General features: G+C 32.1%; 2 protein-coding genes across 5 annotated transcripts; one reads left to right on the top strand and one right to left on the bottom strand.

Moving 5' to 3' along the window:
* The first annotated feature begins 44,828 nt into the window (after positions 1-44,828).
* LOC141683942 (uncharacterized) lies at positions 44,829-62,291 on the top strand. Of its 4 annotated transcripts, XM_074488754.1 has the most exons (10): positions 44,867-44,984; positions 46,495-46,611; positions 46,741-46,827; positions 49,692-49,759; positions 55,704-55,752; positions 57,414-57,697; positions 58,781-58,945; positions 60,368-60,600; positions 61,299-61,521; positions 61,915-62,291. In XM_074488754.1, the coding sequence occupies exons 6-10, from the start codon at positions 57,415-57,417 to the stop codon at positions 62,052-62,054; spliced, it is 1,044 nt and encodes a 347-aa protein (XP_074344855.1). In that variant the 5' UTR covers positions 44,867-44,984; positions 46,495-46,611; positions 46,741-46,827; positions 49,692-49,759; positions 55,704-55,752; position 57,414; the 3' UTR covers positions 62,055-62,291. The 4 variants fall into 4 exon arrangements, with proteins under 4 accessions (XP_074344854.1, XP_074344855.1, XP_074344853.1 ...); XM_074488752.1 differs by lacking the exon at positions 55,704-55,752; XM_074488753.1 differs by lacking the exons at positions 46,495-46,611; positions 55,704-55,752 and having other exon boundaries at positions 44,829-44,984.
* Positions 62,292-62,463: 172 nt separating this feature from the next.
* On the bottom strand, positions 62,464-65,830 carry LOC141683943 (CASP-like protein 2B2). Its single transcript, XM_074488756.1, has 3 exons — positions 65,452-65,830; positions 65,221-65,353; positions 62,464-62,967 (listed from the first exon to the last, which is right to left on the bottom strand). The coding sequence occupies exons 1-3, from the start codon at positions 65,673-65,675 to the stop codon at positions 62,716-62,718; spliced, it is 609 nt and encodes a 202-aa protein (XP_074344857.1). The 5' UTR covers positions 65,676-65,830; the 3' UTR covers positions 62,464-62,715.
* Positions 65,831-72,089: the final 6,259 nt, after the last annotated feature.

The raw sequence follows: 72,089 nt of genomic DNA, 5'->3' as shown, positions 1-72,089 counted from the left end.
CCTGCTGGACCAATCGGTTTTATATTGCGCGCAACTGAATTAGCCTCTTACGCCACCTCAATAGGCCTACTCTGGCCCCAATGTATCCCATATCTGATCGTTTTATCCAGTTTTCAAAAACTTGTACCTATCTCATTTTTCAAAATCATTTATCTTGCCAGCACACATATAAAATCCATTCTGCAATCATTTCATTCGAGATAGGTACCTTTTGAAGTTACTTTTCCCCAAAACAATTTGAAAACAGTGATTTATAACTACATGGGATACGCAACTTAAAACGTTTCTGTTCCATTACGAAAGTAAAACATTTAGCTATTCATACGTACTGAACCATAAAAGAATGGTCAGGGGTACTTGCCTTGCAGAGCTTTACGGCTAACACTGACTGATTTTGATAGACTTGAACGTTTGGGCTCTCATAGAAAAATGATTGTCTCGTTAGAAGACATCCCTGCAGACCCTGCTCTACAGCAATCTATCTCAAGATAGTATCCAAGACTCTCAGGGTTCTTCGCTTGGGACCTCGAGGCACTTGTCGACTGATCACTAGATTATCTTAGTTCGATATCAATTCATCAGTCCTTCGACTAGAACCTACAGAGCCGAAATAACCTACGTTAGACGTCTAAGTATGATTGACATATCCTCAATAACACATCTACCCTTCGATATCAAATCCCGACTCGTACTTATATATATTATTACAATACACGCATCAATTTAGGGTTCACATTCTCGAGAAATAGGTTCGGTGTTCGTTTTCGGAAAAACACATATACTAGTCATTTTACAAAATTAGGGTTATTACTTTTGGCAAAACAGTTCACCACCACATACAATCAGATTTCGTATATAACATATATATGTGTTTATATATACTCATTCGACGGCCCGATAATTACTGGATACGCTCTCGTATTTCCGTAGTTCAATTTCTCGGAAATTGGGCAGCACCTCCTTTATTTATCGGACTAACCCGTTGAACAACTCAAAGTCAAACCAATTCACAACCACTATAACAACCCAATCACAATCCAATTACACAAATCCCAATCATCGATTCATACCAATAATATCAATTGAAATCCATAAATTCCCAAAGTTCAAATCAATTATATTTACTTATTATTATTATTATTCGTATTTTTATATTTTTATCTCATATTTTATTCATTTATTTATTTATTTTAAAATATTAGGACTCAGATAAATCATCACAGTCCACCGTCCGCTCGTAAAAAGTCATCGTGGACGGCGACAAAATTTCGCAGGTACCCGATTAATTCTCGGGTTTCCAACGGGAAATTCGCCAATTATTCCTTAAAATAATTCTGCACGAATAATTAATATCATAAATATTAATCAAAACCTGCAGAAAATAATTAAATTAAAAAAAACCAACAGCACACGCGCACAAGCACGCGCAACCACACAGACACAATCGAAAAAATGCAAAGGCGGTTGGAAACACAGAACTGTCAACAGGAAATCGGGGAAATACATAGCCATCAATACATACACACATATGTATGTATAATCAATACTATTCAATCAAAAGAGAACGGGACAGGGGAAGTTCGCTGGAAAGAAGCCGGCGGCTTACCGGAAACGCAGCGATAGGGCGGCGATCTGCTTACCAGAACACAGAGCAACACCGAACAAAGGGTTCGGCCTGCACACACTCGCACACACAGATACACACACATGCACAACACAAGCTACAGAATGATATAGAGGAGAGCAAGCCCAATCGATTCCAACCGGAATCAAGAAAAACAAGCAAGAATCGAGAGAGAACGAGGGAAAGAGAGATTACGGCGAGAGACTAAAAAAATGGGAACAACGTGTAGTTTTGTTGTTTCTATTTTTTTATTTAATCCTTCAATCAGTAATGGACACGCACAACACAAATCACTAAGGACTAACACGTGTCCCTTTCCCCTATTTTGACAGTTTATTACCCATTTCTGACCCATGTTCGCAATATAATAAACCATCGCACGAATAAAATAATCCTAAAAATTACAAATTAATTTTAAAAATATCACAAATAATTCAAGGTTATTAAAAATAAATTTTTCATAATTTTTAAGGTATTTTTAAAACGCGACTTGTACCCGCATTTGACAACTAACGAACCGAGCTACACTTAGAACAAATTCAGAAAATCATGAAAATAATCTCAAAATGTTACAAATATCCTGAAGTTTATAAAAACATAATTTCCAAAATTTTAAAATAATTTCTAAAATACGCTTTATACCCTCTCTTTAACAATTAACGAATCAACGTGCGGGTAAAATTAATCCCAAAAATTTCCAAAATAATTTTAAAATTCTCGGAATATTCCCAACTTAAATAAATATGAGTTTCATAATTTTTGAAGAATTCTAGAATTAAATACCGGTTTTACAAATAAATGCATTCAGAAAATCATACAGGGCTAAATAATTAATGAAATATTAATTTCTAAATTTTGTAAAATCCCAAAAATAATTATTGTAATTATGAAACCATAAAAACAATTTTAGAGACAATCCAAGTATTTATACAGATAAATTTGAAATAAATCCACTTTTAAAAGTGAAAACAATTCAGTACTACTCAATCACTAATTACACGAACGACCCTATGCATCATAAATCACACATAAACAATAATAGAGCAACACATAGCAGTCAAAACCAATACACATATTTATTAAATATTTAATAATAACACCTTTAAATAATATAAAAGTATACGAGTCGTTACATTCTTCCCCCTTTAAAAAGATTATGTCTTCAGAATCTGATTTACTCTTAACAAGTGTGGATATTTGTCAAGCAGTTCTGACTCTAACATCCAGGTAGGCTTTTCGACTCAAGGATTTATTCAAGGAATACTCATTAGGGATATAAAATCCTTCCTAAGGACTCGCTCTTAATGATCGAGGATTTGGATCGGTCATTTCACGCAGAATAAATTTGGATAAGAGCCTATTGGCTCCTAATCAATGACTTGGTTTGCATCAGATATATATCGCCTTAACATTGACACGTGGAATACATTATATATATATATTGCAACTGCGGTGACAACACCAACTCATAGACACCTTTACCTATTTTTCTTTATACCTTGAACGGTTCAATACATTAGGACTCTACCCGTCCCTTCTATTTAACCAATTTCTTCCAAGGTGAAACTTTTGCCTGTACCACGTTCCTAATTCTATATATTCATATTCTTTCGATGCAAATCCGCTTTCTTTCTTTATCTATCCCGAGTTGTTTCAACTTTCTTCCGAATCAACACCACTACACTCTTGAGGTACTGAATTAGCTCAGAACTTAATATTATCTCTACTCCCACTTTCTCTCAATAGAGTGATGACCCATGCTTATGTCCATACAAGGCTTCGCAAAGTAGCATTCCCCTACTAGCATAATAACTATTAGCATAGGAAAACTTAGTCAATGGTAGGTGATTACCTCAGTTTCCTTTTTAAATTCCAAAATATATACTCTTAATATAGCTTATATTGTTTGAATCGTCTTTTCACTTTTACCATTTGTTTGGGGATGGCAGGTGGTACTTATATTTCACTAAATCCTCAAGCATTCCTGGAACTTCATCCAAAACCTCAATTAAATCCTCGGGTTTCAATCAGTCACAATAAGAACAGGGACTCCATACTTTGTCACAATTTTATTCAAATACAACTATGTTAGCTTCTCCAAGGGTACCTTTCATTAATTGGGATGAAACATGCAAATTTCGTCGACTTATCCATAATTGCCCAAAAGTTCTTTGTCATGTCTTGGTACGCCCGAATGCTTCCAGGTAAATAGGACCCTAGAAGTGTGGGCTTCTCTTTATATTTCACTCTTCAGCTTAGTCATATTAAAATTCATGCTCTGGCGGAAAAACCCAAACATACCTCTACTGTCCTTTTGGGTGCAACTTTCCTTTCCATTTAAACTATCCAATTCTTAATTCATAACTTCTTCTTAACACTTCTTGATTCCTCCCATTCCTTCTGACTGAAAAGTGATCTCATACAATTACTCCCCATTACCTCCAGGTACTTGAATTTTCAATTTCTAACTTCTTCCATTCTTCCGCTAACTCTTCAATAATCTTAATGAGATTTAATTTTCTTTTCTACTCAAGACATCTATACCTGAATGGACCCTTCTTGGTGGGTAGTCACTTAAACAACCATGGCTCATAATCAATTTTGACCAAATTCTCATACTTTGGAAGCTTAGTATATAATTGCTACTTCTCAACCTTTCGCAGACATTTCTTTAGGTGTTCAACTTGGTCTTCCTTAGCCCTTAAATGGGCGAGGATGTTATCAATAAATACCATCATACCATCCAAATACTCCTTATACACCATGTACTTAATTCCTTATAGTCAGATGATACACTTATTACTCCACATATTATCACCAGAACTTGCAACATTCATAACCCACTCTCATCGCAATCTTTGATATGTCCTCAGGCTGGATCTTATGTCAATCCCCGAGAAATAACACACTCTTTAGAATATTAATCAAAACCTGCAGAAAATAATTAAATTAAAAAAAAAAACCCAACAGCACACGCGCACAAGCACACGCAACCACACAGACACAATCGGAAAAATGCAAAGGCGACTGGAAACACAGAACTGCCAACAGGAAATCAGGGAAATACATAGCCATCAATGCATACACACATATGTATGTATAATCAATACTATTCAATCAAAAGAGAACGGGACAGGGGAAGTTCGCCGGAAACAAGCCGGCGGCTTACCGGAAACGCAGCGATAGGGCGGCGATCCGCTTACCAGAACACAGAGCAACACCGAACAAAGGGTTCGGCCTGCACACACTCGCACACACAGATACACACATATACACAACACAAGGCTGCCGAATGATATAGAGGAGAGCAAGCCCAATCGATTCCAACCGGAATCAAGAAAAACAAGCAAGAATCGAGAGAGAACGAGGGAAAGAGAGATTACGGCGAGAGACTGAAAAAATGGGACCAGGGTGTAGTTCTGTTGTTTTTATTTTTTTATTTAATCCTTCAATTAGTAATGGACACGCACAACACAAATTACTGTCCCTTTCCCCTATTTTGACAGTTTATTACCCATTTCTGACCCGTGGTCGCAATATAACGAACCATCGCACGAATAAAATAATCCTGAAAATTCCAAATTAATTTTAAAATATCACAAATAATTCAAGGTTATTAAAAATAAATTTTTCATAATTTTTAAGGTATTTTTAAAACGCGACTAGTACCCGCATTTGACAACTAACGAACCGAGCTACACTTAGAACAAATTCAGAAAATCACGAAAATAGTCTTGAAATGTTACAAATATCTCGAAGTTTATAAAAACATAATTTCCGAAATTTTAAAACAATTTCTAAAACGCGCTTTAGACCCGCTTTTTAACAATTAACGAATCAACGTGCGGGTAAAATTAATCCCAAAAATTTCCAAAATAATTTTAAAATTCTCAGAATATTCCCAACTTAGATAAATATGAGTTTCATAATTTTTGAAGAATTCTAGAATTAAATACGGATTTTACAAATAAATGCACTCAGAATATCATAGAGGGTTAAATAATTAATGAAATATTAATTTCTAAATTTTATAAAATCCCAAAAATAATTATTGTAATTAAGAAACCATAAAAACAATTTTAGAGATAATCCAAGTATTTATACAGATAAATTTGAAATAAATCCACTTTTAAAAGTGAAAACAATTTAGTACTACTCAATCATTAATTACACGAATGACCTTATGAATCATAAATCACACATAAACAATAATAGAGCAACACATAGCAGTCAAAACCAATACACATATTTATTAAATATTTAATAATAACACCTTTAAATAATATAAAAGTATACGAGTCGTTACAAATATTATAAAAATTCTTTTGTTGTTAAACTTCAATTTCATTTTACCTCAAATTAATTTATATAAATTATCTTTATTTCGACTTTAATTTTGTTTTCGCACAGATCAAACTATATAATATTTTGTTTTAAAACAAGGATCATTGAATTGACCTAAACACAAATAAATGCTATTTTTCAATGATATGATATGATCGTGGAAAGAAATAAAATTGAAAACTCAATAACTAAATCACCTCATTTGAAAAGTGAAGATAAATCTTTCATAATTATTTCATCCACTCCCATATCATAATATAAGTTGTTATGTAAAGCATTCGGTGTTCTTTTTAAATAAAATATATAAATAAGTGACCACAACTGAAGAAAAAAGAACAAATAAAGAATAAGATTATAGTTTTTTTTAAATATAGGTTGAACCAGTTGAAACTAAATGTAAAATATAAAATATAGATGTTCCTGATTTTTAGGTAGTGAGTTTGTAGCGAATAACTATGAATGACAAGATTTATTGATAGTATATGTATATATATACTAGCTTAAAACCATGCACGGATTGTTTTAAATATTTTATAATTTTTGAATTTAATTTGGAGTGAAAATTTCAAGCTCTGAATTTTTTTTATTAGAAACTTTTAATAATATAATTTAATAAATATTTTAAATATGCATGTGTATAATTTAGTGAAATTTTAGTTTTTAAAAAAATAACACTGATTGAATGATTTAGTTTTGTTGAAATTCATAGGTGTGTTTACAAAAGATAATTATGCTCTAATTAAAGATAAATTTTAGCTCATATCAATAATAAATGAATTATCTTACTTTGGTATATCGAAAAAATCTAACTAATTATGTTCAAATTTATTTTTATTTAATTTATTTAAACCCGGATCAATCATAAAATGTTCATGTATCAATAATAAAAAATTTATGTAAACCCCGATAAATGTACATATTATTTTATTTTAGTTGGTATAGTTATTTTCTTATATTAATTTTGATTTATCATGAATCAATTGTATAATTTTTTTAGTCCGAATGAATAACATGTATTGATTTATTTTAGTTCGACGCAATTATACCAAATAAAGAATCATCTTTATTTTCATTTATTAAAATAGTTATGAATATTATAGAATTTGAAAAAAAAAACCTTTAATTATATAAATCCAAACATTTTACACACAAATCTGTAATCAAAATTTTAATATTTCTGTTATTAGGATCGGATCTTAATCAACCGATCAAATTGAAAACATGTTTCGCGCTTATAATAATATAACTATCATAATAATCCGTGCGAGGCACGGATTATTTTCTAGATTTTTTTGTACACCATACAATTATATTAGTAAAATTCTCGATCGTTTTCTTATTGATAAATATTGTATAATATTTAAAATATATCAAATACAAGTTGAGTATCTATCAGTGTGTATGATTTTCATGTAAAATATTAATAAATTTCATAACGTTTTTAATATATCTCATTAATCATAATACATATTTTCTTGTTTGTGTCGTGTAATTTGTATTTACTAAATGAATACAAGCAGGGTAGTCACTGTACGTGTAAAAGGAAAAGATTGAAGTTAATCCATCAAATATTGTCAATATGTTTATAAAAAGAGACTAAAAATTTAACATATATGTATATTGCACAGTCGAGTAAATTTTTTGAGTTTTTTTATCGTAGGTAACCCGCAGCCGCTACCTTTCGGGTGCGCACTGGATAAATTTTTTGAGTTTTGGTCAAATAAACCCGGAGTAATGAGATATTTTATTACTAAAGTCATTACTACCTTGCTTAATTTAAAAGGATTAGTAATTCATAATTAAAGTGGTCATGACCTCCAATCGAAATATTCAACAAAGTACTATTTACACTATAATTAATATAAGTTATTTTTTAAGAAAATTATTATTTTTTTTAATTCAACGTTTATGTTGATTTAATATCAAGGCTAATGTTTTAATTTATTAACTAACGTTGATCTCGGCCGTGTACTTAGCTTTTAATCATCTCTATTATACAAAGTTAATTTTATAAGATGTCAGATAATTGTCAATTCATAAATTAAAATTGACATAATCTATTTAGTTTTTAACGCATTGAAAAAAAACTTAAATATAAATGATCATTCTTATTTTCAGAACATAAAATACTTTTATCATTTTCTTCTAGTATATATATCGATAACTCTGAAATACACCATTAAAATTGTATCTTTTAATATTGATAAAGATAAAGTCACATGTGTGTGTATGTAAATTATTATTTATTATATTTTTCAGTATATTATGTTGGTCTCGTTTATTTATATGCTAGATATCTCATTCATGTATATATATAATTGTTATTCAATAAATTACTCAAATTACATATATTTATGATTATTCAAAAATTATAATTATCTAATAAATAAATTACAATTATTTATATATCGTAGTCGTAGTAGCACTGGTAATCAAACAATATCTATTTTTGCTCAACAGAGCATCAGTCATGGATGTGACATAAAAATAATTCATATATCGTAAAGACTAACTACTGATATTCGGAAGTTTTTTTTCAAGAATCTGAAGATAAATTTGTACTAATATCATCATTCAAAACATTTTAAAGTTTCTTTCATTTATGATTCTATTATTTCATTTTATTGTAATTTATAACATTGTATATTATTTTTCTAAATTAAATATTTTTTCAATTTCATGATTTTTTTTAATATTAGTTGAACTTGTTAATCCTTTCAAAATATCGACTAATATTAATTTATTTATTTTAGATAGCATAACATGGATTAAATCAAATAGTACAATACATTATAATTTTAAACTTTTTTCAAATAATTCAAAATAGATGTACAATATTTTCCAACACTAAATATTCTTTTATAAATTTATTATTGCTAATTTTAAATATATTTTTTCCAAAATATTGAATTCTATAATTTTTCAAGTTTCTTATATATATATATGTTAAGTTCTATTGAGTTCTTATTTTTAGTTGAGTACGGGAGTCCATATATATTCTGCAAGTAAAATAGTGTTAGATATATTTGAGATGTCATGTCTAATATGATTTGTATTTAGTTTTCAGAACTTAACAACTAGACATATCAGGACTTACTGGAAATCAGAACTTAATGAAGTCAGAACTTAATATCAGAACTTAAGTCGTCAGAAGATACATTTCAGTACTTAAGTGCGGGAAGACTTTCAGATAAGGAATGCGGCTGATTTACAGGAGAAGATCTGGACTAAAATAATAGAAGATATGCATAGAAAGAGTTAGAGGACTAGAAGACTTGTAGAAGATATCTGATTGATATATTTTAGGAGACAGAATTATATTCCATATCAATTAGAATATATCTTGTAACTGTGTACTATATAAACACAGCTTAGGGATGTGTTATCATTATCGAGAAACATTATTCATTGTAACCTAGCAGCTCTTAGTGATATTTGTTCATCACTGAGAGAGAACAACAGTTCATATTATAATAGAGTTTATTTGAATATACTTGATCTTTGTTACATACTTGTGTTGAAATCGATTTGATTGTATAAACACTGTATTCAACCCCCTTCTACAGTGTTGTGTGACCTAACAAGTGGTATTAGAGCCTTTCTGTTAACACACATACAGTAAAGATCCAAACAATCATGTCTGATGAAATACAAACCCCAACTAAGCCCACCAAAACTCAAGAAACTCAAAACACTCAAACCCACAGTCGATATGAGACTTTTAGGGTTCCCATACTGAGACCTTCTGGGTATCCCATATGGAAAGTGAAGATAGCTATGTTTCTGGAAGCTACAGATCCAGAATACCTTGACAGAATTAATGAAGGACCATATAAGCCTACCAAGCTCCCTGTTGCAGTTGCTGATCAACCAGCAAAGTCCATACCAAAGGAGAAAGGTGATTACACAGCTGAAGACATCTCATCTATTGCCAAGGATGCAAGGATAAGGCATTTACTTCATAGTTCCATTGATAATGTCATGTCAAACAGGGTAATTGGATGCAAGACTGCAAAGGAGATATGGGATGCTTTAAAGATAAGATGCCAGGGAACTGATGCAATCAAAAAGAACAGGAGGACTATACTCACTCAGGAGTATGAGCACTTTGACTCAAAAGCTGATGAGTTATTAACTGACTTATATGACAGGTTTGTCAAACTCGTGAATGATCTGTCACTGGTGGACAAGGAATATGATCTTGAAGATTCAAATCTAAAATTCCTTTTAGCTCTTCCTGAAAATTGGGATTTGAAGTCTACTACCATAAGAGACAACTATGACCTTACTGAAACTACACTTGATGAAATTTATGGCATGCTCAAGACTTATGAACTTGAGATGGATCAAAGGAGCAAGAGGCATGGAATAAAGTCAAGGACAGTTGCTCTTAAAGCTGAGGAGGAATCTCCTAAAGTGGTTGCCTCAAAGAGGGGAAAAGGAAAGGCTCTCATCATAAAGTCTGATTCAGAGTCATCATATTCTGATGGTGATGATTCAGAAACTGAAAGTTTACCTGAAATGGATGTTGATGCAGAGATGATGCAACTGTGTGCTCTTATGGTGAAGGGTATCACAAAGATAGCCTACAGGAAATTCAGAAAAAGGCAAGAATTTTTCCAGGAAAGGTGGAAGTTCTGATAAGAAAGGGTTCAGAAAGTCTGAAGGCAAAGGAGGAAAGTCTGACAGAGGAGACAACTCAAATGTCAAATGCTACAATTATGGTGAAAGAGGCCACATATCTCCTGACTGCAAGAAAAGAAAAAGTGACAAAGGAAAGGCACTTGTCACAAAGAAGAAAAGCTAGACAGACACTTCAGATTCTGAAAATGAGGTGAACTATGCCTTGATGGCAAATGCTGATAGCAATACTGAAACTGCTGAATTGAAGGTACCTCAAACAACTTATGCTTTTCATACTGGTGATATCACTGAGTTGAGATTATATCTTAAAATCATGTTCATTAGTTATAGAGATCAGACTTTAACATGTGAAAGATTAACATCTGAAAATCTTGCTTTTAAAAACAGAAATGACTATTTAGAAAAAGAGTTAGTTTTTTTTCATCAAACTAAGAAAGAAAAAAATGATGCTTTGTATGTTAGAGATGAAGTGTTAAAACTGAATGAATCTCTGAAAGCTGACTTAGAAAAGGAAAGAGAGATTATCAGAACTTTGACTAACTCTGGCAGAACAACTCAGAATTTACTAAGTAGTGGAGATAATAAAAGTAAGAAAGGAACTGTGCAAATTATGCCAATTGTTGTTAAACAGGCTGCTAAGCCAAAGGTAAATCCTGTTAAGTTTCTAGCAAAAACTGTAAAGTCTGATTCTGAAAAGATGAAAGAGTCTGGGACAGAAGTAAAAGAAAAGTCAACTTCTGACAAATTAAAATAGGATAAACCAACTGAAGTTAACATTGACTTAATGACAAAGAAGCGGCTTAAGCATAAGCTGAAAGAGATTAGAAATATGAACAAGGTAAAGGAAGCTAGGAAAAATAGGAATGGAAAGGAAGGTGTGAATAAAAGCAATAATTATATGCCTGTTCCTAATGCTCCTAGAAACAAATGGTACAACTGTGGAAACTCTAACCATCTTGCTTCTTTTTGCAGGAAAAATAAAGATATAAACTCTTTACCTCCTAAATCAGGAGTTAAGAGTCAGTCTGTTAGGTTTAAACCACAAAATCCTTGGTTTCATTGTGGTAGTTTATGGCATTCCATTTATACTTGTAAGGAATATCATAGTTTGTACTACGATTATTATCAAATAAAACCTTCTTTGAAGAAAGTTAGTATTATTCCTTCTAGTGTAAAGTCTGATGCAAAGTTTGATATAAATTATGATAAACAACATGTTAGCATAAACTCTGAAATTAAATCCGCTGCAAATGCTAACAAACTTAAAAAGGCCAAAGGATTCAAGCAAGTATGGGTCCTTAAAACTAACCAATAGTGGTCTTTGTGATTTCAGGGCAACAGGAAAAATATCCTAGTTCTGGATAGTGGATGTTCAGGACATATTACTGGAAATAAAGTCATGCTATCAGACTTTGTGGAGAAAGCTGGCCCAGGAGTTTCTTATGGAGATGGAAACATGGGAAAAACTCTAGGATATGACAATATCAATCTTGGGAATGTCATCATTGAATCAGTAGTTCTTGTCTCAGGACTTAAACACAATCTGCTAAGTGTGAGTCAAATCTGTGACAGAGGTTATCATGTGGATTTCTTTGAAGAACACTGTGAAGTTGTAAGTAATTCTACAGGAAAAGTGGTTCTGAAAGGTTACAGGCATGGTAACATATATGAAGCCAGACTTTCAACAAACTCTGATGGTTCTGCAATCTGTCTGTTGAGTATAGCATCAGTTGAAGAAAGCTGGAATTGGCATAAGAGACTCTCTCATTTAAATTTCAACAACATAAATGAGCTAGTAAAGAAAGATCTTGTGAGAGGATTTCCAAAATCAGTATTTACTCCTGATGGCCTTTGTGATTCATGTCAAAAGGCAAAACAAAGAAAATCTTCATTCAAGAGCAAAACTAAATCCTCAATTCTTAAGCCTTATCACCTACTGCATGTTGATCTATTTGGTCCAGTCAATGTCATGTCTATTGCAAAGAAGAAATATGTTATGGTTATAGAGGATGAGTTCACAAGATACACTTGGGTGTATTTCTTGCACAAGAAGAATGAAACTGCATCTACTCTAACTGATCATGTCAGACAGCTGGATAAATTGGTCAAAGATTCTGTTAAAATAATAAGAAGTGATAATGGCACTGAGTTTAAGAATTCAATCATGGAAGAGTTCTGCAAAGAGCATGGAATAAAACAGGAATTTTCTGCACCTGGAACTCCACAGTAAAATGGAGTTGTAGAAAGAAAGAACATGACTATCATTGAAGTTGCACGAACTATGCTTGATGAAGCAAAGCTGCCAACCTACTTTTGGGCTAAAGCTGTGCAGACTGCTTGTTTTACACAGAATGCTACACTCATAAACAAGCATGGAAAAACACCATATGAGATGGTGAAGAAAAAGAAGCCAAATCTGAAATACTTTCATGTATTTGGATGTAAGTGTTTTGTTCTTAAGACTCATCCTGAACAGCTGTCAAAATTTGATCTAAAAGCTGATGAAGGAATTTTTGTTGGATATCCACTTTCTACAAAAGCCTTCAGAGTCTATAATTTAAGAACAAGGGTTGTCATTGAATCTATCAATGTATCTTTTGATGATAAAAAGATTACTGGACTTGAATATTTCAATGATCATGATCAGCTGAGATTTGAAAATGAAGATTCAAGTTCTGATTCTGCAAATTAGGATGGCTTAAATCCTGATCATGTAGGTTCCGACGGGTTAAGTTCTGATGTCATTGAAACTGTGGTAACTACTCCAAGGGAAACTGCACCTGTTCAGGGGGAGCAAGCTGAAGATCCTACCACAACTCAAGACTCTCAAGAAGCATCAGAACCTGTCACTGGCTCTTCAAGTTCTGCTTCATCAAGTTCTGATGAGCCAAATTCTGATAATTCTAAAAACTCTGATTCTTCAAATCCTGAAGGATCCAACTCAAATTCTGAAGTCTCAGAGAGCATAACTACAGGGGAGCATCAGAAAATGCTGATGGAGACAACATAGATCATGGGGGAGGATCCAGTTCTAGAGAACAACTTCCATCTGCAAGGAAGTGGACCAAATCACATACACCTGACTTAATAATTAGAGATCCTGAAGCAGGTGTCAGAACTAGAACTGCAACATCAAATGAATGTCTCTGTCATTCCTTTCTATCTCAGACTGAACCAAAGAAAGTAGAAGAAGCTCTTCAAGATGCTGATTGGGTACAAGCAATGCAGGAAGAGTTAAATGAATTTGAAAGAAATAAAGTCTGGACCCTAGTGCCAAGACCAAAGAACAGATCAATTGTTGGCACAAAATGGGTGTTCAGAAACAAAACTGACAGTGATGGCATAATTACAAGAAACAAAGCAAGGCTGGTTGCTAAAGGCTACTCTCAATAGGAGGGTATTGATTATGATGAAACATTTACACCAGTTGCTAGATTGGAAGCCATAAGAATCTTTTTGGCTTATGCTGCTCACAAGAAGTTTAAAGTCTTTCAAATGGATGTGAAAAGTGCTTTTCTCAATGGAGAATTGGAAGAAGAGGTATATGTTGAACAACCTCTAGGATTTGTAGATCCAAAATTTCCTAATCATGTCTACAGACTTGACAAAACACTTTATGGCCTTAAGCAAGCTCCATGAGCATGGTATAAGACTTTAACTCAATTCCTTCTGGAAAGTAGATTTCACAGAGGTACAATTGATAAAACACTGTTCTACCTCAACCATGGAAATGACTTACTTTTGGTACAGATATATGTTGATGATAGCATATTTGGCTCTATAAATACAAAACTCTGTATGCAAAACCAAGTTAGATAAAGATACCGGTTCATCAGTAGATATTACTAACTACAGAGGCATGATTGGCTCATTACTCTATTTAACTGAAAGTAGACCTGATATCATGTATGCTACATGTCTTTGTGCAAGATATCAGGCTGATCCAAGAGAACCTCATTTAATAGCTGTGAAAAGAATCCTCAAGTACCTAAAGGGTACAGCTGATCTAGGATTGTGGTATCCTAGAGAATCAGATTTTAAGCTAATAGGTTACTCAGATATAGATTTTGTAGGATGCAAAATAGGCAGGAAAAACACTAATAGAAGCTGCCAATTTCTTGGAGGCAGATTGGTTTCTTGGTTTAACAAGAAACAGAAATCAATTTCCACATCAACGGCAGAAGTAGAATATATTGCTGCAGGAAGCTGTTGTGCACAGATCCTTTGGATGAAGAATCAGTTACTGGACTATGGGTTAAAATTTTCTAGATACCTATTTACTGTGATAATCAAAGTGCTATTTCTATGACAGGTAATCCAGTTCAACACTCAATGACAAAGCACATCAGTTAGGTACCATTTTATAAGGGAACATGTGATGGAAGGTACAATGGAATTGCATTTTGTTCCAACAGATCAACAACTAGCAGATATCTTCACAAAACCACTATGTGAAGCTACTTTTACAAGACTGGTAAATGAACTTGGAATGGTTTCAGGTTCTTTCTCAAAATCTGCTTAGTTTTTGTTCTCGTGCATCTGACTTTATGATCAGTGTTTACAGATTGTCTTATCTCTATGTAATCCGTGCTTAAATTGTAATATATTAAACACTGATTGTTATCTGATGTGATTCTATATACTCTGATAGTGTTTTGAATGTTCTGTGACTATTCAATCCAATGAGGATTAATGTGCTAGATGCTGACCTAGTAGTCTTTAACATACTGGAAATCCCATGGTTGAATTAGTTGTTTATGTGGAAATTCATTAAAACAAGCAAATTCTGATTTTGAGCTTAGTCAAATTTACTTTATGTATCTTATTACTAAGTCACAAACTAGATTCTTACTTCTTATCTGTCAAATTCTGATGTCAGTAAATCTTAAGGATGAACCACATGCTTGATAAGCCTCACTTATCTGAAGAAAAGAAAAGAAAATTGATGTCAGGTACTCCTTTGAGATCTAGAGTAAATATGTGGAAGGGAAGACCCAAGTGCATTGCTGGTATTAAGTTATATGCATTAGAAAAGCAAACAATTTTTTCTTGGTGACTTTTCACATTCTCTGATTACTGGAGAAATACTCTGATAATAGCATAAATTCTGAAAGCAGTTGTGACTCACTTACACTGAGAAACCACTATAAAAAGAATGTTAAAAGATGCATAAAATGAGCACAAACAATTGAGGTGGATTCTTGCATAAATTTATTCTATAGTAGACTTTATTATTTATGACAGATTTTAAGCACTTTTCTTAGTTATGCCTTATTTCTAAGATGTACTGAAGTTTATCAGACTTTAATCTTTATCTGATATTTTGCTAATGCACACACTCTCACTCCATATGAATGATGAAAATAACTGTGGTGATTAAGTTGTTTCAGACAAACAGTTGAGTGTCATTTGCATAAATTCTGAGGACAAGTTCTGATGGAAGTTCTGATGCTTAAACTCTGAAGAAACAAGTCAGTATTTGTATGAAGAATCACATAAACAAACATTCACTTTTTGAGTACAGAAGCCATGTTCTGATGACCGTTAAAATATGATAATAGTCAAGTTGTGATATTAAATCCTGATGGAAACTCTGATGCTTACGTGACATTAGTTATTTACTTGACTTATTTGTGGTGAATACTGTAACGGTTACATTTTATCAGAATATAATTAGGTGAGATAAAAACAGTCATAATCATTTATTTAGTGGGAAACGTGTTTGTCTTGAAAAACTGCATGTGCACAATAATTACTGTTTATTTCTCGTGCCCACTAACTTCTGCTTTAACTATTTACTGACTGTTCACATGTTGTCAGGTGTAAATTGTCTGCCATGCTTCACAAATTTAGCTATTGTAACGTGGGCTGTATAAATAAGGAAGTTAAAAGATTTTCTAATCTTTTACCTACTTTTCTCATTCTCTCATCTCTCTTATTTTCTCTCACCCACTAATATTCTATGAAGCTCTATTTTCTCACAGGCATTTTATCAAACACTTTGTGTACACTCTTTTTCTCACTTAATTCTTAATAGAAATGGCACCAAAAGACATCATTTTTAATGGAGCTAAGTTTGTTCCTAACAACTACTTGGCTATTCAGAGCAAGGATGAAGCTCCATCAGAATTTCACTTCATCCAAGACTTTTTGTCTCGAAGTGAAATTGGGTATGCTTTGACCCAACCAGAAGCAATCTCAGAAACTCAAGTGCTGGAGTTCTGGAGGAGTGGTGTGTATGATGATGGTGGTGCACATGGGTCCCCTAGGATTATCTTCACAACAGGGGAGGATGATCATGTGGTGACTTTGGCTACAGTTAGACAGGCTTTACATTTGCCAGAAAACTGTGTCTACAGTTCAACAGTTGAGGAGCCTGCTCTTCAACAGATGATGGCCAACCTGGGATATGAGAAGTCTTTGGAAAAGCTGGGTCAATTGAAGAGACCTCACATCAGGAGGGAATGGAGTTTCTTCTTTGACTGCATCACAAAGGCCTTTGCAACCAAGTGCTCCAATTTTGATGCTATACCCATACTGAGTCAGCAAATCGGGTATGCTCTCTTGAATCAAACACATTTTGATTATGCAAATGTTGTTTTAGGATTCATAGGTGATAGGATGACAAAAGATAGAAATACAATCTATTTTGCTAGATTCTGTCAGCTTATTTACAGTTTTTGTTGCTCTGATGCACCCCAACTAGCAAGTGAGTTAATTGAACCATTTAAACTTGCTAAAAGAGCTTTTACTGACTTATTATCTACTGATAATAAGAAAACTATTTTGAGACCCCTCCAAATTCCAGAATCGGTCAAACAGATTTTAGTAAACTCTGACCCAATCACCTATTCTACCATATATCCTGATGTCCAACCATCCCAACCTCCATCAGCACCTCCAACCACTACACAACCAACCACCTCTCAACCACAACCAACTCAACCTACCATCAGAACATACTTTCAACCAGCTCAATTCCAACAACAATAACCATCATCACCTACCATCAGACCTTCATCTTCCAGGCCTAAGAGAGCAAAGTCTGTTCCTAAATCTCCACCAAGGAGAAGAAGGATGATTCTAAGGGATGAATCTGAGGATGATAAAGAAGCACAGGTTCATGCATCAGAACCCGTGACTGTTGAAGCTGAAAATGTAATTTTTCAGAAAGAAGTAGAAGCTGAAGGATCGACCCATCAGATAAATGATGAAGCTGAGGGTTCTAATACTTTGAAGAGAAAGAGAAATGTAACTTCTGATGCTGCAAAGGCAGCTCCTTCTCTATCAAGAAGATTAAAGAAAATGAGGGCAGGAAGGCATATGGCTAAGCCTCCATCTAGGGATACTGAAGAAGCTGAGGAAGGGGATCAGGAATCTCTGATCTCAAACCCAATTATAATTGAAGCTTTGCCATCCCCAACTCAAGCTCAAGACACTGTTCCAGACACAGTGCTCACATTTCTGTCTCTCCAATCAAAGCTACAAATAATACTGAAGAATAAGGCATAAGTTCTGATATAGATATTCATAATCTGAATATTCCTACTGTTCTTTATCTGGAAGCTCCAACAGCAGCTCAGCCATCTATTGTCAATTCTCCTATCTTACAGGCTGAGATACCAACAACTCTTATTCTGGAGATAAATTCTGATGCTCAGAATTTAGATGAAGCTGGTACAGACTCTTCTTCAATTACACACACTCTTGTGTTGTCAGAAGATGATGGATTTTCTGCAAGTTCTGGAGAGTTAGCTCCAGTAAATGCTCCAAGTCTTGGAAAGGAGGCATTAATCCAAAAGTTTGTTGAACAGGATGCTCCTATTCATTGGGAAGATACTCACAGAGGAGTGGAGTGGACCAAGAAGTGGAATGAAACTGATTTCATTCCAATCTCTAAAGTTCTGACAGAGCACATTGCTAAGGCTGATGAGCTGATGACAAGTTTTGATTTTAAGACTCAACTCAAAGTCACAGCTCTAAGTATCAAGTCTCTTCAAGGTCAAACCTATACAACTCATGAAAAGGTTGATAAACTTCTGGAAAAAGCTGAAAAGCTGGATATGGAGACCAAGCTTGATAAAAAGAGGTTTATCAGACCTATTTCTGAAAAAGTTGAAGCTATTGAGAAGGTACAGGAAAAGCAACAGGCCCAAATTACTGAGGTCCTGCAAAATCAAGCCTCTCAACAAGCTCAACTTAATGAAATTCAATCTTCATTAGAACTTCTTCTCTCTCTCCTACTACCTGATGATGCCGAAAAGGGGGAGAAGGTAGTTAAGTCCAAATGCTCACCTACTCAAATACTGAAGAAGAAGGATGACAAAGGTGATGACTAGGGAAACTCTGATAAGAGTAGAGGTCAAGGTCAAGGGCAAAGCAGCAAGGTTTCTTCTAGGAAACTAATCTCTGATGCAAGCAAATCTTCTACTCAAAAGAAGACAAGTTCTGAAGCTGCTCAAACTCAAAATCTGATAGCAAGTGCTGTTAATCAAAATCTAATATCAAGTTCTGATGTTCTGATTCAAAGTGGAAGTCAAGACTCTCAGAAGTTTCTGCAAACTCTGAACCTCAAGGGAAAGCAGACTACTGTCTACTACAAGGATCCCAAGATTCAGACACTTGATAAAGAGATTGCTAAAAAATTATTTCTGAAACATAATCTCGGAATGGATTTAGAAAATCTCAAGGAGGGAGAAGCTAGATTTAAAGTTGAAAAGACAAATTAAAGTCAAAAGCTTTTGTTGCAAAAAAACCTCCAAGGCCTAAGGAAAAAGGCATTGTGATCAAGGAGAAATCAAATACTGAGGTATCAAAGCCCAAGACTAGATCACAAAATGAGATTGATCCCAAAGATAAAGGGAAAAGAAAAGTTGATGAACAAATAAAGCCATAGAAGATGAAAATTCCTCATATCCTGATAAAACCAGTGTGCAAAATAGTTCAAGTTCATGATGATACTCTTGCTGAAGATGAATCTGTTCAAACTCTGAAAAGAAGAAAGATTACTAAAGAATCCAAGACAACCTCTGACAAAGCTCAAGTTGTTTAGAGTGAAGGACAGCAAGCTACAGAAGAAACAGCAAGTTCTTATAAAGTCATCAAGAAATCAACCTCTGACAGAGCTCAAGTTGATTTAGACAAGATGAAAGTGGCTGATAAAAAGAAACTCCTATGGAAGAATGTCAAACCATCGGATCCAAAGAAAAGCCAATTATTATTTGATTTCATGACTGTTGGATTGAAAGCCAGAGAAGCAAAAGACAGAGCTGGACTAGGTTCTGATGAAGCTAAGATCAAGACAGGAGTTGAAGTGCTTACTAGAGATCCATTTCTATTGACTAACAGACCTCTTGAAGATGTTACACAGAAACACCTTGATAAGGTTATCTCTGTTCAAGTGGTACTGGATGCTCATGACAAGCATAATGTCAAAGAAAATCTGATTCTATTTCTTGAAGATGGAAGGACATATGAAATGTCAGAATTAGATGTGCTGAACAAATCCCTGAAAGAACTTCAATTCTTTCATTATCTTTTAGAGATAAAGTCTGATATTACCAGGAGATGGTCAAATTTCATATTGAAGACCGTAAGAGATAAAGCAAAAATTTTTGGTTCAAGGGTTACATAATTCATTCCTAATATAGTTAAAGATGATGGAAGTGAAATTCCAATGAAGAAGAATTCTGCTAAACTTGAAGTCATTCTGAAAGAGAAATGTTTGTGCTACAATGAAGATTCTTCTCATCCAAGGGTTATAAGACTGGGTGATGGCTTAGAAAGAAACCATATATCTGCACTTAGGACTGCAATCTACCAGATTGGAAGTCAAGATGAAGAATTGAAGCAAGTCAAGACTACACTATCTCAAGTCCTGAGGAGTAAATAAGAAAAACTGATATCAAACTTTATCAAGAATAATTTTGGATTCAGATTGACTCAGTGAGATTGGTAAAAGCTACAAGGACTGTAAGTTGTAGTTAGTTATCTAGTTAAACTCTCATTGCATTTGTACTTAAAATGTTTTTGACATCATCAAATCTATTAACTTGTATATTTTGCATAATTTATAAGTTGGGGGAGATTGTTAGATATATTTGAGATGTCATGTCTAATATTATTTGTGTTTAGTTTTCAAAACTTAATAACAGGACATATTAGGACTTACTGGAAATCAGAACTAAATGAAGTCGGAACTTAATATCAGAACTTAAGTCGTCAGAAGATACATATCAGTACTTAAGTGCGGGAAGACTTTCAGATAAGGAATGCGGCTGATTTACAGGAGAAGATCTGGACTAAAACAATAGAAGATATGCATGAAAAGAGTTAGAGGACTAGAAGACTTGTAGAAGATATCTGATTGATATATTTTAGGAGACAGAATTATATTCCATATCAATTAGAATATATCTTGTAAATGTGTGCTATATAAACACAGCTTAGGGTTTACACTATATGTGTTATCATTATCGAGAAACATTATTCATTGTAACCTAACAGCTCTTAGTGATATTTGTTCATCACTGAGAGAGAACAACAGTTCATATTGTAACAAAGTTTATTTGAATATACTTGATCTTTGTTACATACTTGTGTTGAAATCGATTTGATTGTATAAACACTGTATTCAACCCCCTTCTACAGTATTGTGTGACCTCACAAATAGTATAAAAAATTTTGTAAAACGTATTATAATATGAATCATGTTCAACAAATATCACTATTTTAATAAATATCTTGCAAATCTCATACATGTGACAAGTTGAACATTGCACAACATATGATTTTATAGAACATGATCGGTTTGAAGAACATACGTATTCACGTTACAGAACACGTAAATATTCAACTTGCTGAACATTAATAATATAACACCATAACACACGTTTATATCATGTAATTTATTATTTTAGTTTTAAAATTATTAGAAACATAAAACCTGAACCATTAGATTGGATTGTAATATAAAGTTAGGATTTTGGACTCCGGAACTCCACAAAAAATAGGGACTTTATGTATATGATTACTTATAATAACCGTATCAAATTGAATAATATAAAAATTTGGGATTTGCCTCACAAATATTTGAATATAAATATATCTTTAATTAAATAATGCAATAAATAAACTATTTTTTTATGAAGAAGTATCAAATGTCGTACCATTTTTCAAATAACATGTTAATGAAAATTATTAATTTTACTTTATAGTTGTAGTTTAATTTTTTCTAAAAAGAATGAAAAAACAAGACTTTAGGAGCACTTTTTTATAAATTCACCATCATTGAATAATATTTTAAACCATTTTTTTTAAGTGAAATATTAATAAATAAATAGATTTAGTATATTTTCGTAGTTTTAACGGAGCTTGTGACATCTCATGTCAAATTTTGAATATATTTAAATATTGGGTCAGGTTCCGGATGTAATAATGTAAAATGAGCCAGTTAGTAATTTTGATACATAATATCAATTGACTTGATCGTATAAAGACCTCAAAATTATTAATTTTTATTAATATAAGATATTATAAAATTTATCCTTATTGGTAAGATATTCTCGTCGAGCTCATAATTTAAATTTATTAAACCTAGATAGTGATGATGTATTTTCGGCTATGTCATGTAGTCAAATTTCAAGTATTTTTTTTCAAAATGGGTAAAATTCTGATTTTGAAGATAGTAATTTTGATACATATTATCAATTGACTTGATTCTATAAAGAGATATTAATTTTTACCAACATAAGATATCATAAAACTTTTTTTTGTCAATAAGATTTTCTAGTCAAACTCGTAATTTAAATTAAACCTAGGTAGTGACGTGGTATTTACGGGCAGGTTATTTAGTCAAATTTTGAGTATTTTTTGAAAAATGGGTCAAGTTCTAATTTTGAATTTGAAATAAATCGAAATATGTTAATTTTAACTTATATAAATATGTAGTACACATATATATTATTTATATAAGTGTATCTATTTTCAACATATAAAAAAATTAATTATATGTACAATTTATTTTTAAAAAATATATTGTTAGATATATTTGATAATGTCATGGCTAATATGTTTTATGTTTAGCTTTCAGATCTTGTGTGAACAGGATAGATCAGTACTTAACTGTTGATCAGTACTTATACTGGAAGTCAGGACTTAAGGATATCAGTACTTGTATTATCAGGAGATAATCATCAGAAGATAGATATCAGAACTTAAGTGCTGAAGGAAAATCAGATAAGGACAGTAGCTGATTAAAGGAAAGAAGATTGAGATAAACATAAGAAGAGATATGCATGAAGAAGGAATTCCGTGAAGAATGGAATACTTGGAATAGAAGATATCTGATTGATATATTTTAGGAAGCAGAATTATATTCCATATCAATTAGCGATTATCTTGTAACTGTGTAGTATATAAACACAGGCATAGGGTTTACACTATAAGTGTTATCATTATCGAAGTTATTATTCTATATAACCCTAGCAGCTCTCGTGATATTTGTTCATCACTGAGAGGTAACAGTTCCATATTGTAACAGAGTTTATTGTTTCAATAAAGTTTGTTTTCTGTTACTTAAGTTCTTTAAGTTCGATTTGAATGTACTATACACTGTATTCACCCCCTCTACAGTGTGTGTGTGACCTAACAATTGGTATCAGAGCCTATCTGTTAACATACATACAGTTAAAGATCCAAACACAATCATGTCGGACACAGAAACTCCAACTAAGCCTACTAAAACTGAGGAACCACCGAAGACACAAATTCAGAGTCGGTATGAGACCATCAGAGTCCCCATACTGAGACCATCTGAATATCCCATATGGAAGGTAAGGATGACCATGTTCCTGGAAGCAACAGATCCAGAATACCTTGATAGAATCAAGGAAGGTCCTCACAAACTAACCAAACTCGCAGTTGCAGTTGCAGGTGAAGCAGCAATGACCGTACCAAAGGAGAAGAGTGATTATACTGCTGAGGACATAGCATCAATTGCTAAGGATGCTAAGGTACGACACTTACTGCATAGTGCCATTGATAATGTAATGTCAAACAGGGTAATCAACTGCAAGACTGCTAAGGAGATATGGGATGCTCTGGAAACAAGATGTCAGGGAACTGACACAATTAAGAAGAACAGGAAGACAATACTCACTCAAGAGTATGAACACTTTGACTCAAAGACTAATGAGTCATTGAATGATTTATATGATAGATTTGTCAAACTTTTGAATGATTTGTCATTGGTTGATAAAGAGTATGATCTTGAAGATTCAAACCTTAAGTTCCTGTTAGCTCTTCCTGAATGCTGGGATTTGAAGGCAACGACAATAAGAGACAACTACAATCTTGATGAAACAACTCTTGACGAAATCTATGGAATGCTCAAGACACACGAGCTGGAGATGGAACAAAGAAGCAAGAGGAAAGGAGGAAAGTCAAGGACAGTTGCTCTTAAGGCTGAAAAAGAATTCTCCAAAGCAGGTTCCTCAAAGAAAGACAAGGGTAAAGCTCTTTTCATAAAGTCTGATACTGAGTCATCAAGTTCTGAGAGTGATGATGACTCAGATTCTGAAAGCTTGCCTGAGACTGATGCTGATGAGGAGATGATGAAACTGTGTGCTCTTATGGTGAAAGGAATCACAAAGATTGCATACAGGAAGTTCAGGAAGGGAAAGAAGTTTTCCAGGAAAAGCATAAGTTCTGATAAGAAGAATTTCAGAAGATCTGAAGGCAGAGGAGGAAAGTCTGACAGAGGAGATTACACAAATGTTAAATGCTATAATTGTGGTGAGAAAGGCCACATATCTCCTGACTGCAAGAAGGTAAAGGGTGACAGAGGCAAGGCTCTTGTCACAAAGCAGAAAAGCTGGACAGACACTTCAGACTCTGAAAGTGATAAGAACTATGCATTGATGGCAAATGCTGATAAAGAAAGTGCTGAGAGCAGTTCTGAAGCTGCTGAAACAAAGGTACCTCAGACTACTTATGCTTTTCATACTAATGATATTAATGAGTTGAGAAGATATCTTAAAACTATGTTTGTCAGTTATAGAGATCAAACCTTAACATGTGAAAGATTAACTTCTAAAAATCTTATTTTTAAGAAAAGAAATGATTTCTTAGAAAAAGAGTTAGTTATATTCCATCAAACTCAGAAGGATAGAGATGATGCTTTTTATGTTAGGGATGAAGTGCTAAAAATGAATGAATCTCTAAAAACTGAGTTAGAAAAGGAAAGAGAGATAATCAGGACTTGGACTAACTCTGGCAGAACAACTCAAAATTTGCTAAGTAGTGAAAATTGGAAAAAGGGCTTAGGTTATGGAGAAAATAAGAATGATAAAGGAACTGAAGAAATTAAGCCTGTTGTTAAGTAAAAGCCAAAGTTAAAACCTGTTAAGTTTGTAACTGTAAAGTCTGATAATGAGAAATCAGAAGTTAAAGAGGAATTAACTTCTGACAAACTAAAACAGGAAAAGACAGCTGAAGTAAACATAGGCTTAATGACAAAGAAGCAGCTTAAGCATAAGCTGAAAGATGTCAAGAATGCAAACAAGGTAAAATCACCTAGGAAAAATAGGAATGGAAAGGAAGGTGTGAATAAAAGCAATGATTATAAACCTGTTCCTGATGCTCCTAGGAAAACATGTCATAACTGTGGAAGTTCTAACCATCTGGCTTCTTTTTGCAGGAAAAATAAGAATATTAACTCCTTACCTTCAAAATTAGGAGTTAAGAGTCAGTCAGTTAGATACAAACCACAAAATCCTTGTTTTCATTGTGGTAGTTTATGGCATTCCATTTATACTTATAAGGAGTATCATAGTTTGTACTATGATTATTATCAAATAAAACCTTCTTTGAAGAAAGTTTCCATTGTTCCTTCTAGTATAAATTCTGATTCAAAGTCTGATAATGTAAATTCTGATAAGAAAAATGTTAACATAAACTCTGATGCTAAATCCGCTGCAAATGTTAACAAACTTAATAAGGCCAAAGGATCCAAGCAAGTCTGGGTCCTTAAAACTAATAATTAGTGGTCTTTATGATTGCAGGGCAACAGGAAAAATATTCTAGTTCTGGACAGTGGATGTTCAGGTCATATGACTGGAAATAAGGCCCTGCTATCAGACTTTGTGGAGAAAGATGGCCCAAGTGTTTCTTATGGAGATGGCAACATTGGAAAAACATTGGGATATGGCAATATCAATCTTGGGAATGTCATCATTAAAGAAGTAGCTCTGGTCTCAGGACTTAAACACAACCTTCTGAGTATAAGTCAAATCTGTGACAGAGGTTATCATGTTGATTTCCTTGAAGAACACTGTGAAATTGTGAGTAAATCTAAAGGCAAAGTTGTTCTGAAAGGATATAGACGTGGTAACATTTATGAAGCTAAGCTTTCAACAAGTACTGATGGCTCTGCAATCTGTCTGTTAAGTAGAGCATCAATTGAAGAAAGCTGGAATTGGCATAAGAAACTCTCTCATTTAAATTTCAACAATATAAATGAACTGGTCAAGAAAGATCTTATGAGAGGATTGCCAAACACAGTATTTGCTCCTGATGGTCTTTGTGATTCATGTCAGAAAGCCAAACAAAGAAAATCTTCATTCAAGAGCAAGACTGAATCATCAATTCTTGAGCCTTATCATCTTATACATGTTGATCTATTTGGTCCAGTAAATGTCATGACTATTGCAAAGAAGAAGTATGCGTTGGTCATAGTGGATGAGTTCACCAGATACACATGGGTGTATTTCTTGCACACAAAAAGTGAAACTGCATCTATCTTGATTGATCATGTCAAACAGCTGGATAAAATGGTCAAAGATTCTGTGAAAATTTTAAGGAGTGATAATGGCACTGAGTTCAAGAATTTGATAATGGAAGAGTTCTACAAAAGCCATGGAATAAAGAAGGAATTTTCTGCTCCTGAAACTCCACAGCAAAATGGAGTTGTTGAAAGGAAGAATAGAACTTTCATTGAAGCTGCACGTACAATGCTTGAAGAAGCAAAGCTTCCAACCTATTTCTGGGCTGAAGCTGTGCAGACTGCTTGTTTTATTCAAAATACAACACTCATTAACAAGCATGGAAAAACACCATATGAGATGGTGAAGAAAAAGAAGCCAAATATGAAATATTTTCATGTATTTGGATGCAAGTGTTTTGTTCTCAAGACTCATCCTGAACAGCTATCAAAGTTTGATCTAAAAGCTGATGAAGGAATCTTTGTTGGATATCCACTTTCCACAAAAGCCTTCAGAGTCTATAATTTGAGAACAAAAGTGGTCATGGAATCTATCAATGTCTCTTTTGATGACAAGAAGATCACTGGTATTAAAGATTTCGTTGACCATGATCAGCTGAGATTTGAAAATGAAGACTCATATTCTGATACTGAAAATCCTGACAGTCTAAGTCCTGATACTACAAACTCTGACGGATTAAACTCTGATGTTATTGAAACTGTGGTGACTATGTTAAAGGAAGATGCACCTATGCAGGGGGGGCATACTCAAGATCCTACCACATCTCAAGAAACATCAGAACATGCATCTGGCTCTTCAAGTTCTGATTCGTCAAGTTCTGATAAGCCAAGTTCTGATAGTGCTGAAAATCTAAATACTGAAGAATCCAACTCAGAGAGCATAGTTTCAGGGGGAGCATCAGAAAATGAAAATGAAGATAGCATGGATCATGGGGGAGCATCCAGTTCTAGAGAAAACATTCCATCTGCAAGGAAGTGGACAAAATCACATACACCTGATTTGATAATTGGAAATCCTGATGCAGGTGTCAGAACTAGAACAGGTACTTCAAATGAGTGTCTATACAATTCTTTTCTCTCTCAGACTGAGCCAAAGAAAGTAGAAGAAGCTCTTCAAGATGCTGATTGGGTGCAAGCAATGCAGGAAGAGTTGAATGAATTTGAAAGAAACAAAGTCTGGACCCTAGTGCCAAGACCAAAGAATAGATCTGTTGTTGGTACAAAGTGGGTATTCAGAAACAAAACTGACAGTGATGGCATAATTACAAGGAATAAGGCAAGGCTGGTTGCAAAAGGATATTCTCAACAGGAGGGAATTGATTATGATGAAACATTTGCACCAGTTGCTAGGTTAGAAGCCATAAGGATATTTTTGGCTTATGCTGCTCACAAAAAGTTTACTGTTTTTCAAATGGATGTGAAAAGTGCTTTTCTCAATGGAGAATTGGAGGAAGAGGTATATGTTGAACAACCTCCAGGTTTTGTAGATACCAAACATCCAGATTATGTCTACAGGCTTGATAAAGCACTTTATGGACTTAAGCAAGCTCCTAGAGCATGGTATGAGACTTTAGCTCAGTTTCTTCTGGAAAGTGGATTCAACAGAGGGACAATAGACAAAACACTGTTCTACCTCAACCATGGAAAGAACTTACTTCTGGTCCAGATTTATGTTGATGATATCATTTTTGGATCAACAAATGACAAACTTTGCAAGAAGTTTGCCAAACTAATGCAGTCAAGATATCAGATGAGTATGATGGGGGAACTTAGCTATTTTCTGGGCCTTCAAGTCAAGCAGAATGAGGAAGGCACTTTTATTTGTCAAACCAAGTACACCAGAAACTTGCTAAAGAAATTTGGAATGCAAGATTGTTCAAGTGCATCCACTCCAATGGCCACTGTAACAAAACTGGATAAGGATACCGGTAAATCAGTAGATATTACTGACTACAGAGGTATGATTGGCTCTCTACTCTATCTAACTGCTAGTAGACCTGATATCATGTATGCTATCTGTCTTTGTGCAAGATTTTAAGCAGATCCAAGAGAACCTCACTTAACAGCTGTAAAAAGAATCTTTAAGTATCTTAAAGGAACAGCTGCTCTGGGATTATGGTATCCTAGAGAATCAGATTTTAAACTAATAGGTTACTCAGATGCAGATTTTGCAGGTTGCAAAATTGACAGGAAAAGCACAAGTGGAAGCTGCCAATTTCTTGGAGGCAGATTGGTTTCTTGGTACAGCAAGAAACAAAAGTCAATTTCCACATCAACTGCAGAAGCAGAGTATATTGCTGCAAGAAGCTGTTGTGCACAGATTCTTTGGATGAAGAATCAGTTACTGGATTATGGGTTAACATATTTCAAAATCCCTATTTACTGTGATAATCTAAGTGCTGATAGACCTCTCTTATCAAAAGAAAAAGCAAAAAGATCAAAGAATAAAATCAGGTACTCCTTTGAGATCTAGAGTAAAAATGTGGAAGGGACGACCCAAGTGCATTGCTGGTATTAAGTAAATATGCATCAGAAAAGCAAAATATTTTCTTGGTGACTTTTCACACTCTATGATTACTGGAGAAATACTCTGAAAATAGCATAAATTCTGATAAACAGTCGTGACTCACTTATACTGAGAAGCCACTGTAAAATAGAATTTCAAAAGATGCATAAAATTAGCACAAAATAGTTGAGGTGGACTCAAGCATAAACTCATTCTTCAGTCGGTTTCAGGACAATGACAGATCTTTAGCAAAATTTTAGTTATGCCTTATTTCTAAGATGTACTGCAGTGAATCAGACTTTACTCTTTTTCTGTTTTTAGCTTAATGCACACACTAATCACTCCATCTGAATGATGAAAATTTCTGTGGTGGTCTATGTTATTTTCGATAAACAGTCAGTGTGTCCTTATTGCACAAATTTTGAGGACAAGTTCTAAGTTACACGTTCTGATGATTAAGTTCTGACGTCCATAACTCAGAACTTGTATGAGGATTTACTAAGATGGGCATTCCTTTTTTGAGTTAAGAAATTATGTTCTGATGACTGTTAAGTTCTGGTATAGGTCTAAGTTATGATTTCTCAGTCTAATCCTTTACTTGGCTTATCTTTGAATAAAATTTGATAACAGTCTCAGTTTGTACTCAAATATGTTGAAGTGGAAGATTAATAGTCACTATGATTAGGATTAATGGTTTTGTACTTGAACAGTCCACTGTTTCTTGTGTCTTGTGCGGTCTAGACCATGATTCCTCTTTCCAATGACTGTTATTCTTTTTCAAAGTCTAGGGAGACGAGGTAGAATTAATTCTACCTGTCAGCATTAAATATCTTTGCGTCTCTTGGCATTCTCTTGCCTATATAAGCAACCACTTCACATCAGTCTTTCCATCACATTCTTCTCACACACTTATCCTCCTTCTTCTGTCAAAAAACACAATGGTTCGATACAACATGTTTTTGAACACACAAACCTTCACAATGGAGCTTAGTTGTGCCGAGTGGCAGCAGGAGTGGCATATAACAGCCATTCCTGAGGAGATCTGGGACTCTGTCCCACAGGAGGTGCTGGCTCACCTTCTATTCTTCGAGATGGATTACCATCGCCATCTGGAGCGCCTGGAGGAGGAAAGGCGGGAAGCTATCTGTCAGCAAGAGCGAATCATACGACTCGCCATCTTGTTCATCGAAGATAGGAAGAGGAAGATGACTTAATCTTGTCTTCTTCCTGTTCTTCTTCATCCTCAGCTTTGTCAGGCTTCTTAGCCAGGACTAAAGCTGTTGATGTTAGGATTAGAAGCTTAGGGAAAATCTTGTATAAGTATTGATGTAATTTCCATTTCATAAATGTATTGACTTGATATATTAATGAAAACTGTTTTTACTTCAAGATTGTGTCTCTGAGTTATTTTATCTTGAGTTGATAAATCCTGATTGATATTCTGATGACCATTTAAATTGTACTTTTAGTTAAGTTCTGATTCTCTGTCAGCACTTATTCATCGACATTATCTCGGTCATTTTTAACATGATTTATTTTCAGAATATTAATGTTGCAGTGACAAATAATTCAATCAGTGATAACGGGTTAAAATTTGAATTGTTTCCCTTGATAAATGGAACAGTTTTTCCTTGAAACTCGGCAAATGGGTAAGTCATGATTACTGTATTCTCGAGCCCAGTAACTATCCGTTATTACTGCATGTCTGACAGGTGTCCAACGGTAATATTTTTTTTGTATAAGTACAGCAGAGAGAAGATTTCTTTAATCTTTTTAATTTCTTCATCTTCTATCTTTCTTCTTACTTTTACTCTCCTTCACTTTACTATTTCCGTTGTTTTCATACAGATATTATATCAAACACCTATCAGGCATACTTAACTCTAAATTTTTTTCACATGGCACCAAAGGATTTAATCATTGATGGAGCTAAGTTTGTTCCAAACAACTATGCTGCAATTCTTGATCATGCTGAAGCTCCATCTGAATTGCACTTTGTGCAAGATCTTCTTGCACATAGTGAGGTTGGGTACGCCTTAACTCAGCCTGAATTATTTTCAAGTCAACAAGTTATGAGGTTCTGGAGGACTGGCGTTTTTGATGATGGTGGTAACCGTGGAACTCCTAGTATTATCTTCCAAGTGGGTGATTCATCTTTTGTAGTCACTCCTGGTACATTACGCAGGGCTTTACATCTTCCAGAGGATTATACTTTCTCAGTTCCAGAGGACTCAGCCCTTAGGGAGTTTATGGCTGCATTGGGATATGAAAAGAGTCTGACGAAACATGGACAGTTGAAACGGGCTAATATCAGAAGAGAATGGAGTTTCTTCTTTGATTGCATCACCAAAGCTTTTGGAAATAAATGTTCGAATTTTGATGCTATTCCCATTATGAGTCAGCACATCGGGTATGCAATTATCAATCAAACTCATTTTGATTTTGCAACTGCTTTAATTGGTTTTATTGGGGATAGGATGACAGAGGATCGAGATGTTGTTTATTTTGCTAGATTCTGTCAACTTATTTACACTTATTGTACTGATGAACCTCAGTTAGTCAGCCCCCAAACCCCACCTTTTAAGGTTGCAAAAAGGTACTTTAATGATCTGGTAAATGCTGATACTAAGAAGAAAATGGTTAGACCATTACAGATTCCTAAGTCTGTAAAACAGATCCTGGTAAATGCTGATCCTGATACCTATAGATTTGTTTACTCTGATGTTCAACCACCTCCAACCACCCAAAATCCATCAACCTCAGTACCTACCTCTCATTCTACTCAACCTACCCTCAGAACTTATCTCAAATCATATCTCTCCACTTCACAGACTGCTCAACCTTCTTCTTCAGCACCTACTGTGAAGCCTACATCCTCTAAGTCAAAGAGAACAAAGACTGTTCCTCAAACACCTCAAAAGAGGAGGAGAATTACTTTGAGAGATGAATCAGATTCTGAGGATCAGATTCCTTCTTCAGAACCTGTGGTAAATGAAGCTGAGAAGGCAACTTCTCAGAAGGATTCTGCAATTGGGGGTTCTAGGCTTCTCAAGAGGCTTAGACGTATGACAGTTCCTGAAACTCCCAAGGAATCCAAATCAACAAGGAAGTACAAGAAACAGAGGGCACAAAGGCCAGTTTCAGATGATGAGGAGGAAGCAGCTAAGGAAGGGGATCAGGAATCTCTGATCTCACAAGACAAGGAATTTGCTCCAGTCACTTCTTCTCCATCAACTCCATCTCAGGAAGCTGTATCTGACAAGGCTAATTCACCTTCTGTGTCTCTTGTTGATCCAGGCACAAGTGCTGAAATTGATATTCAGAACCTGGTTGTGCCTGAAATACTTTTCTTAGAAGCTCCAACAACAAATAATCCTTCCACAACACCTGTTACTGATGCTGTTCAAACTCCTGAGTTATCACCAACACCTTCTCTGCATCAAGATGCTGATGATCAGATTTTAGGTGAGCATCAGGATATGGCTGTTGATCAGAACTTAGTATCAGATCAGCAATTAGAGGATGCTGAAGCCTCCATTGCTACTCACACTGTTGTCTTATCAGAAGATACTGATTCTCTAAGTTCTGATGCTGCAAATGTTGGAGATACTGGTGAGGCTGCTACAACTGTAGATGCTGATGAAGCAGGTCCTTCAGGACATACTCCTCCGCTGACTCTTCCTAAGTCTGAACTGGTAAAGGAGTTTGTTATCAGGGATGCACCAGTACCTTGGAGTGAAACTCCTGCAGGTCAGGAGTGGACTAAGGAATGGAACTCAGTTTTATGTGTTCCAAATGCTTTACATCTTGCTGAGCACTTGACTAAAGCTGATGAAATGTTACATTCTGATGATTTTAAAACCCAACTTAGAGTCACTGCATTGAGTACTAAACATCTACAAGGTCTTCATTCCAACACTCATGCAGAGCTACACAAGATTCAGGAGAACTTTATCAAACAGGAACAAGTTTGGAAAATTGATAAGAAAAAGTTCTTCCAACCTACCATTGACAGGGTTGCTTATATTGAGAAAACTCAAGAGAAGCAACAAGCTCAGATTGATCAAATTCTGACAAATCAAGCTTCTCAGCAATCGCAACTTACTGAAATCCAGACCTCAATGGAACTATTTATCTCTCTTTTATTACCTGCTGATGCCAAAAAGGGGGAGAAGGTAATTAAGTCCAAATGCAAAACCAACAAGACACTGCAAGGAAAGGATGATGGAAAAGATGACCAAGGAAACTCTGGAATGGGTAGTGGTCATAGTCAAGGTAGAAGGTTTATATCAAGACAAGCTAGTCACAGAACAAGTTCTGATACTGGGAAAAGAATAAGTTCTGCTGCTGGTAAAAGGATAAGTTCTGATGAACTTCTAGATCTTGATGAGGAAATGTCAAGACAGTTATTTCTTCAAGAAAATCCAGGGATGGACTTGGAAAGTTTAAAGGAAGAAGAAGCCAGACTTAAATCAGAGAAAGTCACATCTAAATCTGAAGCTTCTGGTAAAAAGTTACTTCCAAAACCTAAAGGCATTGTGATCAAAGAAAGGATACATACTGAAGAAACTTTGGCTAGATCACAACCACAGATAGATCCAAGATCCAAGGGTAAAGAAAAGGTTGGTGAACCTATCAAGCCTTATGTACCTCCTGAGGAAGAAGAAATTACTGATGGAAAAGATGATCTTGCTCTGACTTCAAGAAAAGTTCTTAAAACAACCTCTGACATGGCTCAAGTTGTTCAGAGTCAAGAAATTGTAAGTTCTGATATTCAGAAGAAGTAAGTAACCTCTGGCAGTGCTCAAGTTAACTTGATATCAGAAAATAGATCTAAAACACTCCTACCAGGATTCACTAAAGCAAAACAGACTCAATCTTTGAAGACTACTCCAAGTGGTTTTGAAGCAAGAGTAGTTACTGGAAAGGAAGCTAGAGATAAAACTGGATTGGGAAGTGCTGATGAAAGAAGAGTACACAACACCACCGATGATCCAACTTCCTTGAGTGAACCAGGTATTGGAGCAACTCCTGAGAGATTGAATCAACTGGAATCTGTACAGATGGTTTACCATACCTACTTGAAAGAATACATCATGTTGTATTTCATGACAGATGGTAGGGTTTATCATATAAGACAAAATGCCATTCCTTTGAAGTATTTTGAAGAATTGGAGCATGTACTTTTCTTACTTCAAGTGGATGACAGAATAACAGAGACTGCTGCAAACTACTTAAAAGAACAGATTCAGAGACAAAAAAGGCTTTATTCTGTTAAGTCTGACAGCAGATATGTTCCAAAGTACAGAGATCACAATGGTGATATTGTTGATATGAAGCCTAATACTGCACAGATCAGAACGTATCTTGGTATTAAGGGACTTGAATTCAATCTTGAATCTGACAAAGCTTATGTTATAAGACTAGATCCGGAGTTAAGGAAAGCAAAGATTAATGATCTCAGAGCTGCAATTTTTCAAACTGGTGAAGATACTGCAGAGCTTAAAGGTGTTAAAAGGAGAATGATTGATGAACTAAGATATGATGAGAAATGTTTGTTGAAGAACTATCTCAGAACAACTCCTGACATCAGAGAGATCAGAAGATGATGAAGCCAAGTCGAAGATCTACAACTGCTTAAATTCTGATATTTATACAGATTGAAGTTGTTATCAGAAGTTGAAATTGGTAAAACTTTAAGGACTGTAAGTTGTAGTTATCTAGTCTATTTCTCATGCATTTGTACTTAATGTTTTTGACATCATCAAATATCTGTTTAACTTGTATATTTTGTTAATTTACAAGTTGGGGGAGATTGTTAGATATATTTGATAATGTCATGGCTAATATGTTTTATGTTTAGCTTTCAGATCTTGTGTGAACATGATAGATCAGTACTTAACTGTTGATCAGTACTTATACTGGAAGTCAGGACTTAAGGATATCAGTACTTGTATTATCAGGAGATAATCATCAGAAGATAGATATCAAAACTTAAGTGCTGAAGGAAAATCAGATAAGGACAGTAGCTGATTAAAGGAAAGAAGATTGAGATAAACATAAGAAGAGATATGCATGAAGAAGGAATTCCGTGAAGAATGGAATACTTGGAATAGAAGATATCTGATTGATATATTTTAGGAAGCAGAATTATATTCCATATCAATTAGCGATTATCTTGTAACTGTATAGTATATAAACACAGGCATAGGGTTTACACTATAAGTGTTATCATTATCGAAGTTATTATTCTGTATAACCCTAGCAGCTCTCGTGATATTTGTTCATCACTGAGAGGTAACAGTTCCATATTGTAACAGAGTTTATTGTTTCAATAAAGTTTATTTTATGTTACTTAAGTTCTTTAAGTTCGATTTGAGTGTACTATACACTGTATTCACCCCCTCTACAGTGTGTGTGTGACCTAACATATATATATATTATAAATGTATAAGACATACTTTTAACTTTTCAAATTAAAAATTGTTTAATAAATAAGGGGATGATCCGTTTATGTATTATTGTTAACTTTATATCTCAAATTAAATTGTTCAAAACCAAATCTACAAATATTTTAGTAATCATGTTTAGAGTTAAATAAATTGTCGTTATTTATGACACTCACATATTATGTGTACGACAAAAAACTTAAGTAACAGTGTGGTTTAGTGGTAAGATGATGTGCTTGTGAATGTAAAGACTTGTGTAAGGTCCCATAAGAGGGCTATTTTAAACTAGAAGGGGGGTTGAATAGCTTAATTACCAATTTAAAAATTATTGTGGCGTTTTAAAAATATTGTATCCCTTTTTAAAACTTTACCGAGTGGTTATGTATTTTATATGTGCCGAAAATAAAGTGCAAGAAAAGAAAATACCACACGGTGATTTTATCCTGGTTCGCGATGGCGCAACCTCTAATAGATTCGCTCACCCCTACTCTAGTCCCCGAGCTCCTCTCCCGGACTCGGGATTTTCCCTTATAATAAACTCGCTCCTTTAGTAGGTGGAGAAGCCTTTACACCCTTTACAAGTATTTGTCTTGGTGCATAACACAAGGGTCACCACCTCAAAATAAATGTATTACTTACACAACTTATCTTAGACAATAACTCCCCGTTATTTCGTCAAAGTTGTTGTAGAGCCTTTTTGTGGACTTGGCTTCCTTAGCTTTTGCCGGTCTTGGATCTTAGTGATCCGGTCTTGGGTCTTTCCTATTCTTCACGGCGCGAAGACTACTAACTCCCCTTTAGTACGTCTAGGACTTGGGTCTTAGAATGAGAATCACCTCACGTCACTTCACCTCACTATAAAACTAATAAGACAATCCACGAAACAAAACAAGTAGGAAAATATTTGTTTTGAACTAGTATGTTACTCTACTAGCCCACAAGTAGTATAATATCTAAATAAGAATATTAAAACTAATTAGTTATATTTGACTTAGAATAATACAAGATGGTCAAGTATATTTATAATTACTCCTTTATAGATTTAATAAAGTTGTGATGTAATATAAGAAGTCCCTTTTTATATTAAGCACTTATGGCTTATGACTTCTTTAGTATTCTTCTTCTTTCGATTAAGTATTTATGGATCGAAGAATACATTAATAACAACCTCGGAGTTGTAATTTTACCTTTAAGTATATCAACTTAAGGTTTTAAGGTATACTTGTCTATTGACGATTATAAGGTCAAAGTATACTCTTTTAACTTCAAGCACGTTTATAAAATTTACGAGTCTTAGCCAAGATCCAATTAAGTAAGTGCAAGTAATTGGCTTAAGATTGTGCTTTCGAAGTTTGGACGAATAATTACGAGTATTTTATAGATATCGTAGTATAACCCCACGGAATACTGAAAGATGTTAGAAGGGGCTTATTCAATATGTCTCGTAATTTTTTATATACATGATATGTGTTAGCTAAGATCCAATTAAATAACGTAAATTAATTGGCTAACTCGTGGATTTGATTCGTCCTTAATTTTAACGGATGATTATGAAGTATTTATAGATCGAGTTATAATCCCCCGGAACACTAAAGATGTTAGAAGGGATTAAAACTTTGCTTCATAATAATTTATGTGCACGAAATGGTTAGCCAAGATCCAATTAAATAAAGTGCAAGTAATTGGCTAACTCGCGAACTTAATCCATTTTGATATTTGACAAATTACGAAGTGTATATAGATCGAGTTATAATCCCCCGGAACACTAGAGATGTTAGAAGAGATTAAAACTTTACTTCGTAATATTTTATGTGCACGAATAATGTTAGCCAAGATCCAATAATAAACATAATTGGCTAACTCGTGAACTTGGGTCAAATATAATCTCCCCTTTGGAGATAAAGTACTTTTGTTTATAGATCTTCTTTTTTAGATGATTTATGTGAAGATCAAGTACTTATTCGAATTCCGAGTTCGAATCTTAGTTCTTTTGAGAACTTTATTTGTAATAGATCTTGTATTAGAGCTTAAGATGAAGTAGAAAAATTAAGTACAAAGCTCAAATCAAAAGAACTCAAATAAGAAGCTAAAACTAACCACTTTTGAAAAACGGTCGGAAAAGTTCGCCGGAAAAATTTGCCGGAGGTTCGGCCAGATTTTGGCACTTTGGTCGAACTTGGGCAGCCCTTCGGGAGGCCGGGAAGTGGTAGTGGATGAGCTCACTTGGTGGGATAAAGCTTGGTTGGGTGAAGCTAAGCTTGGGTTTCAAAAACCTTGTATATATGTAAGTATATAGAGGAGAGAGAAGGTTTTTGAGAAGAAGTGTGTGTATAGAATTTGAAAAAGATGAAGAGAAGCACTTCTTGAAAAATCTCAGCAACTTTGTGGCTCTTTAGCTTGAATAAAATGGGTTGGGGTGGGGGTTTATTTATAGGAGGAGTTGGGTGGATTGAATGGTTGAGATTTGAGAAGCAATGAATGGTGGATGGTGTGTATCACATGGATTGATGACATGGCAAGTAGGTTGTGTTTCTTTGAAAGTGGGAAGGAAGCACAAGCTAGTATTCATTCAAATCTCAGCTGATATATATATATATATATATATATATATATATATTAAATATATATTTTCCTTTTCTTTTAATCATTCTTTAATTACTTTAATTAAGGATTAAGCACCATTAATTATGACCACCCCAAAAACTCTTAAATAAATATCATAAAAAATATGATAATTACCTAAATATTATAAAATGATGTCCTGCAAAGTTTGGTCAATTTTAGTCAATGGTAACTAGGTCAATCGTGGTCAACTGTGGGACCAACTACCTCGATTTTTGTGCCTGGACAAAAATTCTCTGAATGCTACGAAATTTTTACCATACTTAGAAAATACCATTTAAATGATCCATATCAAATTTCAAGTCATTCTAGCATCTGGAAGTATTTTATCTAAAAATGAAACTGTTTTGTCAGCCTTTCTTCCGAATAAAAATATCGTTGGTCTTGAAATAAAGGAGATGGATCTTTTGACCAAAATTTTGACTTGTATAAATACTTAAAATATATTTCCTAATATAATGATAAGAAATGTGTTTGAGTATTTTTGAATAATTTTCTCCGAGAAATGCTGATTTTACGAAATGGGAGAAAATTACTGTAAGTATTCAGAAATGAGTTCCAGAACTGAATATTAATATTCCAACCTTGAATATTAATAAACTTTGAATAAAAACTCTTTTGATATATGTAGAGATATATTTTGGAGCGAAGAGTTAAATATTTTTGATATAGCACGAGATCTCTAAAGAGTATTTCTGCAATATTCCTTATTCGAGCTTGTTGCCATATTCCCGTTACAACACAGATCTAAGAAATATCATATCTTGATGTTTCTTCTTTGATCATATTGCCTTAGAGATATATTTCATAAAGATATAGTTTTGATATTTTGCAAGAATGGAATATCTCTCTTATCTGTTTAAAAGACATGATTTTGCTAGTTTGACTTTTTGACTCTGATTTATATCAATTAAATTCATGTCCCAATGGAGAGGATCTACGTGTTCTTAATTTTATGTTTAATCGTACAAATACAAAAATAAATAATATATCGAAGATATCCTTTCAACTTGGTTTCAATTCCTCCCAACAATCTTTTTTATATAATTTTTTTTTTGCTAAATTATGTATATATCAACAGAACAAGAAAGAAACAACAGGGATTTACCCTATGCTCTATGACAGGCCATATAGAGAGACTATTTATAACCAATCTAAGGAAAAAGATTGGAGATAGAAAGTAAGCAAAAGAATTATGATTTTATATAAATTTAAAGTACATGGGATATAATTTAGCCTGCATGTCACATGCAACTTTTTGAACTATGATTTATATGTCATAACCTTTATAAGGGTATGGAAATATCAAACAATTAATTTTTTTTTATTAGAATTATACCCATTTATCGGCCAAGTAATTAAATTTTAATTTTGTGTCCTTTACACATGTCCAAGTAATAGTATATTTATTATTTAAATTAAATTTATTTATAATAGCTAATTATATTTTAGTTAAAATAATAATTTCTAAATAATTAAATCATTCAAATACTTATAAAATGAATGTATATATAATAAGGTCTAAAATAAACGGACAAAACTCTTAACCTTTCTAAATATAATTTAATTAGAATTATTAACAGCTTAATCGCATAAACGTAGTGGTTTTTGCACCAAAGTGTTGGAAAATAGGAGAGGAGCTCGTAGAGGTTTGTTGAGGTGAGTTGTTGAAATCTCTTCTATATATAATAACCCAACATGGCTATAATTAGTGAGACTTTTTAATCTCAGTGAAATGACTATTTTGCCCTTCAAATTAGTATTTATAAAAAAAATGTTATTTGTGAGAATCGAACCTGAGTCTTTTTATTTAGGTGCACATCTTCTTACCACTACACCACATTGTTATTTGTGTTTTAATTCATACACATAATATGTGAGTGTCGTAAATAAGGACAACCTATTTAACTTTAAACATAATCACTGATTTTGTTTAAAAACATAATTATTAGAATATTTGTAGAGTTAGTTTTAAAGAATTGAATTCAAGATATAAAGTTAAACATAATATATAAACGGATCATTACTTTATTTATTAAATAATTTTTAGTTTAAAAAGTATGCCATATACATTTAGTATATATTTTTTAATAAAATAAATAAATTGTACATATTATTATTTTTTTAATTTTTTTTTGAAAATAGTTACACTTATATATAAAGAATATATATGTATATCACATATTTAGATAAGTTAGGGTCATAAATAATCAGTGTATTTTGGTTTATTTCGAATTCGAAATCAGAACTTCACCCCTTATGGCTACATGAACCGGTCGAAAATATAACGTTACTATCTAGATTTAAATTTTATTAAGAGTTAGACGAGAAAATCTTACCAATAAGGAGAAATTTTATAATGTCTTATGTCAATAAAAATTAATATTTTTGAGGTTTTTATCGAATCAAGTCAATTGATAATATGTATCAAAAATTATTTTACCCATTCTAAAAAAAATACTTGAAATTTGATTACATGACCCGGCTAGTCGAAAATACATCGGTATTGTCTAGGTTTGGTAAATTTGAATTATTTTGTAAAATCTCATATTAATAAAAATAAATTTTTTGAGGTCTTTATACGATCAATTCAATTAATAATATGTTTCAAAATTACTAACTGACCGGTTATACATTATTGTTTTTAGGATTTCACCCAATATTTAAATATTTTCGGTATTTGACATTATATGTCACAAGATCCGTTAAAATTATAATGTATACTAAATTGATTGATTTTTTATCATTTTACATAAAAAAGAATTGTGTTTATGAAATTATTCAACAACGGTAAATTTATAAAAAGTTGATACCAAAGTCCTACTTTTTTCATTATCTTTTAAAAAAATTAAATTACACAACTAAATAGTAAAATTAGATTTTACAATAACATGTTATTTGAAAAAGATAAGACATATGATGTTTCTTCATCAAAAATATAGATTATTTATTGTATTATTTAATTAAAATTACATTTATATTCAGATATTTGTAAAAGAGATTTTAATTTTAAATTTTTAAATTTGATATAGTTATTATAAGTAATCTTATCCATGGCTCTTTTTTTAGAGTCTCGAGTCCAAAATCCTAACTTAATATTACACTCCAATCTAATGGTTCATGTTTTAATTTATTAATTTAAAAATTAAAATAATAAACTCTAGGATATGAACGTTTATCAAGGTGTTGTATTATTAATGTTAAACAAGTTGAACATGTATGTGTTCTATAACGTGAAGATGTATGTTCTACAAACTAATCATGTTCTATGGAATCATATGTTCCTGCAATGTTTAACTTGCCAAATGTATTAGATTTGCAAGACTTTCATTAAAATAGTGATGTTTGTAAAATATGATTCACATTATAACGCGTTTCACAATATTTTATGTACTATTTAATTGCAGAACATATGTGTACTTCCGTACTCGACAATAGGGATTCAATAGAACTTAACTCACATATATTTTTATAAGAAACTTAAAAAATTATAAAATATAATCTTTCGAAAAAAATTAAGAAGAACAATAATAATTTAACAAAAATAATATTTAATGTTGGAAAACATCGTACAACTATTTGGAATTCTTTTAATATTTTGAATTATTAGAAAAAAGGTTAAAACTATAATGTATTGTACCACTTGATTTAATCCATGTTATGCTATCTAAGAAAAAAAAATTAGTCGATAATTTAAAAGGATTAACAATTCAACTAATTTTTTTTTCTTTTTTGCCACGAGTTCAACTAATATTTTAAAAAAATAACAAGTTGAAAAATATTTAATTTTAGAAAAATAATATACAACGGTATCAAGTTATTATAAAAAAATATTAGAATCATATACGAAAGAAACTTGAAAACAATTTCAATAATAATATTAGCACAAATTTCTCTTCGAAATCTTGAAAAAAAAGCATGTGAATATCATTAGTTAGTCTTTATGATACATAAATTATTTTTAGCAACAATGACTGATGTTCTGTTGAGTAAAATTACATATGAATTTATTATCAGTGCTACTGCGGTTACTATATATAAATAATTACAATTTACTTATTATTAATTATATTTTTTGAATAAGTATAAATGCATATTATTCGAGTATTTTATTGACTATGATTAGACATATGCATGACTAAGATATCTAGCATATAAATAAATGAGGCTAGTATTATCTACTCAAAAATATAACAAACAATAATTTACATATAAACACACAAACATATGACTTTATCTTTACTAATCATAGAAGATTCAATGTAAACGATGTATTCAGAATACCAAAAGTATTTTTTTTATCGTAGACTTTATCTCACTACCAAAAGTATTTTATGTTGTGAAAATGAGAATAATCAATTAAATCTTAGTTTTTTTCAATGTGTTGAAAACTAGGTGAATTATGCCAATTTTGAATGGAAAAATTATGGCATTGACAATAATCTGACATCTTATAAAATAACTTTGTACAATATATTTAAAACTGGGTCGTGTCAACTTTAGTTAATGAATTAATATATTAGCATAACATAACATTAACATAGATGTTAAATCTAAAAAAATAATATTTTCCATCAAAAATCAACTTAATAACGGTAGTGTAAATTCTATTTTGTTGAATATACGATTGCAGGTCTTGATGACTTAGTTGTACATTACTAATCCTTTTAAATTAAGTAAGGTATTTATAAATTAGTATTAACTTTATTAATAAAATATTTTATTACTCATGATTTATTTAATCAAAACTCAAAAAATTAATTTGACTCTTAATTAAACATACATGTTACTTTTTAGTTTATTTTTTATGAACATATAGAAAAATTCTATGAATTAACTTTAAATCCTTTTCATTTAAACGTACACCATTTGTACTCATTCAGTAGATATAAATTACACGACATAGATAAGAAAATATATAATTTAACTAATGAGCTATATTATAAACATTAGGTACGTTGTTAATGTATTACATAAAATTCATACACATTGATAAAACTCAACATATATTTGATATATCTTATACGTTACAAAATATTTATCAAGAAAAAAATAATCAAGAATGTTGCTAATATAATTGTATGGAAGCATAAAAAAAATCTAGAAAATGGTTATTATACTAGTTTATTAAAAAACTACTGACGCACCCTTAGTTTGGACTACCCCCAAGGTATCACCGTATACTTGTATTATTTTTGAAAATTTGTAATTATTTTTTAATATTATTTTGAAAGGTTTTAACAATTTTTTTTGGAAGGTTTTAACAATTTTTTTCTAGAAGGTGTTAATCAACCGATCAAATAAAATCATGTTTCGCTTATAATAGTATAGTATAAATAACCTGTCGAGGTCTCTAGTTCTCGACATGTAAAATAGCTTGTCGACATCTCTAGTTCTTGATATAGGCTTTTGACTTGTCGACATCTTTAATTATCTATTTTACTTATCGATATCTCTAAATCTCTACACGAAAAAATGGTTTGTCGGTATCTCTAGTTCTCTATATAGGAAATTTGACTTGTCATCAGCTGATATCTCTACATGTAGATTGACTTATCAATAATTCAATATCTCTTAGGACTTCTCGATAAGTCATTCTGGATTTCTCGACAGACTTCTCGATATTCGACTTTAATTTTATTTTAACACGGATCAATAATATAAGAATTACCTTTAGTTTGAATTTAATTTTAGTTTTAGCGTATACATTATTTTGTTTTACCCTTAGCCCCGTTATATCAACCATCTAATTACATTTAGTTTATTTTTAATTTTATTTTAGCTCTAATTAAATATTATTTTATTTTAAGCCAAATAGATAATATTTTGTTTTGTTCTGATGATATTAAATCGACCAACACATTATGTTATAGCCCGATTTGATAAAATATTTTTTTTAACTAGATCGGTAATATTTATTATATTATTTTAGCATGAAATAACAAAACTTGGTTTTAGTCTCAAACCCGCTATGTCAATTAAATCCAACTAATTATATTTAGTTTTTTGTTTAATTTCATTTTAGTCCGGAATGAATATTATTATGTTTTAGACATAATTGATAATATGTATAGTTTTATTTTAGTCTGATTACATTATATCTGTCAAACAAATTTACTTTCAATTTATTTGTTTTAGCTCGTTTATTTCTTTGTTTTAGTCTGATGACATTTTATCGACCAAACGAATTTGCTTTCAAATTTTTATCAGTCTTTGTTATTTTATTTTAATCCGAGACTGCAAATCCCACTAATTATACGTAATTTATTTTTATTTAGGATTGAATTAATAGTATAATTTTATTTAATATTATATATTAATTTTTTAAAATCAGAACCATTAAACATATTTCAATTCTATTTATATTTAATTAATTATATTATGAATAATAATCTATTTATGAGAATGTTTTATTTTAAAAATTATTATAATCATACCAACCAAATTTTCATGGTTTTTCTACCAACAAAATTTTGATTGTTTTATTAACAGAGATAGATAGATACGTCTGCGTTGCATAATAAGGTCTTAAATTTGGTTTATTTAAAACTTAGTTTTAAAGTATGTTTTAATTACAAAAATGCCACTAATTAATCTCAGTTGAATGGCCTAGATATGTACTCCCTCCGTCCCATCAGGATGTTTACATATCTGGTGGGCACGGAGACCAATATATATATATATAAAAATAGGTAAAGTAATGAAAAATGATGAAAAGTGGTTAAAGTAGTGGGATCTATTAATATTTAATAATAGATTTGAGAGAGTGGAGGAAGTTAGTGGGTGTAATAGTGTTTTATATTATTAAAAGTTTACTATTTTTGGAATGTAAAGAAATGGATGGGAGGGCCCAAAATAGTAACCGTAAAGAAATGGACGGGACAGAGAGGGAGTAATTTGAGTTTGAAAGTTGAATGGGAGTAAAATTCAGAGGGCGACGGACGGACAAACATGGGTCGGGCTATGAAGACTCGTCTGGGATATCCGATTCGCAGAGAGTTGCTTCATTTACTGGTATCCAAGTTTTATGTTTTCACATTAATAAATTATTGCTCTGAGCTTCTTCCTGTTGATGATTTTAAACGAGATTGTTGTCTTGTGTTTATATATTTAATTTGAATGTGCTATAATAAAATTGAGTTATGTAGAACAAGGGTCATGCCAGGCTATGCTACAATTTACCAGTTATTAGTACTAGACTAAACCCATACTGATCCTGTGTAAGAGTAGAGACTCTGTTTTCGCAAAAATAAATTCTTTCATCCTTTAACTAGTGGAGGCCGAGAAATGAGCTTGCAACCCTTTTTCTTTTCTAGTAAATTTTATTATCAAAGCTAGTGTCATGTTAAGTGCGTAGATGAAAATAGTCTATGCCTTTGCCATTTCATATTCATGTTGAAATTCGTAATCGCACCTATTAGCCAAAACAATATATATATATATATATATATATATATATATATATGTAAATAAAATCTGCCATGTACAACCAGATTAAAAGCCACCTTCTATGGATTTTATAGAAACAATAAAATCTGCCATGTACAACCAGATTAATATTTCCATATGACTAACAATATAATCATGTTGTTAGTAGCATCAATCAACATAATTAAGTGCAAGTCTTCCTTGTAGAAGACGCAGGTCTACGAAAGACTATTTCAATGTTGTCTTTTTCGATTTTTTGCTTTAAATTTGTAATATATGATTAAGTGTATACGATTTTTAGTTATCTATTTTATTAGAAACTATACATGAATTTGTTAGCTTTGCAATTTGAAAGCCAGCAGATATGGTCTATCATGTGGAGAAGAATATCATGGTTTATCAACTTACATAACATGAATAGTGTTTAATGTCACATCTCTGCCTCACTCTCAATTACAATGGCTTCACGGAGTGTCACACTATCTCTTACATTTTCAAATCATCTGATCATAAGGTCATTTGAACATCACACTCTTGAAAACACGTGTTGTTGCCAATGGCTTTCAACAATGTGTCGCTGTAGTCCCGCTATAATAAGAATGAAATGGCACCACTCATCTCAACTTCTATGGCTGTATAAATGTTTGCTCGTGAATAATATATTAACATATTTACTACTTTTTATAGTTTCTGCTTATCTTATTTTCCTCCCAATTACCGGTACTTATAGCACATGAAACGAGCTTCACTATGAGAAATGTGATATGCATTTAGTGTTTCGCTGTTGGTCCTTAGATTCTCACCCCCCCCCCCCCTCCTCGCTCTCTCATTTTTTATTCTTAGGTTTCTTCGTTCCCCAAAAACCTCAAAGTTCTGTTTATGGTGTTTAAGTTTTTTCATTGTAAGTTGTGTTTATTGTCTTTGTTTATAAAATCCGACTTTAACAATCATAAAGCTCTGCGTTAGCAGTAAAACTCTATATATGTTTGGTTTTTAGGTTCACTTTCTATCTTAACTTTTATGTTGTTAACCTATATTACTTTTAATAGTATGAGTTTTTCCGGTAATTAATTGAATGCATTTAAACATGTAACAGATTTTGTGTTTGAAATTATCTATGTAATTTCCTTGTTCAAGTGGAAAATGCACTCAGGCCGTCTGATATATGGCATATCACCATATGCATATACATGAATGTAGCACCTCTCCCCTCGTATGTATTTATATATTTATGTATTTTCAAGTTTATAATTACAAATTTATGCTGTTAAGCCCAAACTTTAATATGAAAAAAGTTTATGATTTGCACTAGTAAAGGATAACCGTGATTCTGATATTGCAGTTGTTGGAAGGGCATTCAAGAGTGGAGGCTAACATGTCCAGGAAAATCACACTTCCATTCCTAGCAGGAAACTACTGGCCTCGGCATGTATGTCATTTCCATGGACTTGATTAATTCCGTACATACCCTCTTTTTAATTTTGTTTTTACTCGTTCAGCTTATTCAAAAAATATACTTGATTCATTTAATTATCTTTGTAGATTGACTTGATACACATAAATTACGCAGGCTCATACTAGTTTCGGTTTAAAATATGGATACCACAAAACGATATCTATGACGTTGGATCTTAGACCAATTTTTTGTTATATAACCAAATATGAAATTACAGAAATAGACTTAGAAATAGAACGGAATGAAAAGGAGAACTAGGCCTCACACCTAGGTTCCAGGCCTCACACCCAAAAAACTTAAGCCTCACACTCAAGCATAGAATAGAAGTTTTGATGTTATTCCCCATCTTCCCAAATACAATGCCAGAATATTCATATATAGGCATCTGGAGTAGCCTCCAAGAAAACCCTTAAACAAGGAAAGAGGCTAATTGACATGATTTATGTCCAAAATAATTAACAGATTAGGGAAAGATATTTATTTTTTCTGAAATTCCCTTCTTCTTTTTAAATAAACTTTCTGGAACCTGTCAAAATTTGCATCATTTCTCTTCCGCTTGGAAAAACTTGACTCCAGCGAGTTAAACGATAAAGAATATACCTCTCATGAAGGTTTCAATCCAAGCGCTGAAAGTCTCCATCAACAATCCAAGTACAATCATACCAGGGTTTATCTTTCATTTCACAAAATATTTTTGGTACCGACCATAACGAGTTGTAAGATGGTAGTGTCTACGATATCTTTAATCTGGTCTTGATCATTCGAAGTTTGCGGTAAATGAGCAGGAAGAACTGAATCAACTGCTGAATCTGTTATATGTCCATGGTAAAGACTAGAATCTTCATCATTCAAGATCTTGCTAATTCTGGTATCACTTGGCAGATCGACAACATACGCATTTGCATTAATCTTTTGAATGATTTGATCTGGCCCGATACACCTGTACTGAAGCTTCTTATATTTGCTATTTGGAAAAATCTTAGGCCTTATACACACCATAACTTGATCTCCCACTTTGAATCCAGTATGTCTGCAATGTGAATCTGCTTGTCTTTTATAACCAGTGTTGCTCGTGGCAATTTTTTTGACGCAAATCAGCAAGAATCTGCTGAATTTATTCAGCAAAGGCCTCCAAATCTGCAGTAGGATGACTTGAAATAGGCAAGGGAACCAAATTAGCTAGGTTATTAGGCTGCATGCCAAACACAATCACAATCCTCATAATGTTTTTGGCAAACCAAGTACTAAATCCTTACTTAAGTCTTTCCACGATCCATCTGGAATCGGAAGAGGCATATACAATCCTATATTCTTCCTTGTTCCTTTAGCTATCTGACATGTTTGACACTGTGCAACTACAAGTCTACAACTGCTACATCGTGCTTAAGAGTTAAAACTTGGCCAATAAAATATTTCTTCCACCATGGTCTGATGCAGGATCCAAGTCCAGCGCTATGTTGTACAACCAAATATGAAAGAACAAAAATTAGACGTAGAAATCAAAAGGAATGAAAAGGAGCACTAGGCCTCACACCTAGGTTCCAGGCCTTGCGGCCAGAAAACTTAAGCCCTTCACTCGAGCTTGGAATAGTTGCTTTATATTATTCCCCATCTACCCAATCGCAATGCCAGACTATTCATACATAGGCATCTGGATTAGCCTCCAATATAACCCTTAAGGAAACCAAAACAAGGAAAGTAGCATATTGACATGATGTATGGGATATGCATAATATTTACCAATTTTAAAAATGTAATCGGTTTTTTTTCAAAATCTTTAACATATTAGGGAGGTACATCTTTTTTAAAAATGTCCTTGTTTCCTTCTTGAATACACTTTCCGAAGCCTGTCAGAATTTGTATTAATCTATGCTGAATCGGAGATCTTCCGTCGTTTGTAGTATGTAAGTCTGGTCAAATACTAGGACTAATACTCTGTGCCTAATGCGTTTTGATGGTATAGACTTTTATACTAATAATCAACTATGTAGTTGAGGTGATAAAAAATATAGACTTCTAATACTAGTGGATTTTATAACAATTTTTGCTGATAACAATGTGGTTAGGCAAATATTGCAAAATAGACATAAAATACTATATCCATCAAGCTTCTAATAATATTTTTTTTTGACAGGATCAAGCTCCTAATACAACCACATTAGATATGTACTATATTATTCGTAATAATCAATTAATATATAGGCCCATGCCTTGCATGGGCTCTGCTATGCTTGTATATAGCAAACTGTCATTACTTTGCATTTAGGCATTGAAATTTTCCAGTTTAGTACCAATAATTTTATATCTAATGAATCTGTTTGATTCTACTCCGGTAAGAAAACCTGTAAAAGTTCAAATTTTGGAAGCTATGTTCCTTTTCTTAAATAATGAATTAAGTAGTAAAATGTTAATATCTTTTCTGGTAAGAACCTTGTATAGAGTTGATCTAGGTTAAAATCAAGGTTATATTTTTCTCTAAACTTTTGAAATCGAGCTATGTTTAATCTTGCTATGTAATCATTGACAATTTGTGACACGTAAATAGAACTGTACAAAGTTATTGCCCTGAATATGTAAATTAATTTAATTTGCACAAATGATTACGAGAAAGATTGGTCTTGTAACGGGTCTAATGGCTCCAACGGATCTAGAAGTTTAAAGCGGTCTAATGATTCTGACTTGTCTTGTGGGTCAGATGGATCTAATGCTTCAATTGTTTCAGTAAGATGGCTGGGTGTGTTGTGCTCGAAGAGGAGCTTGGGTGTACGCTGCTTTGTGGGATTCTATCATAAAAAGTTACAGTGCATAACACTAACCTAAGCTATTTCTTTTGCCAGATTTGGTACAACAACTGCCTTGTGAATTAAGGACAACCGCTTGGTCCTGGACAATCCATTACTTTCAAGTATGCAACTACCTATCTCTACACTCTTTATCTCTCTTTTGTGACTTGCTTCTGATCCATGATATGGTGGTCTATGCATTTCTGTATTGTGTAACTCTCATATCATACATGAATATATTTTGGCTGCAACTTGAGAAACAACTTAAATAAATAAAGTGGTGATAATTAACAATTTTTTTTCTTCTTTGACCATCTAACATCATGTATTATATATAGTCTATAGCCTGACACTTGGGGAGTAAATTAAACGATCAACTTATAGTATCAAATAGGCACAGTATTTGGTTCATGGTAACAATAGGGAACAATTTTTTATCAGACATATTTGTATTACCCGTGAGCCAGATTTCTCGACACTCATGTGACGTTTTAGATCCTTATTAGATACACTCGTACATTTTTGCTTCTAATTTTTAGAGAAGGAGTCTACACTGGGAGAATACCCTTTGTGGTGCAGGTAATGTGTTTGAGAAGTTAGAAAACAGATGAAGTGATATAATAGGGGTTTGATATTTTTTTAAGATAACCTGCAAAATGAAAATTAGGTTATGAAAGGTTGGGTGTTAAATTGACTAACAACTCATGCTCTCATAATTTATAATTGTGTTTAGTGGATTAAAATGAAAGATTGCAGCCATTTATACTATCTTCATATGGACAACCTATAATATTTTGGTAGTTCGACCTTTGAACCAGGTTAAAATGTGGTTTGGTTGGTCTTTTAGCCCGTGTTAAAATAAAATAGATCAATTTACTTTATATGTAGGATCAATTGGTCTATTGGTCTTTTAGACTGCATTAGAATAGTAAAAGTATGAAATTTTGATCTTCCCAAAAGTCCTAAATAATCAATTTTAAATAATCATTGCCCAAAATACCCGCCAGAATTTTAAGCTGCCCAAAATACCCCCCCCGATACTCCATTTTCAGTGGAGTAATAGCTTGATACTCCAATAGCATAGGAGTACCAGGATGATACTTCTTTGTCCGTGGAGTATCATCTAAAATTTTAGAATTTTAAAATTATTAAATTAAGGTTCACAATTTAATTAAGTTTTAGGTTCTAGGGTTTAAGGTGCCCTAAACCGTAAATGATTTTACTTTTATTCCTTTTTTTAAATATTTCTAAACCCCAGATGAGAAATTGTTAAACCATAAAATATTAAAAATTTTAAAATATGGTACATGTTTAAATAATAAAATTAGTAAGTAAATATTTAAATTTCACAAAAAAATCCATAATGCTCCACTGATGATGGAGTATCAGGCCTGATACTTCACTAGGAAAGGAGTATCCGGACTGATGCTGCACTGGGAAAGGAGTATGCTCTAGTGACAGAAGAGTATCAGCTATGATACTCCACTATCATAAGAGTATCACCCTAATACTTCACTGAAAGTGACGTATCATCCTGATAGTGGAGTATCTAGTGGGTATTTTAGAATGAGTATTTTGACAAAAATGTCCTCTAAATAGAGGTATTTTGGTCATTTTTTCTAAAAAGGGTGGCGTTGTAAAAACATATCATAAATTTTATATTAAGATTTTAAGATTACAGAGTATAGTAAAATTAAAGAAAAAGATAGATATTTTTAATTATTTTTTTTGAAATAGTACTAAATGCATCATATATGCACTACTTACTAATTTTTTATTTAGAGACAAGTAATGTATTTGTTATTATGCATATTAATTATTCTTCAAAATTTTAAAAAGTTTAATCTCTACTATTTATAGTATATTATACTATAATAAGCAAACTAGGAGATAATTGATTATAGTTTGGTCAACAATCAAAAGGAAATTACCGTTAGATATTTAGTAGTAGGAAACCATTAGATCTATTATAAAAAATATTTTTTACATCTTAATATATTAAAACTACTTTACCTAAAATATAAGATCTGAGCTTCGAATCCCATCAAGGCATCAACACCAAATAAAAATAAAGAATTTGTATTATTACTTTTAAACAATAAATGTTATAAATTAATCTTCTATTCATTTAAAATTAATATAACTATTAAAAATAAAAAAGTTAATATGTAAAAGAATATTATTTTAATATTAAAAATATATATAATATATTAAAAGAAACTAGTGCATTGCACATGTTATAAAGCTAGTAATATTAATGTATAAGCCAATGTTATTAAAGGCGAGATGCGCACCGAGGCGCTAGGGTTCCTTGGAGCCTAGGCGATGAGGCGCGAGGCGAGGCGCGCGCCTTATCGAAGTAAAAAGAATTTATTTAGAAAATAAATTATTTATTATAGAATTATGCAAAAACACCACAAATAGGAATATGAAATTTATAGGAACTTCCATGTTGGATTAATTTTTTTACTATCACTTTTTTCGGTAGCCATTGCTCCTTTACAGTGTAAATTCATACATATATATTAGTAGGGCTGTGCATTCGGTTATAACCGAACCGAACCGAAATTTTTTTCGGTTAACCGAAATAGTGCAAAAATCTCTACCGAAAACCGAACCGAAATATATTCGGTTTAAACCGAAATCGAAGTAAAAAAATCGGTTATTACCGAAAACCGAAGAATAAAACCGACAATGTTACAAAAAACATTCATAAAATTCCAGGACCTTCAAACTACAAAGCTTGGTTGATCTCCAATGCTCGGCTGCAGACCATTATTATAATATGTAATCCACAAGTTCACAACAAAAAGTTCACAAATCGATTGAATAAAATCCAATCAAGTAGAGTTGATTTACCTAAAATTGGGGCTTCTTCTTGCTTCTATTAATCAAACCGACTGTGGAGTAAATTAACTGTGAAAGTGGAAATTGATAAAGATTGGAAGTTTGGTGAAATGAAAGGCAGAGACACTAGATGTATGAGATACATGTGTGAGAGACAAGAGTCAGGCCTTATCTGTAGTCTGTTACTATTAACAACTATGTATAACATAATAATAATAATAATAATAATATTTTACCAACTGTTTTAGTAATTCGGTTATTTTTTCGGTTTTTCGGTTAACCGCGGTTAAAAACCGAAATACCGAAAAACCGAAATTCAGAAATATCACTACCGAAAACCGAACCGAAAAAAATTCGGTTATTCGGTTCGGTTATCGGTTAACCGAACCGAATGCACACCCCTATATATTAGTATGTAGCCGGAAACACAAAAGAACAAGTAAATACATGGTATATTAGTATGTATAACACTACAGCTGTAAGAATATACACTATATATATATTTGTATACACACCCAATATATATATATATATTTATTTATTTATTTAAACTATATATATACATAATACACACACTGCTTTACTGAGTAGAAAAAAAGTAGAATATTCATGTCTATGTAAGGATATATCTTCACTTTTGTTATTATTGATAACATGAATTTCTAAACACTTATAGGCTTAAAAAGTATGGGTTTTAGGGTTGTTTTTTACTATTTTTACTGTTTTTTGCGCCTCGTTGCGCCTCGCGCCTCAGGGGTCTAGGCGCGCGCATCATTGAAGGCGCTGCGCCTCGGTAAGAACTATGCGCTAATAGTGCGCCTCGCTGTGCCTCGTGCGCCTCGCCGCGCCTTTAACAAAACTGGTATAAGCCAATGCAAAGCTTGTATCCATAATTAAACAAAACTATTCCTCAAATCAGTACGCTAGAACTTGTTGACAATCCAATCTATAAAATAGTCAAATTTAACAACAAATTTGATTAGCCTAATTCTAGAATATTCCTAGTAAAATAATTAAACTAATGACTACTAACAATCTAGACTTATAACTAAATAATAAGTAAATTACTGTTACGTGGTGAATGTCACTTTGTCAAAAGACTTACATGTTGACACCTTTTAGGAATGTAAGTTGAAGACGTCGTACGAAAAAGTTATAAGTTATGACCTAGGGATGACAATCGGGTCGGGTATTGCAGAATTCATATCCAAACTCGAAAATTTTATCCATACCCGAACCCGAAAAATACCTGAAAATAAATACTCGAACTCGATCCATCGGATTTCGGATCGGATTCGGGTATATCCGAAACCCGATTTTTTTTTGAATTGGATATTCATACTCGAAACCCGAACCCGAACCCGAAATCTGAAAATTTATATAATTATTGATATTGCAAGTGTTTGGGATCGAACATGCGACTTGCAGAAAAAGAGTTTTAACGTGTTATCTTCAACCACTCCACCACATCATTAATTGTGTTATTATATGTATAGCTAATATTTAAAAAATCAACTCAACTGATACCTAATTTTTTAGATTTATCACTAAAGATGTTTTGTTAACCTTATAAACCTTATCACCCGTTTAAATGATTGAATAAGTATATTCCATTGAACTTTATAATTAGTTAATTTTTAACATAAATATAAAAATTTATGTTCTAAAAATTATATAATAATATGTATAATATATATTATATAAAATGATATATATATATAATAAGTCGGGTTTTTTTTATCAGATTTCGGGTTAGCTGAATGCGTAAACTCGTATCCGCATGTTTCTAATGTGTGTCCAATGTATCTTCAGATTCTCAACCTACATGCATGGGTGAGGTGGTTACATTACATTTTATTCCCTAACAGTTGATTACCTTACTTTTTAAACCATGTGTTGCATGATGATAAGATACATTTCTAGTAATACTTTACATTTTCATTCTGTAGGTCAGCAAGAAACCTAGCGTCCTAGTTTATCTGAGCTCCAATTCCCAACTTGACTAAATAATTAGTTTCTGGACAGCCTAGACTTTGGTATTGCAAAGAAACAGAGTATGCATTAGTAAAATGCGATATTAGTGGGTATATTGGGCGGCTAGTCGCGAGAAACGGTAATTTGGGCATATCATATTGAACAGAGGGTATTCTGGGCAATTTTCCTAGATCGATCAAGTGATGAAATGAGCTTTTTTTTGTTACTATATCATCCTTTATAGAAGAAAAGGGTGGGAGTATTTCTCAATGGAGCCTTAACATCATATTCTTATTACAACAATCTCAAATAATTATCTGACTTAATCTTGGTTTTTACTATAAGTAATAAAGTTAGCTCGTTAATTTTTATCACTTAATAATCAATTTTTATAATAAAATATATTTTTTAATAAAATTAATTTTTTTAAATCATTTTCATTTATAGCATATATACTTTTCTCCAAACTTGATTTCTTTGGAAAAATATTTTAGTTTTACACTGATTTTATGCCGTGGAAATAATAGGTGGATACTCGTATTGAATTTTGAGTTCCTATCCACATCAAAACAATCAACAAAATCCAAATTATTCTCGTTGCATCATTAAATAAAATCTATATTTAATTGGACAAATATATGCAAAAAGAATGCCGAACTTTTGTCATAAACAAAATCGGAAGTGATATGTGTTTTCGGTCCAGAAGTTTATGTTATTTCAAAAATTGTTCGGTCAGAGAGGCACAAGAAGTTTTGCTCAAGGTAATAATGTAATATGTAAATTATAGTTTTGCTAATACTGAACATCTGAATTGGTTATGCGTGTGCATCTAGTTGTTTGTTTATTCTCTGGGAATAGATATTGACAATCTTCTCCTTTTGTTGTTTTTTCGTTATAACATCACTTTGAGATGTTACCAAATTGCCATCTCTGCAAAAGTTTAATGCAATAATCTACTCTCTCTCTCTCCTTCTCTCTCTATTGTACGTTACTATTTATTATTACTTTTAAAATTTGTCAATATATTAATTTCCAAAAAATATTACCTCAACAACATTCTCTCGATTGTATGTTACTCTTTAATATTAATTTCCAAAAGATGCCAGCTCAACAACATACAATGGCTCTTTCATAACCCAATCTGAATTTGTCCACGGTGTTTATCTATTTTGTTTGTTTTGTTAGTCTTATTTATTTGCGATACTTTCCTTATTATAAAGCCAATCGGCCATTTTTCCTTTTCAGCCTCACTCTGCACCAATGTTTGCACGACCTTGAACTTATTATCACTCAAGTAAGTGTTTTTTCAATTAACTCACTTGATTGAGAAGAATTTTTATTTGCAATAAATTGTTAAGCCATCGGCTGATTGATGTTTTTTTATATTTTTTTTCCGTTAGTTTAACCATAGTTAGTGAGCTGTTCGTGGACATGTTCGTGAATAATCATTTTCTTAATTAGTCGATACATGAAAAAAGAATATGACTCGATAAAAGTTCGAGCTCGAGTTCGAGTTTGATATATTCGATACATGAACACTTAAGAGTTCCGTTTGGTTCGGCTCATTTATAGCCTTAGTCATTTATAGCACATATGCTTTTTCCATACTTAATTTCTTCGGAAAAATATTTTAGTTTTACACTGATTTTATTCCGTGGAAATAATAGGTCGATATTCGTATTGAATTTTGAGTTCCTGTCTACATCAAAACAATCCACAAAATCCAAATTATTCTGGTTGCATATTTAAATAAAATCTATATTTAATTGGACAGATATGCCAAAAGAATGTAGAACTTTTCTCATAAACAAAATCGGAAGTGTATATGTGTTTTCGGTCCAGAAGTTTATGTTATTTCAAAATTGTTCGGTCAGAGAAGCACAAGAAGTTTTGCTTAAGGTGATAATGTAATATGTAAATTATAGTTTTGCTAGTACTGAGTATCTGAGTTGTTTTATGCGTGTGCATCTAGCTGTTTGTTTGTTCTCTAGGAATAGATATTGACAATCTTCTCTTTTTGCTGTTTTTTCATTATAACATCACTTTGAGATGTTACCAAATTGCCATCCCTGCAAAAGTTTAATGCAATAATCTACTCTCTCTCTCTCTCTATCTCTCTCTCTCTCTCTCATTACTTTCAAAATTTGTCGGTATATTAATTTCCAAAAGATACCACCTCAACAGCATTCTCTCGATTGTACGTTACTCTTTCATATTACTTTTAAAATTTGTCAGTACATTAATTTCCAAAAGATACCAGCTCAACAGCATTCAATGGCTCTTTCATAGCCCAAATTGAATTTGTCCGTGGTATTTATCTCTTCTGTTTGTTTTGTTAGTCTTATTTATTTGCGAGACTTTCCTTATTATAAAGACAATCGACCATTTTTCCTTTTCGGCCTCACTCTGCACCATTGTTTGCACAACGTTGAACTTATTATCACTCAAGTAAGTGTTATTCCAATTATTTCACTTAATTGAGAAGAAATTTTTATTTGCAATAAATTGTTAAGCCATCATGTGATTGATGTTATTTTTTAATTTTTTTCCGTTATCGTATATATGTAACACATTTCTGGTTGGGTTTTTTGTCTTCCTAACATAGAACTTATCGAGGCCTCTAAGGGTTCCTCAAGCTTCTGCACAGCAGATACTAATTACTTGTTTGTATTTATCTTGAATTGGATTTTAAATTTATTTATTTCCCATCTAGTCAATTTATTAATTCATTGTTTGCTTATGTTGGGTTCGAGAGGGGAAAGGGTTGTTAGTTTTACAGAATGTAGAGCGTGTCGATTATGTGGGTTTCATGGATTACTCTTTAGCGTGCAGATTTCCCCTTTTAATTTGGGTAGTTATCATTTATATTTTTTTCGGGGGTGGGGGGTGCTTGAGTGTGTAATTATATATGTTATTCTTTGTTTCTTATTTTATGAGGTATGCCTATGTTATCAGCATGTCTGGGAAAACGCATACTTACGAGGCCTGGCAAGAGAGAACTATTTCCGAGGCGAGTGTCGAATATCATTTATTGTCTCTCTCACGAAATTCGTTGCTTGCGGTTGTGGGTAATAAGGATAGGAATGGACGCATGAGGTATGTAGTTGCCAAGGATTTTCTTGAGGCTTTCGGATCCAACTCAACCATCAATGCATACACAAAATGGACAAAGCAGAGTGAAGTTCGAAAGTGGATCACATCCTTCGTGAGAGGTGATGAATTGCCACTCACTAATTTAGGTACATACTACTTTCAAGTTGCTGGTATTCAGATTTTAATTTTAGAATCCTTACAATCTATTGAATGTAATTATGTTAGGATTGTACCTTCCAATTAGTCCTATTAGGTGTGATTTTCTCAAGAAGTCAATACAAGCATAACTTATATTTCTATATGTTTGTAATAATTTTTAAACCTGTCTTAATTACAAGTTTTCTGTCTGTGTTTTCAAGTCCACCATCAATATTCATAATCTTTACAAATGTCCTCTTATTAGAGTAAATATGAGAGTATTTAGCAAAAAAAAAAATATGAGAGTGCTTTTCATTGTTCACTGGAATTAATGTAGTGAAATAAATTTTGTTCACATCTTGTTTAGTAGTTCAAAAAGGATGAACCAAGTATGTTTTCGGTCTCTTCAGTAACCAGTAACATATCTAGAATATTCACATGACAAAAACGATAATATCCATGTCTGTTGCATTTCCCTTTTCTAACTTCTCATAGATTTTGGCAAGATCATAGAATTAATGTATCAATTATACAGATATAGATGCATTTATCATAAGTATGGTCGTAAGTTGAAACCGTGGATTTTGTCCATGGACAGTAAACTGAGACAATGAAAATTATTTTAAACTCTTGAATTTTCTAGTTATACATATATATATATTTTTCTCTTGTTTAAAGTCAATCACAAGAATTTGAATACTCATGCACTCATGAAACATTTGTCTCCATCAACTGTCAAACACTTGATCTCTTGTTACCAAGGATGAGGGGTATCCACCAGGCTAGGGTATCAGGATTTATTTGCATACTTGTGTCTATTTTGCTTATATTGTGTGCTGATTGATGTAATCTTGTACTAGTTAGGTTAAAGATTATGGTATCTTCAATGATATTTTATATCTCAATTATGGTTACCTGTCTGTGAAAAGGGTGGTATACTGCATAACTCGGACTCTTCAAGTATAGTCTACATATGTTTAGATATTATTCAATTTTAATGACTTGATCATATTTGTTCAAAAACGTTGGAGTTAATTTTCTTTATAGATCAAGTTATATTCTGTTATCCTTACATATCAACATTGTTCCAGATCACCAAGACGATGGTTCGAGTAAGGATGAAGAAAAGGAAGTTGTTAGACATGCTCCAGTTGATCTAACAAAATTAAATGATGCTGTCACCAGGTGTGTGGTAATAGCGCTTCCGGCTGTCCCACAAGGCGAACCCAGAAGTAGACGGAGGGGAAAAGGAAAATGTGAGTGACTTTAGTTTCTTATGTGATGATTTTAGTTTGAAAGTGGTAACGAATTGGCATGGGATGTGTTTTATGGGGTTTGTTAAAAACAGTTTGACAATCATGGATTATCTTTGTTAAAAAATATTGGGCAATTGTGTTAATGACATTGTCAATTCATTGGCTTAATTTAATGTTTCTAAAGGATAATGTTTTTATATATTTTTATTCTTTGCTTTGCTGTTTGCTCTAAATATATGTTTTTTGTTTTCGAAGTTGAAGAAACATTGAATAGGATAATATGCATTAAATCTACTTATTAAATTATCTTCGTTCAAATTTTTTGTTCTAAATCTATGAACTGCATATCATTTCCTTTCGACGTTCCTTCAAGAGGCATGGTGAGCAAAAATGATGCACATTGCATTGGCTTAACACCTTTTATAACACTGCAAATCCGTTGGTTTTCATTAGATGCTTGTCAACTGTTCCATTGTAGAATGGGAACACAACTACCATTGATAATAAATTCATAAAATGATACAGGGGTGATATTGATTGTGTAACAAGGAATGAGGAAGAAACAAGAAATGATATTGTTTAATTTTCATAACATTTCTGTTATTAAATGTTAAGATTACTTTTACGTTTATTGATTGAATAATCCTATAATATCCTGGTAAGGCCTATCTCTTTAACATTTAAAGGTTTTAGATGAGTTGGTTACTTAACATTAGAGGAGGGCCTTGCCAGAATTTTGTATTGATATATTGATATTAAGGTTCTTTAATACATGATTTGGTTTAGTTTATATGTATGTTAAAGTTTGTGCATCTTTTTAATTTTAGTTAAATTTTGTTGTGTAGGGGTATGTTTATAAGCAAGTTTGTCATGTTTTCAGTTTGTACTCGCTCTCATTTTCAGCAAGTGTTATCCACTTGAAGTCTTTGTGGCAACAGTGTAGAAATGAGAATACCGGGATGGTTTAACTGTGCAAAAGTGAACTTGAATGGTTAAGTTGATCTCGCGTGCAAACTTGTATGGCCAAATAGTGATTAAGGCTTGTTTTAGAGTCTTGTGTTATAAGGTCAATCACAAGAAATTTAAATTTATATACTCGGGCACTAATGACACATTTGTCTCCGATGAGAGTCAAATGCTCGACCTCTTGTTGCTTAGGGTAAGGGGTATCCACTGGGTTACAATTTCTGAGAATTATTTGCATATGCGTTGTGTCTGTTTTGCATATATTTAGTGCTAATTGATGTAAAATGAATAGTCACGCTTATTTAGGTTAAAGTTCATGGTATCCCAAAACTCCAACTCTACAAGTATCCTGTATATGTGTTTCAGATATTATTTGTCTTCATTGACTTGATCATTATTTTCTCAAAGTTTTGTTGTGTATTTTCTTTTCTGATCAAGATATTCTGTTATCCTTAGGTCTCAACCTTGTTCCAAAGCACCAAGGTGAAGGTTCGACTAAAGGTGAAGCTCTGGAACCAAAATCCCATCAGCCGGCATCATTTCGGGTTGGTGAAAAGATTGAAATACTCTGTCAGGATAGTAGAATGCGTGGCTGCTGGTTTGTGTGCAAGATCGTGAATGTTTTAAAAAACAAATTTAAAGTCCAGTACAATGACGTGGATAATGTAGAAGGATCGGGCAAGCTAGAGGTACATCATTCCATCGATATCAAACTGTTTTGGCTGATTTATTCTGGTGAACAAGCTGTTGTTTTGAATTATGCATTTGATTATTCTTAAGATCATTTCTTTTTAACTCTAGTTACAAATAAAGATGTTATATATAATTTCAAACCTGTCCCTGACACACATAAGAAGACAACTGTTAAGTGACCAGTTCTCCTAAAACCGTAATTAAGGTGTTAGGAAAAGACTTATCGGGATCTAATATTATATGCTAACAGTCCCCCTCACTCACAAGCCCATTTTTAGGTCGAAGAGTGGATCATGATCGCTCATCCTTGGGGAAAACATTTTCTTTCGTATCCGTAATAATTTTTGAAAATATGGGGGGTTGCAGGGAGTCGAACTTGAGACTTCTACCAGCCTGAGCTCTTTTATCATGTTAAGTAAACAAATCAAGGTGTTACGGAAAAGACTTAACAGGATCTTATATTATATTCTAACAACAATTTTGTTGCTCAATCTTTGTTTCTTTCGTTTTTTTAAACGATTCGAATTTTATATTTCCTCGAGTGATGGTCAGTGGTACATTAGCAGATGTATGCATCTTAAAAAGTCGATTGTCAAATTTTATAATTGTCATGTTCATGATTATTGGTTGTAACTTGTATACTATAATGGATCAACGGATACATAATTTTCTTAACACCATATACGATGTGTAGGAATGGGTTTGTGCGTCTAAACTTGCAGATCCTGATAAGCTGAGCTTGAGACACTCGGGCAGACCTATAATCCGCCCTTGCCCTACTGAAGAACCTTCCAGACAATTTTTCGAGGTTGGTACAGCAGTTGAAGCCTGGTGGAACAATGGCTGGTGGGAAAGTTTTGTTCTTACTGGAGTCTCTCTCAGTAGCAACAACGATACTTACCATGTTTTCTTACCTGGTATGCTTAGTTGGAAGCCTAGATACATTTTTCATATTTTATGTCCTCTAATTATCTGTTCACAACTTGCACAACGTGAACCGGTTCCTTATCTTAAAGCCTAGTTGAAACCTCTTTATTTATATTTATAATAAAAGGTTAGAGGGGTAAAGCCTCAGCGAAGGCATAAATTAGTGAGCATTTAACTTCCTGTGATAGTCAAATCAGGACCAGGACAATCATATTAGTAGCCAAGGCCACCATTGTATAAAATTTTGATTTCTTTGATCACCTTGTTTAAACTTCTGTACCTTCACGCATAAGTTGAATCCCAATAATATCACATAATATATTTGTGGTTCTGATTTTCTGCTTCAAACACTAGCCTAATCAAGTTACTTTTGTCAAGTTTAGGTGTGTGTAAGTTCCTGGATCTTCACTGCAAGGATTTAAGGGTTGCTAAAGACTGGATTGGTGACACATGGGTTGCTGTTAACCCACAGCCTGATATTCTCTCAGTCATACAGCTGTGTCTCGAGCAAAGGGAGGAATGAGTTCTGTACAATTATCAGAAATATATCCATTTCGACGGATTAGTGGAACGAGGGATCAAGGGACGGATTTTTTTAGGGGGGGGGGGGGTTTTGTCAATCAGTGACATGTATGGTGTACAATTTACCAAGATATTTCACTAGATGCGAATGAGAACATACAAAAACATCTTTCGCTTATGCTTTCTGTACCTCCCCTTTTAAAGATGGTTCTTAATAAACTAAAAATTAGTATCAGTTGTTGGGCAGAGCCTTTTTTGCACAATTTGAAGTTAAAATGTTCATATAGCTAGATTGTTAAAGTTTTCCATTTACGGGCAACTGCAGTTCCTGCAAAAGGATACGCATGTACAAAACTCTTTTACGAACCTGACAAGTGTAGAAGTTTAAAACCATATTTAGAAAGACTAACTTTCTCAGTCTAGAAAACAATTAGATTAAAGATGTGTTTTTTATTGATGAAAAGAACAGGGGCTTTAGACACCATAAGCCATATGACAGATCTAAATCTGTGAACATTAAGCACAATCCTCTGAAAATCAAACATCAAGGTTTTATGTATACAAATGATCAATGTACACATAATTAGGCATCATATTCCGGTGAAAATTAAGAGATAAGTAGATATTTGTTAGCATTGATCACTTGAAGAACAGCAGCAATTCTACCATCTAGCATTGTTCTTGTCCTTGTTATTCCCATACAGTCGAAACAAGCTAAAAGCTGATACTGTGGAGAGGATCACCATGCTAAGGCTCGCAATTACAGCGCTCGCTATTCCTTCCCCAACTTGGTTACAGAATTTTCCATACATGGTGCATACCTTCATCCATTGCAACGTTGGCTCCCCCAGTTTTGCGAACAATGCTCCTTGCAAGGCCGATGAAGTTGCTGTTAGGCACAAGTATGTCATTATCTGGCATGATTGAGAATTGCCATAAAATCAGTAAGTTTTCAGATATAAATCCACAAGGTTTCGAGCAATAAATTTGCAATCTTTACAAGAAAGCTTGTATACTCGACATATATAACATTATTCACATTTCACCGTTATTATGACCAGTACAGCCAAGTAGACTATTATAGTTCATCAAGATGTTTCTTCAAAAGCAACTCAGTCCAACATAATATTACTATAACTAAGTTTGCTAGCTTAAGTTACTGTTATGTGATTTCTACAAAGTATTCAAGTAGACCCATATTATACTAACACAACTTAAATGTGATAGTACAAAACAAATTAGTTTGGTTTAAATTTGATACTCAATCCGTCCCACTGGGGACGCATTTTAATGTTATTATTAGGTTGCATAAATTTTTTTCAAAGTTTTTTTTTTAAAAAAAAAAAATTAATGTTCAAAATTTTATTAAAAATAAATTTTGGAATTATAATTTAAGGTTACCTTAAAATATGTGTCAAATATGTGAAAAAATCGGTAAAATAATGAGGGGACGGAGCTAGTACTAGTAGTATCAGTTTCCTTGCAAACTTTATGTGCCCGTTTGGGAAATCTTAAAATAAGTAACTTATGACTTAAAATGATTAAGTGCGAAATAAGTGATAAGTTGATAAATACTTATAAGTTCTATAAGTGTTTGGATAAATTTACTTATAAGTCAGAAGTTTTTTTACTTAAATAAATTAAAACAAATAATTATTAACTACAATTATCTTAGTTCATGAATCTTAAATTAGAAAATATTTAAAAATTTATATTTTAAAATCAAAACTTTAGAAAAAAGTGAAAAAATGAAAATAAGTTGGAAAAAAGTACGTCACTGCCAACTTTCAACTTATCAGCTTATAAGTTGTAAATTCAGCTTATAAGTTGGGTCGACAAACACTCGTCGATAAGTTGTTACGGGCTTATAAGCCATAAGTGGCTTATAAGTAAGTTGCCAAACAGGTATAGTGCTTGTTTGGTAAATCTTAAAATAAGTAACTTATGACTTAAAACGAATAAGTGACTTACAAGTGATAAGTACATAAATATTATATAAGTGTTTGGATAATTTTACTTAAAAGTCAGAATTTTTTTACTTAAATAAATTAATATAAATAATTTTTACATACAATTAACTTAATTTGTGAATTTAAAATTAGAAAAACATTTAAAACATATATTTTTAAACTTAAATTTAATAAAAAAGTGAAAAAAATCAAAATAAGTTGGGAAAAGTACGTCATGACCAACATTCAACTTATCAGCTTATAAGTTATACATTCAGCTTATAAGTTATACATTCAACTTATAAATTAGGTCGACAAACAGTCACCAATAAGTACTTACGAACTTATAAATGAATAAGCGATTTTTATCAACAAGCCAAACAGGCCCATAGTGTCAAAATGGACAGATTTGCATCGAGAATATTTTGTGAAACAAAGGGATAGGAGTGTAGTGGATTCCCCACAGTCTGCCATAATGATGTCAACTTGTTTATACAGGGTATAATGTAATTAAATAGGTTCTCCTCAACTTTCAATTTCTTACCTACTACATCACACCATTAAAACTGTTTTATCATCACAGCTTTAAGGCGACTCCAAGAGTGGCATGAAGGTCCAAATTTGGACCGATTTTATTCAACAGTGGCCTAAATTTCGGTCCAAATTTGAACCGAGATTAAAATAATAGTTTTTAATGTATTTTTTTAGTTTATTAGATAAAATTTTGATTTCGCGTATTTATAAATGCAATTAACCGATATTAGGATATTATTATTATTTATTTAAATAATAATGTAAATTAAAAAATATTTAAACGTAATTACATAAATATCATTACATTTCTTGAATTCAAATTACAAATACATTCAAACATTAAAATAAATATTACAACACATAAAACTTAATTTGAAATAAAACATAAATAAAATTGCGATGAGAACGAAATTATTCATTTATTTACAATTTTAAAATAAAACAAGTAATTAATAATAATAATAATAAAATATAAAGTTAATATCTTATATTATACAAAAATAATATTTTTATCATTATAAGAGTTTTAAATAATTAAATAAATATTTTGACCGAACTCGTTGGACCAAACTCTTGGAGTTGTTCTAAGAGATGAAAATATGATATGATGTTAGTATATATGTTACAAATGAATATAAGCTGGTGATAGTACCTGAATTTGTACACACAGTTGTTAAAGTTTACCTGATCACCAGAGAAAATAGCCCAAGCCAAGGGCTTGCTGAAAATCACTGTTCCTCTAACCATGCTTACTATACACCTCAACACATGCACCATTGAGTAGGCTGCAGCTATCCCATTTGCTATCACCAAGAATCTGTCAACATCTATAACATTAGAGAGACAGAAGGAGGGAGGGAGGGAGGGGTAGAGAGAGAGAGAGAGAGAGAGAGAGAGGGAGAGAGAGAGGATTACACAAGAGCCTTCATATCTGTAAACTGAGCTTTCTTCTGGATGGAGAAGATTTTCTTGACCTGAGTATCAGAAGCTATAAGAAGAGCAGCAAGAAGAGCCAAAATGCAAATAACACATCTCAATATCAACTCTCCAAGCCTAACTCTCTTATCAAACACCTTCAAATCATTTCCATGATGTACTGGTACATTTCCAGGACTCACTCCAACTCCTAAATAACTCATCTCTTCCTTTGTTTTCCCTTACCCTTTACTACTGCACACATACAAATTAACATAAGAAAAAACAAGAGAGGCTTAACACTTCCTTAAGACTGAAGTGTGATACATCAACATTTGACATCTTCCCCTATTTATATATCTAGACTTACCTACCAACTATTAGTTTGTATAGTATTGCATAATGAATATAGTACATTTAGAGTCTCTTACAATTTCTACCACTTTAATGGTCTAGATATTTGTTGGTAGGGCTTGGCTGCAAGAATTTAATATCGTACATCCCCACTTATCCCGTGAATTTTAAACCAATTAGAAATATTGATTTGATTATTTGTATACCAGTTAAAATAACATATTTGGTGTTAAAAAGCATAAATTATGCTGTATTATTAACAACACATCTTTAGCGATTATTTTCTAATTATTTTACCCGACTCCTGTTTACAACCGGGATCACTTGTAATCGAAAAATTAAATCAAAATTATGTTATTTTATTAACAATACATCATTAACAAATTGTTTTCTAATTATTCACGTATAAATAACATAACATCTGCATTCAAAAAAAAGTTTAGTCCTCACTTATAGCCAAAAAATTATATGGGATAGATAATTTGAAAAAGTTATTGCCACTATCGGGATCTTAGATTTTTAAAGATAACAATAATTATATTTTTGATATTATCATGTATTAGTATTACATAAGTTATATTATGATGGTCTTTCTTTAAGAAATAACATCTTATATAAAAAATTGTAGAAAATCAAATTTTATCAAATTCATTGCTAATATAAAATAATTTTATATTTAAATATGATAACAAATTTAATAATTGAAATTTGAAGAAAATTGATTTTAAATTTGAATATACTGTAAAATAATTTTGGATAAGTGTGATTTTACTGTGATTATTTGTATAGAATCATTTTATACTATTTTATCAAATTTCAATATTTTTTTAAATAAAAAAATTGTACAATTTTGTTTTAAATACGTAATTATATATAATAAAAAATTAAATAAATTATTTATTTTATATTTTTAAATAATTATTCTCTATGATCATAAAAGCCCTCTGGAATCTAGATTATCACTCGTGTCATGATGTCTATAAGGGCAACTCCAAGAGTTCGGTTCAAAGTCCAAATTTGGACCGAACCTCGGTCCAAATTTGGACCGAACCCCTCTCCAACTCCAACAGTTTGGTCTAAATTTCGGTCCAAATCTCAAAATGTTTATTTACTTATTTTAAGGTCTTATAATAATAAATATATTATTTTTGTATGAGGTAAGATATTATTTTTATATTTTATTATTATTATTATTAATTACTTGTTTTATTTTAAAATTATTAATAAATGAATAATAGAATTCTAATTAAACTTCAAATATATATGAAAAATAGTAAATACATTTAGTTATAATTTTTATAATAAAACCGTTAATAAAATATTACATTCAAATAAGAAAAGTATAAATATTAATTAAATCTAAAACATCGTTAACTAATACTAATTCTCAGAATTAGTATATTCTTCCCACAAACGTTCTTCATCTCAAAGTCGATGATCTGAATATGAAGGTCAAGAATCTCAAAACAACCTAAATAGTCACGAACAATATTTTGACTATCTTGGAGGAAGTCGATTTAATTTGTCGGACTAAATTAATAATTTAGTTCTTATCGCATTTATGTTGTGTTTCAAATTAAGTTTTATGTATTATAATCATTATTTTAATATTTAAATGTATTCGTAATTTGAATTCAAGAAATGCAATGATATTTATTTAATTACGTTTAAATATTTTGTGATTTAAATTATTATCTAAATAAATAATAATAATATCCAAATATCGGTTAATTGCATTTATAAATACCCGAAATCAAAATTTTATGTAATAAACTAAAAAAAATACATTAAAAACTATTATTTTAATCTCGGTCCAAATTTGGACCGATAAATAGTGTCGGCCTAAATTTAGGCCGGTATTATTCATCGATCCAAATTTGGACCGAGATTTAGGCCACTTTTGGGTGAATTTGGAGCGAAATCGGTCCAAATTTGGACCTTTGGCCTAATATAGTTCATATTCATGGACCACGGTAATTTATAAGATACAATTTGCCTTTACTTGAAGATAATATTAAAATAAAAACTATTTTCTTTGAAAGATAAACTTGGGAGTTTTTATGGCTCAGAGTCTTTGTACTGCTGAACCCCACCGACTCAATAAAAGATGTCTTTTTGTATTTATTATTATCAGATATACCTTAATCTCATAATTTGACACCAAATACGTCAAAATAAATATCATAATTGAAAAAAATAGTCCTTAATATCACACAAGAACGCAATAAAAAATGCGTTTATTTTACAAAATTGTTATTTTTCTTATTGGACCAAGTAAACAGGTCTCATTTGTTTGAGCAACGCATTTTCTTTATATGTTTAGCAACTGAAAACGCGTCTAACGGCGACGTTTATAATATAAACGCATCTTTAACATGGATTTTCAGAAAATTATTTTTATTTTATTTTTTCTGCTTTCATAAAATAATTTAAAATCAATAAAAACGCATAATATAATTGCGTTTTTAAAAAATGCATATATAAATACATTTTCGAATGATAAAAAGGTCATTTTACCGCGCTTGTGAATTTTTTGCTCTTTCATCCCAAATCATGATATTAAGTGTCATCACCCATATTAGCGAGAGAAGCATCAAATCATTTTCCTAGCCACCTACGTTTGATTTTGGTACGAGAATAAGAAAAAATGAAATATTACGAAAAAAAAAAGTGGGTAAAATGATGGGGTCAAATATAATTTAATATAAAATATTAATATAGTGGAAGAAAATAGTGGAGGTAAGTAGGTGTAATTAATTTTTATACTATATTATAATAACCGGAATAGAGTATAATTTGGTTCAACGATTATCCCTTCAATTTTGTTATTAAATAAATAAATCAACAAATTGTGTTATATATACGCTAAACTATTAGATATAGTGTACTTATTCTACTTAAATTCCGACAACAACTAATCCTATTATTAAAAAATAAATAAATAGTGTTATATAACCGCTAAACTACTAAATTTTTAAAATACTACACATAGTCTATTTATCTTATTAAACTACGATAACATGTTATCCTATTATTTTTTTATAAATTTATAATTATTATATATTTATTATTTATATAAATATTTTAATATTATAATATGACTGAATAAATAAAAAAATTAAATATTAATGGAACCTGTGAATTGCACGGGATTTAAGCTAGTACCAAAAGAGTGCTATTTAATTAATCGTAGTAATTAAGATATTTTGACAGGCAGTAATCAAAAGCAAGCAGAGACTAAGGGACCGTTTGACAAATCTTAAAATAAGTAACTTATAATTTAAAATTAATAAGTGCCTTAAAAGTGATAAGTAAATGAATACTTATAAATTATGTAAGTATTTAGTTAATTTTACTTATAAGTCAGAAAAAATTTTAAACTTAAAAGAATTAAAATAAATAATTTTTAAATATGATTATCTTAATTCATAATTTTTAAATTAATTTAACATTTAAAAATATATATTTAAAAACTAAAATTAATAAAAAATAAAAAATCAAAATAAGTTGAGAAATTACATCGTTACTAACCTTTAACTTATCAACTTATAAATTGAGTAGACAAATAAGTAATTACGCGTTTATAAGACTAAAGGGTCCTCAAAAAGATAGACATACGTCAACATATATACGAGCACATTGCATAGATGCGAATGAATGACACGTAGAAAATGAAAGAACACGTGTAGAAAATGGAAGAACACGTGTCCAGAACGAGAAACACCACCATACTTTAGATTCAATGTAATACTTATATTTAAAGAGTATATAAACCAGCAGTAAAATACATACGATAGTAAATCTTGTCAGTCATTGAATTTAACGAAAAACTATGGATTTTTGTTTCTCTAAATTTATTAGGAAGAGGCAATAGTTATGCAGCCTCGCTAGAACCTACAAGTAGAACAGATAGATAAGAAAAACTAGTGTAATCCTCGCTTTTATGATGATGAACTCAGTGTCTGTTTGGGAGCTCAAATTTGACACTTATACGAGGCAAAAGCTGTTTTTACTTTGCAAGGAGTATTTGGGTAAATATGAAATAGTGATTAAAATGATCATATTTGGCTATACGATGAAAGTGAAGCGAGCCTCCCATTTTCATTTTCATTCCGACTTATTGTCTATTTTAAGTGATGTTCCAACCGGTTAACGGGGATGAGAATGAGATTTTAATACAATATTTGGATTATGGGATTCCAACCAAGTTAACGGGAATGAAAATGTATTGAAACCTCATTTTCATTCCCGTTAACCGGATTGAAATCTCAAGATCCAAAGTTTAAAGTATAAATAAGAGTTTTCAGGGACGCTTGATACATTATAAATGATTTTGATTTTTTTTTAAATAACGCATTGATAAAATTTTGTTAAATTCAAATATATATATTTTTATGTTTTTCTCGTAAAAAATATTCAATAACTTATAAATTAACACTTATCCAAACCACTAAATTACTTGTTAACATTTATTAGTTGGTAATATGTGTAAAATACGGATTCGAAATTAAAAAAATAATATGTAGTTATTATTTGCATAAAATTGAAGCTCATAATTCGTACAAAATACAAATCGAAATATAATAAATAATTGTTATTAAATATGTAATTAAAAAAATTGAAATTAGGTGTAATTCAGAAATTTCACATTATAATTCTAGTTATGCACCTAGTTATTTACTTATATAAATCTAACATGTTAAATTTTACTCATATGATTTGTTAAACGTAAATCGACGATTGGATGTACACTAACAAATAAAAATTGAAGTGGAACAAAGTTTACGAAGAGTGGAAGTTAATTTGTGTTAGTTGAGATTAATTACACAAAAAATTCTAAAAATAGTAGTACTAAAATTTGGTACTTCCGTAAAAAAACATGATTTTTTTAAAGAAAATTTATACTAATAAGTTTACCAAAAACTTCAACAACTAATATATAAGTTATAAGTAAAATTATACAAACGCCTAAATAACTTATAAGTTATGATATTCATATCATTTATAAGACATTTTCCGACTTTAAGTCATAAGTTACATTTTTTAAGAAATCCCATACGGGGCCTCAATTCCGCATAAGTTTTTCTTTTTATCAAGAATATGTTTCATAATATTTGAGTATATTTGAAGGAAATGTTATTTTCGGAACTTTTATATTATTTCCACAACAACAAAACTAGAAAAGTCTAAATTATCATTGTATTAATTTTTTTTCAAGAGTTGACTATATATTATATATATATATATATGCATGGACAATTTTATCTTTTCACTATTTTTTTAATCTAGAAATAACAAAAATGCTCTGAAAATAATTCTACTATGTTTCAAATTCATGAATAATGAGAAACCAGTCTAATTTCCCCGCCAGTACAAAAGAGAAGGTAAAGTTCAAAGTAATGATGCATATGTACTGGTATATTTTTGTGTTGGTGATGATATATTATTAGTACTTTGTTTAGTGGGAAACAATGAGGGTGGGTTAGGTGCGCCCTTGTGGGCTCGTGGCATGTGTCCATGAATATCATCCACATTTTATTCTTTCCATAATTAATTGATGTTAGATTGATAATTTAAAATGTAACTTATATTTCCATAATTAATTGATGTTAGATTAATTAATAATTTAAAATTCCAACTCAAATATGTCATGGAAAAACATCAAGTATAGTAATACATACATTTAAGCGATCAATTCTTAAATTGAAAGTGAACATGGGCAGATCTAGATTTCTGTTCAGTACTCCATCCATCCCGTACAATTTTTTACACTTGGTTTTGTCACATACGTTAAGAAATATAGGAAATATGTATAAAATAGTGGGGAAAAAAGTGGGTGAAGTGATGGGACTAGGGTTGTTCATAGATCGGATTTGGATCGGATCGCTCTTGATCTATATCCTGATCCATTTTATTTTTACCATATTCGAATTCAGATCGGATCATAGCCGGATTTTTAAAGCATGATACATATCCCGATCCGTAGAATTTTTGAATTTTCGGATCGAAATTCCGTTCTGTTATATTGAGAAAAAACTGAATTTATAATATGTTGAAATCACTAATAATAACGATTCACAAAATGAAAATATAAAGTTTAATAAAAAAAATACAACAGTTCACATATTACGAATTTGTAACTCATTCTGCAAACTTAGAAACATTGCAGTAGTATAAAAAATATTATGAACACTTAACGAATTCAGGTATGTTAAAATGTAAGGAATGACATCACTTAAATACGGGTCCGTGATTTTAATTGTTCAACCTTAGGAGGAAACAAG

The sequence above is a fragment of the Apium graveolens genome, chromosome 9 (genome assembly GCF_009905375.1).
Source record: "Apium graveolens cultivar Ventura chromosome 9, ASM990537v1, whole genome shotgun sequence".
Taxonomy (NCBI): domain Eukaryota; kingdom Viridiplantae; phylum Streptophyta; class Magnoliopsida; order Apiales; family Apiaceae; genus Apium; species Apium graveolens.
Note: the sequence above shows the minus strand (reverse complement) of the source record. Positions and strands in the feature narration are given on the sequence as shown.

Excerpts from the sequence above, each read along its gene's own strand:
- LOC141683943 (XM_074488756.1), bottom strand. The coding sequence starts at position 65,675 with ATGAGTTATTTAGGAGTTGGAGTGAGTCCTGGAAATGTACCAGTACAT. Across the intron at positions 65,354-65,451 it reads ACAGATATGAAGGCTCTTGT|ATTCTTGGTGATAGCAAATG; the intron begins GTAATCCTCTCT and ends AGATGTTGACAG. Across the intron at positions 62,968-65,220 it reads CTATTTTCTCTGGTGATCAG|ATAATGACATACTTGTGCCT; the intron begins GTAAACTTTAAC and ends CAATCATGCCAG.
- LOC141683942 (XM_074488753.1), top strand. The coding sequence starts at position 57,415 with ATGTCTGGGAAAACGCATACTTACGAGGCCTGGCAAGAGAGAACTATT. Across the intron at positions 58,946-60,367 it reads ACGGAGGGGAAAAGGAAAAT|GTCTCAACCTTGTTCCAAAG; the intron begins GTGAGTGACTTT and ends TGTTATCCTTAG. Across the intron at positions 61,522-61,914 it reads TTACCATGTTTTCTTACCTG|GTGTGTGTAAGTTCCTGGAT; the intron begins GTATGCTTAGTT and ends TGTCAAGTTTAG.